General features: G+C 35.7%; 1 protein-coding gene across 2 annotated transcripts; it reads left to right on the top strand.

The window, feature by feature from the left end:
* Positions 1-15479: 15479 nt before the first annotated feature.
* Positions 15480-64969, top strand: LOC132149511 (glucagon receptor-like). 2 transcript variants are annotated; one of them, XR_009435030.1, is made up of 15 exons: positions 15480-15686; positions 47483-47630; positions 48893-48989; positions 49237-49344; positions 50518-50621; positions 51057-51163; positions 51337-51505; positions 53062-53221; positions 53329-53389; positions 57131-57200; positions 58377-58465; positions 59080-59227; positions 61043-61084; positions 61186-62502; positions 62617-64969. XR_009435030.1 is itself a non-coding variant. In XM_059558826.1 (14 exons), exons 2-14 carry the CDS (start codon positions 47577-47579, stop codon positions 61537-61539), a joined length of 1563 nt encoding a protein of 520 aa, XP_059414809.1. In that variant the 5' UTR covers positions 15480-15686; positions 47483-47576; the 3' UTR covers positions 61540-64969. The 2 variants fall into 2 exon arrangements, 1 of the variants encoding a protein (XP_059414809.1); XM_059558826.1 differs by having other exon boundaries at positions 61186-64969.
* Positions 64970-72089: the final 7120 nt, after the last annotated feature.

Raw genomic sequence — 72089 nt, 5'->3', positions numbered from 1 at the left:
ATTCCACTCTCATTTACATGCTGATCAGCAATCATGAGGTGATTTGCATTGACTATTTATGGTTAAAAATGGGCGTGTACAGGGCGGGATATGAGGCTGGTTCACGTACGCACATCTGCGGGTGATCTGTGATTTATAAAGGGAACATTGCTTACAGGTGTGCGTACGCACGGTTTTATAAATCGGAATATTTTTTGGCGTACGCCATTTTTGGCTTTTGGGCGCACGTAAACTTTTAGTAAAGATCCTACGCATAGTTTTATAAATGAGACCCCTGGAGGGCAAAACGTCCATAGAACTTCAACACAAGCTTATCAATTTTCCATATGTTTCACTGAAAATGTTCAGATCACCTCTCAGAGTTTTGGCAATTTGCAATACATATTAAACACCGGCACATATATATATATATATATATATATATATATATAAACAATAATATTAAAAAGCAATAACTATATTAATGATGGATAGTATACATAGGCAAGCAGATGAGGTCGGAATATGAACGCAATCAGCTTAATGATTCAGTCGTTTCCTTATATTAGTTTTCTATGGGAAAAAATTTAATGTGAAACATATTGTGTTTATATTCTAGGCTCATATGCTTGCCTGTACAAAATATATATCATCCATAAAGTGTTTTCTAAATTTCACCTTTTAATATCTGCGTTTTACTACATTACTACTTAATGCAAAATGTTTAAAAATAATTGGCGGTCAGTGGAGCAAAGCTTCGTTTCGCCCTCGAGGTGGGTATTCCTTTGAGTGTGTGACGTCACGTGAAAACTATCAATAGGGGTTTAGAGTGATTTGGCTGTAGGATGCTCTCCAGACACCAGAGGATACCTTATCTCCAGCTCAGTCCAGTGGTGTCTGGGAAGTGGATGGGGAGATGGTAATTGGCCCCAACAGAGAACAAAGAATTAAGTGTGGCATCGTCCAATGCCGTCATAATGGAGAGCCCACAGAATTCCCAGGTGAACTCCACAAACGGAAGATCCTTGCAGCCTAGGGCAATGAATCTTGCAGTGATCTCCATTTGTTTGTTAAGATCCGGTGTTCTGTCACAATGTCTACTGTGTCAGAGTGAAGGAGTGCTGAGACATAGGAGAATTCACACAGAACAGTCTTTGTTAATCCAAATGAAGGCAAACATAGGGCAGGCAGGAACACATAGCACATACATACATAGCACATAAATGTTTAACACAGGACAGGAAACAATGGGCAGAGCACACTTTTAAGGATGGAGCGGGAGATTGACAGGCGGATAAGTGCAGCTTCTGCATTGATGCGGTCGATTGTACCTGTCTGTTGTGGTAAAGAAGGAGCTGAGCTGCAAGGCGAAGCTCTCAATTTACTGGTGGCTGAAATTTGTGGCTGGGCGTTCCCTTAGAGATAGGGTGAGTAGCTCGGCCCCTTGGGAAGAGCTCAGTGTAGAGCCACTGCTCCTCCACATTGAGAGGAGCCAGCTGAGGTGGCTCGGGCGTCTGTTCCAGATGCCTCCTGGATGTCTTCCTGGGGAGATGTTCCAAGCACATCATACCGGGAGAAGCCCTGGGGAAGACCAAGAACATGCTGGAGGGACTATGTCTCTTGGCTGGCCTGGGAATGCCTCTGTTTCCCCCCGGAAGAGCTGGAGGAAGTGTCTAGGGAGAGAGAAGTCTGGGCCTCTCTGCTTAGACTGCTGCCCCCATGACCTGGCCCAGGAAGACCGGAAGAAGATAGATGGATGGAAAATAAAATATAATTATATTTAAAATTGATAATATAGAATAATATATTTCTAATCATACATAATGGCTTGTTTTGTCATCAAAAATACATATGAATGATAATTTTGTCAGCTTTTGTACCCAACGTTGGCTTGCTATTTACTTTTTATTAAATATAAATCTGAACATGAAGATGATATTTATCTGAGTGACTATATGTAGATTAAGGGTATTAATTAACTTTCTTTAATATAAAATATATTAAATTTAAATCCAAAATGTTAAAATGATCAAAGACATCTTAAACAATTCCTGGAATGTTAGATGGGAACACCATGCCACATGAAAATAAGCAAAATATTTTATATATATTTTATATTTTTACACTTTATATTTTGAATTATATTTTAAGAATGCATTATTGTAGCAGAAAAGTACTGAAAAGATGAAACATGTCTTAAAGACAGTATATTGTTTGTTGTATATCATCCTACCATCCACAGCAATTCATTTTAGACATCAAGTTTTCAGTTTATCAGAGGCATTACTACAAAGCTTTTTTTCAGCACAGTCGTGAGTGCTGTTTTTAAGACGCTGTTTCTTAATTTATGTCTTGAGAAGAGACCCTTGCACAATTTCTCATTGAGCTGCACTCCATCTGTTTTTGAATGCAAGACCATGTCTAGTGTGACTGACTGACTCACTCATTCAGTGCTGTCTGTTCTTTATGCATGTGCATTGGTGAGGCTTGATGCCTGCAGAAGCAGCTGAACTATGCTGATTGCGCACTTGAAGAAACATGAAGGTGCACCATGGTACTTTAAGCTTGAATTATTCAGATGGTGGGAAAATCCCTTATAGCAGGGGTTCTCAGTTCCATCCCTTGAGGTCCACTTCCCTGCAGAGTTTAGCTCCAACCTTTATCCAACACAACTGAACCAGCTTATTAAGGTCTACAAGATTGCTAGAAAGTTACAAGCAGGTGAGTTTAGGTGCATCCCCGCCATATTGTAATTACTGTCATTACGAGATACTAAATTGTAAAAAGCAGTCACGTCATCGTGAAGCTCGTAATTACAACTTGTGAACTGGGAGTATTCTGAGAGCTACAACTTGTACTACCTGACCACCTCAGATTCATTAGGCAGTACTGTATGTTTAGGCATTAATAGTGCAACAGCTCGGAGTCCAAGGGTGTGAACAGCTACAAGTAGAACGTTACAACATGCCATGAATGCAGCATTTGATAAAGGATTAAACTCTGCAATAAAAGTGGATCTTGAGGGCCAGGGTTTAATAACTGACTGCCTTAAAGAGTTTATCTACTGGTCAGAGTCTGAGTGCATGATTTTATTAATATTTATTTATTGAATTGGTCATGACAAAATCTTTTTTTAATTATTTAAGTATCATTCAAATGTTATCAAAGTTTTTGTTAATATTATGAATATTGCATTTTTATATATTCTTTCACTTTAATTTTAAGGTTTTAGTAATTTCATTTTTTAGTAAATGTGTTTCTTTTTTTTATTTATATGTTTTTTATGTCTATAGGATTTGTTACATTTTATTTATTTGTCTTAGTTTATTTTGTATTAGTACTTCAACTTGAACTAAATGAAAATGGGAAACGTTGCCTTGGCAGCTAGCTGAAATAAAATAAGTTTGTTTAATATGTTATTTCAGTTAACTTATATTTTAAAATTTTATTTCACAATGTAAATTTTTTTTTTATTAAAGCTAATAACCCTGAATGTAGGTTAGGTTAGGTTGATTTCAGTTCAATTTTATTAAATTTTTTCAGATGAAAAATGGTTAAATAACAAAACATATTTTTATGTTACTTTTCTAAATACATAGGTGAGAGGCTTACTGAACATGCATTTATTTTTTCAGGGATGAAGTGTATTACCGAAGAGCTGTAAAAACAAGTGAAGTACAACGGCTGGGAATAAGTAGTGTTTTAATGGAAAAGACAGGGAATGTGGGCATACGAGTATGTGTGAAAGAGGGCTCTTGTCAATCCAGGGTGTTGTGACAGATGACAGGAGACGTGCACAGGAGCTGTGGGTTATTTTTACTTCCAGGCATGTGGGCCGGGGCCAAGACCTCAACCACTGGCCAAGATGGGATAGCACTGTCTCTCAGTTGTCTCTTAACATCAACACCTGCCCAGGCTCTCAAAATGATTATACACTGCGCTGTTTGAGAGCTTCCTGTCAGAGAGAACACACATTCTTTTCCTCTGTTACCACTGCAGATTTGCAAAATGAAACTGACCCTTCATCTGTATCGAAATCTTAAACATTAATAACGTTGTGTTGTTGGACAAAAACACTTCAACATGCTTGTGACCTGCACCTCATTGAGGGTTTTGTTTGTGCACATTTACTCTAACATTGCCAATGGCAACATTCACTATAGGATAAGCATTGGTAGATTTGTTGAATGCTAGAATTGTTGTTTTTATGTTTATGTGAATCATTAGGTCTCATTCACTAATAACTGAGTAAAATATATCAACTTTGATCTCAGAAACAGCATGCCTTGTATGTTGTTCACGTGCAGTTGAATAAAAATGATAATAGGGATTGAGAAGAAAGGATGAAGAAAGAAAGGATAAAGTGGTTCAAAAAACATAGTATGCCACCTCATCTCTTTGTCTTGCTAAGTGTGACAAAAGACTGAAATAAGTGGGTGAGTGATGGACAATATTGCACCCTATTGCTCTTTGATGCCATGGAGCATGTGACTTGTCTAGTTTGGTAAAAGAATGCTACCTGACAGTCTAGACTGAGTTCAGGGGCACAGAAGTGTGAATAACGTGAGCATTGAATCATTCATAGGAACTCTGGTGATTTCATGCCATTACACAAGTTCTGATGGGCACATAACTCTTCACTTTTTATAAATGAGATACACAATAGGTTCTGAAACTTTTAAAGTTAGATTAACATTTTTCAACAAAGGGGCAGTTCATGGAGGTGCAACTTCAGAGAAATGAAATATCATACGAGTTTTATTTTTCTATGTATTTTCTATGAGTTCTGATTGAAATGGAGGGGAAAATATTATTTCAGCATGGGTAAAAAGGTTGCAAGTACAGTGTTGCAGATATAGCCTAAATTAAGTTGTTGCTCGTTAGATCATATTGATTTGTAGACTTATAAAAACCTATATTTCTCATAAATTCTAGAAAGATTAGCTGATATTTTTTCATCTTACAATAACATGACTAAATGACAAATGCACGAGTGTTTCTTAAAATTTGTTAATAATTAAAATGCAAACTGCAAAAAACAAGATATGAATTGAAAGGAGTTGGCCAAAATTGGACATGACTTCAAAATTATGATTTTAAGGTGATACAGAGATGACGTACTAGCCTTTTTTTTCTATATAGTACAAAATTGATAATAAATATAGTTTAATTCAAGACTAAATAAAGAGTAAAATAAATAAAGAATAAATCCATGGAACTTTTTCATTACTGCTTCAGTAATGGGTCACTGAAATTGAGACTAAAGTGCCGGTTCCTTCTATTTTATTATTATTATTAATGTTTATTGCACTAGTTGTGTGCTATTTATCAAAAAAAAAAAAAAAAAAACCTTTATAAAAATCACATGATTATGTCAAAAAGATGCAATCTTTTTTATACATTGTCAATGTTTTTATTTTTTTATTATTTATTTTTATCTAATATATTAATTTGACCTGCCAAAACAGTAAATAACATACACTTATGTAACATTGATCCATGTAAAGTCTCTGGCTCTTTTTCGATAGTTAGCTGTCTTCCAGCCCACTGCAGTAAGGCACTTAACACTGGCAGTGATTTTCATTGAAAATTTCTGTTGTTTTTTTTTGTTTTTGGTCACTAAGTTAATCAAGAAATACACATAAAAAATATACAGCATATACAAATAGGGTGAAATATAATCTATAGATAGTCTGCTTATTCTCATATCTGATCGATAGCAACAAATGGAATTGTTCTCTGTCTAATTAAAACTAGCTCAGGTTTGGTAATTATTCCCCTCCCCATCCTCCTCCCAAAAGATATGTGCACAAAACCCCACTGACCTAATAAATGAAACCATCCATCTAAAAACAGCTATTTATGCTTTCTTGTACTGACTAATGTTACAGACCCCGAGGGGGTCTGCATTATGAATATCAACACAATGAAACTCTTTAGTTTAATTGTTCCCTTTAGATTGTCTTACATGTTGTTTTGCGGCTCACAGAGTACGCAGAAACTGAGGCAGAGAAATCACTTAGATGCGCAGTGCTGTGAAAACATGATAATTAGAGCAAAAAAGCCCTGATGCCCCTCTGCTAGCCAAACCATCCAGAACTCTCCGTGTTTATCCATCATATTTAGAAATCATGTAGATACACGCTCATTTGCACCAGCCGAGCCCATTTATGAATGCGCATTATTCTGACATGACCTTAGTTTAGGATTCGTTTGGCCTGTTGGCCAAAAAAAAAAATCACTGTGTTTAAATTTGTAAATTTAGTAGCTGTAAAAAAAAAATGTTCATTTAATTGTATAATGTTAGAGTGGTATAGGTAAGGTAATGACGGTATCGGTAAATTAGAAAAAAATATTTTTTACATGCATTTGAAAAAAAAAAACATAATTAAATTGGAGGTTTGGCTTTGTTAAAAACAGTCAAATATTCATAAAGGTGCTCACTGTGAGGCTTTTTTTAATGTATTTTTTAAATAAAAAAATTTACTTCCATAAAATTCCATAATACGACCTCTGCATTTTAAAGGGTTGTTGCATTCTTAATATGATGAACTGTTTTAATTGATAACAAGCTTTATATATATATACACATTTATAAAATATATATAAAGTATTAAATATATATACAATTATAAATATATATAAAGAACAACAAGAGTCCTCTTTCTTTTCCACGCTGTTTAAGTTGAGCTCATCCACCAACGTTTTAAATAAAAGACACATTTTATTTATTTATTTATTTATTTATTTTTTGGCCAGGCTACAGAGTGGAGGATAGTTATTTCCAGAGAACATGCCACAAGACAAATGTCTTTGTATATTATGTGTTACAATCAGGTGAAATTTGTTTATTAGATGTATTATTTGGCCTTTGACAACAAATTCCTCTTAATTCTATCCTTATCTGCCAAGAGTCCTTTTTTATGATCTTTCATTTGGCATTAATAAAACTATTCAGGCTTCCTTGAGGTATTAAAAAGTGATGTCTGGCCAGCACTTGGCTTTTGTGCTTTTCTCTTTATTGGCATTCTCAAGGCAACAGAATAAGAAAATGAATACTTGAGGAACAATAGTCATATTTTTACTGCATCAAAAGGGCTTTAAATACATTTTTTTCCTAATGTAATCCCCACCACCAGATAAATATCACTGAAATGTGTGTCTTAAAACTCAAACCTGGACAGAAACAGACACTTTTCTGTCTGTCAAGTTGTTGACGTGTCATTGCAGCAGTGAAGGGCTTTGAAAAAAGCACAGTCAGAAAATACTTACTACTTGTCTTCATTTTGTAACTCTTTTGTCCAAAGCTCAAGAATTTGCATCGTTTCTAAACAAATAATTAAAATAGTGTATTCTTAAATTAACTTGTACTGTAGATCAAGATTTGCTCGAATGGCGTTTGCGATGCCTCTGTAGCTTCCCCTATAAGATCCTTTCTGAATTGCAGTTATAATGAAGGCCAATTTTTCCTGTTATCTTTCTCACCACAGGAGGTGATTTTCTCAGGGGAACTCAGTATATGCTCTAATGCTGGTTTATAAATACAACTCTAGAGTCACTGAGTTTCAGCACATAGTCACTTAACAGAATTCACTTATTTTTTATTCCTCCAGCGATCTCTAATCTATATTTTACCATCTGTTTTGGCATTCTGAGCCACTTACACTTCCATTAGAGTGCCAAAACTAAAGATTGTTGTGACCATTCAGCCTTTGCAACTGATATTTCCATACAACTCTGATATTCTGGCCTGGTGGTTAGAGAGTCGGACTCCCAATCGAAAGGTTGTGAGTTCGAGTCCCGGGCCGGCAGGAATTGTGGGTGGGGGGAGTGCATGTACAGTGCTCTCTCCACCTTCAATACCACGACTTAGGTGCCCTTGAGCAAGGCACTGAACCCCCAACTGCTCCCCGGGCGCCGCAGCATAAATGGCTGCCCACTGCTCCGGGTGTGTGCTCACAGTGTGTGTGTGTGTGTGTTCACTGCTCTGTGTGTGTGCACTTCGGATGGGTTAAATGCAGAGCACAAATTCTGAGTATGGGTCACCATACTTGGCCGAATGTCACTTCACTTCACTTCTGAAGGCTCTGTTTGTTTGAGGTTTCCTATGAACTCCACATGACACAATGCTGTATAACTTAGGGATAATTGGGATGTGCTTGACGCTCACAGGTAGTTTTTGATTTCTTTGCTGTGGAGGCAAATGAGGACATTGTTCAGTAGAGTTTAGAAACATTTTATATTTTTCATCTGCCTATGGATGAAACTGCAGAATGTCAGAAAGACTGCAAAAGACAGGAATCAGAGGGAATCAAATGAATGTCCTACAAATTAAATTTACTTCACGCTGTGCTGATTTAAATCTGCCAATAAACTGATTCAAATGAGCTTATCTCTCACACCTCGGTACTCTAATGCATTTTAAAATCCAGACATTTGTCATGCATTCGAAAGGATAACACTTTGCTTTTGACATGCAAACATTTTGGTATATGAATGCTAAATAGAAAAGTTTACTTCCATCGTAAAGTTTACTCCACCCATACCAAATAATGGATGGCATTATTGGTTCCATGAAAAACTTAATTTATAATAGTGCAGCTTCATTTATCAAGTGGCACTTGATCCTTGTAATACATGTCTTATGTGTACAACAAAGCAGGACACAAGGGCAATGATAAAAAGTCTCTAAAAATTACATTTATATAATTTACCTGGCTGCCATTGCAACACAATTTCCATAGTAATGAGAAAGCCTTTTTCAAAGAACATTGTAGATTAATCAGCCTATTCCAGCAAATGACTGAAAAGCCTTAAGAAATTTGATACATATATTTCTGCAAGACTTTGGAAGAAGCATTTATCCAATTCACAAAGCTCTTCTTTCAGAACTGAGCATAATATCTTTAATGGCTCGGGCTTAATGATGGATTTTCACAGAAAACTGGTTCTGGACCTTTAGCTCAGACTCTGGCAATACTCAGCGCCATTTATGAGGAATCTCGTACTTTAACACCCACTGTCAGTTTGAGGAACTCTGTATTCTTTTTAAAAAACAGAAGACATTAATTTACTGACTCCTCGATCTGAGAGTGGTCTGCCAGTTGTAGTCGGTCAATGTTGTGTTCATGTTTTTGGCTCCAGAAGCTTTTTATCAGGCCTGAGAGTAGTCACATTATTTTTCACAGTTCAATGCTGGCTTTGGTGTGCATGGGAGTCTGCACAGCTGGACCTGCCAGAAAATACACCTCAGGGAATAGCCAATTCCCACTCCAGTACTGTTCCCATTGGCTGAAGTTCAGAATTTATCCAGAATACTGGACAAGGGAGAAATATTGAATTTTTTTAACGAGTAATTGATTCATTTGCTTTCAATAGCTTTCCTGCTTGCTAGATTAGCACAAGTGACTTATGAATATCCTGTTAAAATTATGGTCAAACATCAGGAGCTGTGATAGCAGTAATTAAGCCAGAAATGTACAGGATGGCACATTGGTGCCTGTATATTTTACAACTTCTAACCATATATTTCAGTAAGTTATATAATGTTAATATACCAATCTACTAATACCAAAATCTGCTTTTTATCTTAAAATCTACTTATTACATAATAAAACAGGTGGTACAACAGAATTGTTGAATGATTCATACACACTTTTTAGCTGCCAAAATGTTGACAGCTTTGTTATATATAATATAAATTTTGAGGGAAAATACATTTAATTTATGGAAAATTTACATTTTTTTGAGAGAGCTAACCATTCTTGCTTTTTTTAAAGTTTGATCAAAACAGTCTTCATAGATTCTATTTAGTGTGAAACACTGAATGAAAAACAGTGACCTGTGTTGTTCACGGAGTGTAGTTTGCCTCACCAAAGCTTATCTTCAAAGTGGGGCACTGAACTTTGTATTGGGACAGAGTTCATAGTGGACAGGAGCATGTAGAAAAAAAATATCCCCTTCAAAGTTTTGCTGATCTTGTTTTTATCCTTGAGTGCATTTGAGTCACTGTGTTTTAAGAAGTGCAGTCAGGCAAAGTCACAGCACTGCAAAGGCATTATAATCTCATGAATATTAAATAGGTTAAGTGTACCATCATTGTACTTTCCATTGTGATACAATATCAGAAACTTCATGCTCATATATGACATAACTGAACGAGTCATGAGAAGCAGTCGTGTGATGTTTTTGTTATTGGTCTGAAGGTCAAGCTTTAGCAGAGCATGAATGTTAACAAATAAAATGAAGTGAAATAATTGTAACAATAATTTCAATTACATCCAAAATTGCTGTTTTTCTGCAATCATTCTTTTCAATCAATTCAAAAGCTCAAACGTTTTTTATTTGATAACATTGCATCTGTCTCAGTATTTTGTGGGTCAGTGGAAAAATGCTTGGATCAAATGAGAGACAGAAAAAAGGATGGTCACGTCTACGAGAAAGAACATCGCAACTTTATAAAATCTGCTGCTGATGAGAACAGTAGCAAAAAAAATGTAAATAACAATTGTTTATTTATATATTGCAGACTCTATATTACATCCTGCATTTTTCCCCTTTTAAACAGGAAAAAAAGCCTTCATAAAGTCCCACCATATACTTCAACATAATCTCTGAACATATGAAAAAAAGAGCTTCACTCAAATGAACATGCTTGCTAATTATTAATACTTCCCTAGTTGGCTAGTCACTCATCAAGGGGTCAATAACCCATGACAGTGATATTTATTTATGCTTGGTATTTGAGTGGCTCGCTCTGACAGATGCATCTGTGGGCACCTCTCTGTCACGTAGAGACGATTCCTGTGGTGTTACTGTAAACAGGGGATCACGATTCTGCACGTGAGTCGATTGAAGCAAAAGGACAGAGTAAGGGTTGAGTGGAGTCTGAGAGCTTTTTGAAGAGGCTGTTAGTCAGGGCAGTGGAATTGAAAGGAAGAACTGTTGAAGGGAAGTGTCCGGTCGAGTTCGTTCTGTACAGTAATTCATACTGTAAAAGGATAGGTCAGCCAAAAATAAAACTTATGTCATTATTCCACATACGTTGCCGTTCCAAAGATTAGAAAAGGCAAAGATGGCACAATCAAAAAAAAAAAAAAAAAAAAAAATATATATATATATATATATATATATATATATATATATATATATATATATATATATATATATATATATATATATATATATACATGTATATATATTAGTGGTGGGCCATTATCGGCGTTAACGTGCTGCGTTAACGCGAGACTCTTATCGGGCGATAAAAAAAAATATCGCCGTTAATCTATTCTCAAAGTTGGGTCGGGAGCTGGGTCTATACTAAGCAAGCTATGATGACTTTCACCTTGATATTTTATATAACCGACTGGCTGAGGCCAGCCTAAAAAGATGCTCAGGACAGTTGACGGGCCACTGCTGCGCATAGTCACGAAAGCTTATCTTTTTCATGTGTTTTTAAGCCTTACCGCTTGTCGATTTTAACATTAAAGTATCCAAACACAAGACGCAGAAAAGCTGAACAGAGTAGCTGGTTACTCGCGCGCTGTGTTCGGTGCGCACAAGAGAGAGAGCCGCGTATCACGGACAGTGACACTGAACCGAGCTCTTTTCTGCGAAGTTCTCCTCCAAGTCCCTCCTGCACCTGAACGAACAAATACATATCGCAGTTTGAACAAACAAAAAGATGTGAAAGAGCCCAATTCAGTACTCGCGGTGTTCTGGTGTTCAGGGATCACGCAGAGAAAGGCGTCTCAAAACACTTGAACACCGAATCTGCTTATTTTTGCTCTTGTGCCGACAAATACATACAAAATATGTCAAAATATCCACTTTGGAAATTATGCTCGAAAAAACTGTCAGTTATTTCTTAAGTGAAAGTAAACAGTTGAGGAAAAAAATGGGATGTGTGTTATATTGGATGCGTTCATCATCTCTTAAAGTGACCGCGCCTAATTTAGCTATAGCTGCTGTAATATTAATCCAAGAAAATTAAAATGAAAATCACTCACTGCTCTTGATTGAATTACTTTGTAGTTTTAACAGTCAAACCAAAAATTATTCAGACACCAGATATAATTTTTGATATATATAGCAAAACTGTAATAATGTGAGAAATGTTGAAGGTGTCTGAATAAATGTAGGTTTGATTGTATATTTCATTTTTACATTGAAGACTATCCAGTGCTATTTTACATTTAATTATTTGTTTTCTGTACCTTGACACCTACAAACTTGAAAAAAACATTGTGTAAATAGCACAAATAAAAAAAAAAATAAACGAACATACAAATTAAACAATTTCAAACAGGGCCCACTGGTACAATCTTCACCGGCAGGGCCGGCTTTGCCGACGGGGCGCAAAATTGCAGAATTTAAAAAAAAAAAAGTTAATTAAATGTATGTATCGTATTATGAAATCTCGTCAATTTTATTTGGGTAACACACATATTCTGAATGCCTTCGGCAGAGTTCCAATGAGCCATTTTAATCTAGATTAATCTAGATTAATTTCAAGATCACAGTGAGATTAATCTAGATTAAAAAAAATTAATCTATGCCCACCAATAATATATATATATATATATATATATATATATATATATATATATATATATATATATATATATATATATATATATATAGTGATGGGGTGAAGAAGCACACGACACGAGGATCGTTAGCCGAGTCTTTGGAGACATCTCTCACCTCTCTGTTCGTTGGTGCAGCTTATAAAGCCAGGTCTTGATGGGCTGCAGGTGTGACCGCTCAGCCCATAATGAGCAGGTGCAGGTGTGCCTGCAAGAAAACATCCCCCACACCATTACACCACCACCACCAGCAACCTGCACAGTGGTAACAAGGCATGATGGATCCATGTTCTCATTCTGTTTACGCCAAATTCTGACTCCACCATCTGAATGACTCAACAGAAATCAAGACTCATCAGACCAGGCAACATTTTTCCAGTCTTCAACTGTCCAATTTTGGTGAGCTCGTGCAAATTGTAGCCTCTTTTTCCTATTTGTACTGGAGATGAGTGGTACCCGGTGGGGTCTTCTGCTGTTGTAGCCCATCCACCTCAAGGTTGTGCGTGTTGTGGCTTCACAAATGCTTTGCTGCATACCTCGGTTGTAACGAGTGGTTATTTCAGTCAAAGTTGCTCTTCTATCAGCTTGAATCAGTCTCAGTAAATTAACATTTTTTAAATTATTTTAGTTTTAGTTTCTGTTATAACTAAAATAACCATATAAAGTTCAGTTCATATAAATGGAATTTTGAAATTTAAATATTTTTAGAAATGCTGTTACTGTCACTTTTGATCAAATTTTTTGTTTTCACTAAATAAAAGTATTTATATATATATATATATATATTAGTTCTCTTGGAATTACAAGGTTCTATCTGACATTTTTGTCAAGATTTAATTATTTTCATTCTGTGACAACATATTTACATTATGTAATAGACTTTTTAATATTGTGTAAATTATGGGACATTTTATTTAAAAAAACAAAACAAAAAACAATAAGGTTTTATCTACACAGTCAAATAATTTGAAGCTCAATATCTCAAAACTACTCAGAGTGCAGATAGAACCCTATTATTCCAAGGGGACGTTTTATTATTCCAATACCATTGTATATTTTTAAATGAAATGTAGGGCTCCTGTTGTTTAGCTTTTGTGCAGAAAGAGCACACTCAACACTGTATTTAGCTTCAGTTTTCTTTTGTGCTACTTGAACAACCTTTGAAGAAACAATAATTCTAATTGGCTTTCACCATTTCATTGATACTTCATTGTGCATTGCAATTGCTCTGTGTGAGGTGTTTAGTGTAATGATGGAGCTCCCAGCAAATTTTCACAAAGATAATATAAATATAAAATAACATTCACACAGCAGAGGGGAGCAGATTTCCACAGGCGTAGCACAGAATAGTGGATCTCAATCATGGTCACATGATGATTTTGTGATGGCGCATGTTTCCACATCCTAATCTCTAAGATGAGAAACATGATGTTTACATAATACACAAACAATACATGTGCTGTCACATTGTTTATATGGCGAACGAGTTACATCATTGGCTGCATTTTCTTTATAACTGAGAGTGTTTTTGTACACTAGAAGTCATTCACATTATCATTTTTTTTCAAGTCAGTTTCTTTAAAGCTGCCTAAATGTCTAAGTGTGCCACAACCAGGACTATATCTCAGTAATTATAAAATTTGAGTCAAAAGTCGAATTACTTTTGCTTTATATAATATATATATATATATATCCTCAGAGTTAGTCTAATATGATAGATAGATAGATAGATAGATCCTCAGAGTTAGTCTAATATGATAGATAGATAGATAGATAGATAGATAGATAGATAGATATATAGATAGATTTCTCTCTGGCCTGTTCCTAGATTGTAGCAGGAAAAAGTGAGAGATCACTTGTAGTTCAAATGTATCGATATGTTTTAGCTGATCATTTACTCACATATTCTTGCTCATTGTTACCTATATTTTAGCTGTTTGCAAAAGGTAGGTTGTCACTCGATCATCACAGAAGTTTTCACAGTTGTGTTTATAGTTGGTTGTGTTTTGTTGGTGTCTGATGTGTTCTTGGTTTCTTCAGTCACTTGTTATTTTGATGACGCTGCTTAAATCAACTGCATTTTGTTATTCTTCTAATTTATATATATATATATATATATATATATATATATATATATATATATATATATATACCTTCAAGACAAGTTACATCTTGCATTTGCATCTTTTTTTTGTCAGCTGAACATGAAGGCTGAGTCTTTTAATGATAGCAGCGTGTGTAACTGAGGCCTTACTGTTGTTCTTTATGGGCATACATTTCTCCACATGCCCTGATGGCATCATCCTTTTTCATGGGCATAGAAGCCATTTCTATTTTCTTGACTTTGCCTAATTTAGAGAACAATTATGTTTGGGTCTTGTCTTGTGCTTTTTACAGCCTGTTTTTACAATCTTGAGAAGGGAATTATTAGTCAGTGCATGGATGTGAACAAGAATAATTTATTTAAAATATTTGTTCTACCCAGTCTGAAGGAATGGATGCAAACTATTACAAACACTACTTGAGGGAACTATAAGAATAGTTCAAGCTTTAATCAATATCTGTGCCTATAGATAGATAGATGGATATTAGTTAACTGTACATTTTCTTGTTAAGTAGCCTAGATAAGTTAAATAATCAGAAAGTAAAACAATGATGCGTGACATAACCCCAATCTTCTCTATCTTAAATTAAACGTAGGCCTATTAGTAGCTGAAGTAACATAAATAAACGTCACATTCAGTAAATTGAAGGTTAGTTTTACATGAAACGGTGTCGGTCTCACTCTATTGACCGTGATTAACGCGTTAATTTAGTTAATTGTATAAAGCAGTCAGCAGTGGTTACTAGCTGAGTGTTGACGTCAGGCTGATGATGCAGACACGCGCTCCGCTGCTTCACTTTGATCTCTTCAGTGTGTTCGTGATCTGGAGCTCACGCGTGTCACTTACCACAGACCAGTCACAGCAGATTGATATTCTCCGAAAGATTCATCTCGCCTCAATCCATTCAGGATAGGATTACGTGTTAAATCCTGCGCAGGCTTCGGTTCTGTTCCTCTGAAGATGCCCGCTTGTGGATCGCAGATTGGGGACTTTCGTGGAATTAGACGAGCTAAAGGTAAATCACTTTTGATTTGTTTCTCAACACTGTGACCTTCGCGACAAGTTTTTATTCATTTTTATTTATTTTTATTGTTTTGGGGTACTACACAATATTGTTTCTCTTTTTGGTGTTTAAGAGCAAAAATGAAAGTTGAGTAGCCTAGTTATTCTGAGGATCATAATAGATTATCCTTACGGATTTTTATTTTAAAATGAAACAGTTTATTTTGGTGGAGAAAATAAGTAACACCTAAAGTAAATGTTTTGTTTGTGCATGTTACTCAGTCTTGCGAAAGAGAACTCTTAAAAACAGGTTGTGTGATTGCTTAACCTCAATCTTATCAGTGCAGGAGTTTGTGAGGGCAAAAACATCACTCCATGTAAACATATACTAGCCTACAGAAAAAGCTATCAAATATTTCCTGAAATCTTATTTCTGTATGTGTCTTATAGCCTACGCTTACGAAGACGAATAGTGGGTTAGCAAAATTGGCAAATGAAAGTAATTACATTTTATTTATATTTGTTTATAGTAGGCTATAAATGCTATACCTTGTGTTTTCAACAGTTTTTTCAACTGATCCTTTCAGTACTCGTGCCACAAACCGTCTGCTCTCTCTCTCTCTCTCTCTCTCTCTCTCTCTCTCGCTCTCTCTCTCTCTCTCTCTCTCTCTCTCTCTCTCTCTCTCTGCGCGCGCGTGGCGCGATAACTGACAGGACTCACTGACAAGCAAGTTGTTTACATATTTTGTATCCACAAATTGAGTCAGATGACCATTTCATCGTATTTTAATAACATTGTGAAATTGCAATAAGGATGTAGAAAGTTTCTCGCTGGCCTGTTCCTAGATTTTAGAGGGAAAAGGTGAGATCGCTTTTAGTTAAAATGTATCGATATGTTTTAGCTGATAAATTACTCGCATATTCTTGCTAATTGTTACCGTTCTTCTTGCTGTTTGGAAAAGGTAGGTTGTCACTCGATCATCACAGAAGTTTTCACAGTTGTGTTTATAGTTGGTTGTTTTGTTGGTGTCTGGTTTCTTCAGTCACTTGCTATTTTGATGACACTGACTTAAACCAACTGCATTTATTATTATTCTAACACACACAAACACACACACACACACACACACACACACACACACACACACACACATATATATATATATATATACACAGTACAGTACAGACCAAAAGTTTGGGCACACCTTCTCATTCAAAGAGTTTTCTTTATTTTCATGACTATGAAAATTGTAGATTCACAATGAAGGCATCAAAACTATGAATTAACACATGTGGAATTATATATGGAATTATATACATAACAAAAAAGTGTGAAAAAACTGAAAATATGTCATATTCTAGGTTCTTCAAAGTAGCCACCTTTTGCTTTGATTACTGCTTTGCACACTCTTGGCATTCTCTTGATGAGCTTCAAGAGGTAGTCACCTGAAATGGTCTTCCAACAGTCGTGAAGGAGTTCCCCGAGAGATGCTTAGCACTTGTTGGCCCTTTTGCCTTCTGTCTGCGGTCCAGCTCACCCCTAAACCATCTCGATTGGGTTCAGGTCCGGTGACTGTGGAGGCCAGGTCATCTGGCGCAGCACCCCATCACTCTCCTTCTTGGTCAAATAGCACTTGATGCCTTCAGTGTGACTCTACAATTTTCATAGTCATGAAAATAAAGAAAACTCTTTGAATGAGAAGGTGTGTCCAAACTTTTGGTCTGTACTGTATATGTATATGTGTATATATATATATATATATATATATATATATATATATATATATATTATACATGAACTTTGTAAAAACATTAGTTTAACTCTCCATATATCTTTGATGGTAACAAAATAAATGATGCACCACTATTTATTTAGACTACAATACTATATTTAGACTACAATACAATATTGTTTGAGCGGCAGGTAATCACATCTGAGGTGATATAAGACAGGCCTGTTAACAAGACACTTGAATAAATCACATTTAAGTAAAAATTTTTCATTTATATTCATTTATTCTTTACTTCCAAAGGAACTGAAAAATAAATTGAGAAAAAAAAATCAAGCTTTGTGCACAGACTCAGCATTGACTCCAACTGCCTTCAGATTTCCACCCTTAAATATTAATAATTGTTTTTGGAATGTTATTAACAATATGAAATGGACTTAAGGACAGTTTAAAAAATGACAATTCAAAACCTTTGTTTTCTGTGCACCTACTCCAGCACTGCCGCTCAGTGTCTGTTGCTGGTGCAGCTTTGGAAGCCTCATCAAAAACTGGCTGGACCACAGAGCTCCACTTAAAATGTTCTGTTGGTGCTTTTGTAACTTTTTTTTTATTATTCTTTATTTTATTTTATTTTTACACATCCATTTAGACTTATGTGTTTTGTGTGCAATACTTGCACTTTGTCCTACAAGTATTGCATTTGGGTCCAAAATGCAATCGAATTTTTTTTTTTTACATATTTTCAAAAACATGACATTTATGAGTTGCAGTACTTGGACTCGGACTGCAATTGTGAATGAACAAGGACTTGGAAAGACTCGGACTTGGATATTTTGGAAATACAGATGAATTCATGCCATGTGTAATATATATATAAAAGTAACAACATAAAATTAATAAGAAAAGATATTAATAAACGTCTGCCACAATTGATTATAAACTAGGACTCGACTGCATTTATGACTCAAAAAGCTTTCTGGAACTAAAGCCTCACAAAGGAAAGATGGCAGCATCCAGTTTGAGCTCTCCCCGGGCTTCATGCACCAACCATGCAACTGCCATTGAGATGGCTCTCTCCAGGTGTTATAGACGTTTTTTTAAATCTAAATCAGCTTAATTGAGCACATAACCAGCCAAGCTGCCAACACTGGTTGCTTCTACGTCAGAGATGTGTATCTGGACATAACATCTGCTTTATCCAGGTACCTAAAAAACCTCTATGAATTATCTATGAAGATTGAACACGTTTACCATGTTTGTACTACAAACGTAAATGCATTCATTCATACATCCATAAATCTTAATGCTTGAGGGGATCATAAGTGGCCATCAACCATCTGATGCATTCAAACATGTACAGGTTCTTCCGTTGGCTACAGTATCACATATTACAGGGCAAGATAGTATTTCATAATGAGCAACTAAGTACTAGAGAAAAGTTCTTTCACAGTATAAACCTCAAGGCATGCTATACTTGAATAATTTTCAGTAATTTACGTCTATTTCAATTCAGATGCTGGGACCAAATCAGGCGACAGAGCAAAGGGTACGAGGGAAAGACTGTATTCTCTGTACCAGGTATTCTGTCCAGACACTGCTCATTTTTTCAGTATGTCAAACAGAAAGAGCATTTGAGGCAAAGGAAAATGTCATAGTTGCATTCACTATGGTTTGTTAATATTGCATCCAATTGTTTTGTTTCTCAAATCTGATCTTTTGGAAAGACTGTACAAAATAAAATCGTATCAGTTTGTTCAGACAGTGTAGTCAGTGTCTGTTTTATGCTGTATAACACATCAGGACAATACCAAGAAACGAGTGTCAGTGTGGAAAGAGAACAGAAAAGTCCATCACAACATCTTTCCATGGTGCTGAAGTGACTAATCATCTACTTCTTTTCTGATCGGACCTTTAGCCTGAAACTCATTCTCCACTCCAATTTCAATAAGATTTCAGTTCATATTCTAGTTTGGATTTGTTTGTAAAAATATATATCTTTTTTTTTTCTTAGTTGGACCAAATGGATATGTGAATATGAGTCAGATATGACACATACAGACACACAAAACAATTGAAACATTGTTTCCCTTTTTTTTCTAAAAAAAGATAATAAAAATAAGACACTGTGACACATAACAGACATGACTCAGTACTTAAAGGCAGGGAAGGTGATTTGGTTCAAAAACATTTTTTGTTATGCTGGTTGAAAGCTCTTCACATCCTGACAGCAAGCAATAAGTTACTAAATGTATGTATTTATATTGTCCGTGGAAGGTGTAGGACCAAAAAATGCTCGTCCAATCATATCTCTTGGTCCAAGGACTACAATAGGCTGTCCTACCTGCCCGTCAAATTATGCTTTTATCTCCATGCAGACATCATACATCATCAGCGTGTTCCATTACTCTATTACAGACCGAGCGAGAACAGAAGCCATTATTATTGTAATATTATGCATGCACTTGTACTGTAAAGTTTTCTCACCGGTGAATGAAACATGAGGTCATTTGACAGCATTGAAATCAATCCTCTACCAATGCTGTCGCTCATCGTGTGGCTGGTTAGCCTCTGGTCTGGCAGATTAATTAAAAATGTACATGTGACGAGATTTCTCCAAGATGATATAATGGTGCTTGCACATTTTACGATACTTTAAAAGCCGAGTGCAGGTTCAGTTGTCCAAAACTGATGAATGGGAATCTGGCGATGTTTTATGTTAGCTGTTGTGCATATTGCAGTATTTCGGAAATGAAATGTGGTGATGATACTAAAGGTGAGATAAAAAAGTAATTTGCTGAAGTAACCTTGGAATTTTAGCTTGCTCTTTTTTTTTTATGACTCATGTTTTTATGGACAAGTACCTGAGTGCTCTGTATTGCAAGTGCAGTGCTGTACCAGGTGATCTACTGAGCAAGTTTACTATGTCACAAAATCAGTGCATATGGTCGTTTATGTGATGCCAACATCATTATAATGTATTAGTTTACAAATAATGTACTATTATAAAAAAAAAACATTATAATAATTATGAGGTCATAACATGGTATTGTGCAAGAAATTATATAATAGTTTTTGATAAATCTACTGATTTAATAATCTGCCCCAGTAATCATGATTTTTTGACTGGTCAAGTCCTCATTGCAGCATATTCTGGCCAAGAACCGATCAAGACTCAGTCCTTTGACTGATATTTGACAAAAAAAAAAATTAAAATAGCAGTGTCACGTTAAAAAAGGCAGAAAATACAAAAAGGCTGGAATGTGAGTAAACTTCTGTTTGTACCTTTGTATAGTGCTGATGGTTTCACAAGCATAATTTAGAAAAAGCGCTCATTACAGTTGCGTAAAGCCAGCCAGCCAGTCAATTTAGAGCTTGCTGCTTCAAAAAAGTGCTTACCATTTTTGCTTGCAGTGAATTTGTGGACTTGAGGCAGTGATACTAACCAGGGTTGACCGAAAGTTGTAAAACCCGTTCAGTCACTCAGTTGGAATTAGTTGTAACATGACTTTGTGTGAGGTTGTTAGAAACACCTGTTCAATGAGGTGGGGTTACGAAGGGGTCCAAGAGTTCACCAAGAGATTCATTGCACGGTGAGTGATCACACGTGCTGCAATACACAAACCCTAGGATAATTGGAGGCTCATGTATCCCAGCACTCATGTGTACTGTATGTGCACTTACAGGTGTTCAACAAGTACAAACAGTGCCTGATAGCCGTAGGAAACAATAAGCCTTCACTTACTGGATTAGCATTGACTTCTCTGTTTTTAACCAGCTCAAATTTTATTGCCAATCATTCCCGCTTTCCTTCTCGTGGTGTGTTAAACGAATCAGCTCTGAGTTTATTAAATCTGTCCAAGTACAACGTTCTCAAACACACATGCTCTTTATCTCACTGTGAAATCACATTACCGCTGTCATTTTTCCTGTGGAGAGACAGACACTCATGACGTTAGCACAATCTGCCTCTGTCATCTGTAGCTAAATCAGTCTTAACCAGGCATGACACAACAAGTGTCCAGCTACAAGTCATTTGTCTGTCCAAATGGAAACTGAATATGCAGTGACACACACTTACAGCTAAAAATAATATGTTATAAGGTTATGTGGAACTGGATGTTTAATGTAGTAATAATAATAATAATATTATTCATATATTGCTCCACTTGTCTATGTTTGTATGTTGTCTTATACAGATATTCAACCTCGGTAGATGTGCAGATTAAAAAGGTATTAATGGATGGATAAATCTGAAAATATATTTATATTTTTGTGACCGTTTCACATAGAGATGGAGACTGACTCATTCTGTATGTGATGGTGTGTTTATCACAAAAGTGCAAAGCAGCTAAAATCATATTATCATAAAACAACGATGTATTGTAAATTATCCAAATATTTTTCATGGCTAGAAAGAAATACTGCATCTCTGGTTTATACAGTAAAGGGCATTAAAGTAAACTCACAATTGCTTTCATCAGAGCTGTGCATAAAGGTTTGAGTCTGATCCAGATCTCTCAATCTAATTTCCTACAACTTCAAGTAAAGAAAAGCCCCTAAGGTGGCAACACAGCTCCAGATGTTTGCCCAAATATCACTAATCATCATTTGCATCAATTTCAATAGATTATCCTCATCTCTTTCATGCAGCAGCCTCTCATCTCTGTGAAAATTAGTTGCATGTTAACGGAGTCCTTAAGGTAAATTTAACTGTGTCATTGTAATAATTATATAAAAAAAGACAGAAAGACAGAAAATGTCCTGGTACCAAAATAAATCACAAGTAGCTACCATTCATGGTTGTCATTTGCTGTTATCAGTGACAGGAAGCAACTGCAAGCTTGCTATACACTGCAGAAAAATTAGTAAACAATGAGCAAATTCGGTTCACCCTGTTGATATACATCCATTGACATACCACTGCAATTTTGATTTATTAAAATAAAAAGTATGCAGATGGATTAGAGCTCATTACTCAATGTAATTAATGTCAACAATTGAGCGTTTTTGTATCATTGATAGATTGGAGATTTAGTCAATTTGCTGTAATAATAATAATAATTTTAAACAATAATTTATTGTTCATGAAACCATGATCTGCACCTTATCTTTTAGCATTTTATTTTACATTAATCATCAGCAGGACAAAACAAATGTTTCAGCTCAAGGCCTTCTTCAGTGAGTTGAACAAAAGTGATTTTCAAAAGGTAATTTCTATTCAATTTATTAACCTTATCTAATGCATTATTTAACCAACTTTCTGCATACCATTTAGATCAATATTCATCAAATTCAGATGTAATACTAAAATAGCAAGTTTATGTACATAGTTGAACTAAAATAAATGAATAAATAAAACTCATCAAATTCACAATTGAAAAAAAAAAAACTTAAACAATTAAACTTTAATCACAAAGATATTTGAGACATTATATGGTACAAAAGATGACCCTTTGCTCAATACTGTTATTTGTTCAGTGGACTGCTTTGATTTTAGTCAAGAGACTGTATCGTTAGAACAATGGACAATTATTTAAATGCTTTGTACTTTTCCCTTTTACTGAAATAGGAATGTAATATGGCTGACATTGATATACTTATCACCGGGAAAAACATTAATTGTGTTTATCATGAAGCTAAACCAGTTTAAGGATCCTTTTTATGCTAACACAAATGGGCATGATTGAACACATTCTCTGGATATAATGGCTTATATTCTCCATGTCCAGAAAGCTCAAAGAGAAAATGACACAGTCGTACAGCAACACATTTAGTAGACTCTACAGTAGGACAGAAGTGGTGTGCTGGAGAATGTTTCTCTCTCATCTGTCCTCAGCACACATGTTATCTGTCATCATTACCGCTGACATTTTTCCAACACATTTCATTTGTAAAGAGATTGCTGTTGTATCTGTAAATGCATGCCTACTGTTATAACCGAGGAGAGCTTCTGATGTAATCACAGAGAGAAACTTTCCAGTCATTATAACAAAACAAACCCTCACAGTGCATCAGAGATGTGAGAGACACTCACAGTCCTGCTTTTGTATTGAATATCATAAAATCATCATTTACTCTCTCTCATATCGTTCCATCACTTATACTGTATGTACAGTCGTGGCCAAAAGTTTTGAGAATTACATAAATCAAAAAGTTTCAAAAAGTTTGCTGCTAAACTGCTTTTAGATCTTTGTTTCAGTTGTTTCTGTGATGTACTGAAATATAATTACAAGCACTTCATACGTTTCAAAGGCTTTTATCGACAATTACATGACATTTATGCAAAGAGTCAGTATTTGCAGTGTTGGCCCTTCTTTTTCAGGACCTCTACAATTCGACTGGGCATGCTCTCAATCAACTTCTGGGCCAAATCCTGACTAATAGCAACCCATTCTTTCATAATCACTTCTTGGAGTTTGTCAGAATTAGTGGGTTTTTGTTTGTCCACCCGCCTCTTGAGGATTGACCACAAGTTCTCAATGGGATTAAGATCTGGGGAGTTTCCAGGCCATGGACCCAAAATTTCAACATTCTGGTCCCCGAGCCACTTAGTTATCACTTTTGCCTTATGGCACGGTGCTCCATCGTGCTGGAAAATGCATTGTTCTTCACCAAACTGTTGTTGGATTGTTGGAAGAAGTTGCTGTTGGAAGGTTTTTTGGTACCATTCTTTATTCATGGCTGTGTTTTTGGGCAGAATTGTTAGTGAGCCCACTCCCTTGGATGAGAAGCAACCCCACACATGAATGGTGTCAGGATGCTTTACTGTTGGCATGACACAGGACTGATGGTAGCGTTCACCTTTTCTTCTCCGGACAAGCCTTTTTCCAGATGCCCAAACAATCGGAAAGGGGCTTCATCGGAGAATATGACTTTGCCCCAGTCCTCAGCAGTGCATTCACTATACTTTCTGCAGAAGATCAATCTGTCCCTGATGTTTTTTTTTGGAGAGAAGTGGCTTCTTTGCTGCCCTTCTTGACACCAGGCCATCTTCCAAAAGTCTTGGCCTCACTGTGCGTGCAGATGCGCTCACACCTGCCTGCTGCCATTCCTGAGCAAGCTCTGCACTGGTGGCACTCCGATCCCGCAGCTGAATCCTCTTTAGGAGACGATCCTGGCACTTGCTGGACTTTCTTGGACGCCCTGAAGCCTTCTTTACAAGAATTGAACCTCTTTCCTTGAAGTTCTTGATGATCCTATAAATTGTTGATTTAGGTGCAATCTTAGTAGCCACAATATCCTTGCCTGTGAAGCCATTTTTATGCAACGCAATGATGGCTGCACACGTTTCTTTGCAGGTCACCATGGTTAACAATGGAAGAACAATGATTTCAAGCATCACCCTCCTTTTAACATGTCAAGTCTGCCATTCTAACCCAATCAGCCTGACATAATGATCTCCAGCCTTGTGCTCGTCAACATTCTCACAAGTTAACAAGACGATTACTGAAATGATCTCAGCAGGTCCTTTAATGACAGCAATGAAATGCAGTGGAAAGGTTTTTTTGGGATTAAGTTAATTTTCATGGCAAAGAAAGACTCTGCAATTAATCTGATCACTCTTCATAACATTCTGGAGTATATGCAAATTGCTTCTATAAAAACTTAAGCAGCAACTTTTACAATTTCCAATATTTATGTAATTCTCAAAATTTTTGGCAACGACTGTGCATGTATAACCAAAACCATTTCAGGTCCAATTGAATTACATAGTATGGTCAAAAAATATAATGCAAGTCAACACAAGTCAAATGGACCCAACACTGTTTGGTTACTAACATTTTTCAAAATATCTTCTTTTTTGTTCCACGGAAGAAAGAAACTCGTACAGGTTTGGAATGACATGAGGGTGAGTAAATGATGACACAATTTTCTTTATTGGGGGGGAAAAATTTTCATTATTTAATTTTTGGGTAAAACATTACATTAAACATGACTCTATTTCATTTCCTTTTAAAATTTCAAATGTTTAAAACATTCATCCGAATTAACTGAAAGTGTTGGAGCCGTGCTGTTGTAGTGAGTTCATGTACTCTGATAGACTATGCTATGGCACTTTTTCTGAAATGTCCAAATTCTTGATAAATTGTATGCAATTGTTATTTGTTTATGGAATAATTGAACTCAGTATTCATTCACACCTTTATGAATAAGAATCATCTCATCTGTGGCTCAAATTAATTACCTGTGCATTCGGTTGTGAGAACCCATCAATGCACCGGGGCTCTTGCACAAACTGAAGTGTTTCTGTCACTGCGAGTGGCATTTGTTCAGTTGAATTGGACTATGAGTGGCACTCTGCAAGAGGTAGAAAAACATCACAGTGACTTGCGTCATCAGAGTGGGCTCCTGATGTCCGTGTGTTTAGTGTGGCCTGGTTTTGTGCAAACAAACAGGAAGAGCTGACCTCGATCTGTGGCCTATGTGCTGACGGCTGAACCTTGACCTACTGGACACTAACACACTCTTTATGTGAAGAGACGTCTTCTGGCCCCTGCTTGGTTCATCTTAAGAGTTTAAAACGTGCCATAGAAACGCACACTGAATCCATAAATGTTTTAAAAGGTGTCAAGTTATTTCTATAAAGTGGGGCAGTTCCAACTTTGCAGAACAGTTTGGTGCTTCTGACTCGGTCTTTTAGTGATTTTTCATATTTAAAGAATTTGCCACTGATGATTCAAGCGCAAGTTTTGAGCAGTGTAGAGTAGCGCTTTCTCAGACCACAAATGCAGACGTGGATTTATGTTTACTCAGCACGGTACGCAACGCATAAAAAGACAGTATAAGTCATTTATAATCAGTAATTATGTCCCCACTGGATGCAACAAATGCCTCGTTTGTAATGGGTTTTATTGTGTTTGTCACACCCTCACACGCTTGAGGTATTCAGCCAATCACAACGCACCGGAAAGCTGGCCAATCAAGGTATACCTCGCTTTTCAGAACAATGAGCTTTGAAAAAATATTTTTCAGAAAGGTGGGGTATATGGGGTAAATCATGTACATTTTGTGGAAAATGTGTTTTTGTTCCTTAAACTGCATAAACGCATTGCATTACACCAAATACACAAAATAATTTTCTTTTTAGCAATTCAAGTTTATTTGTATAGCGCTTTTTATGATACAAATCAATACAAAGCAACTTTACAGAAAATTAAGTTTCTATAATATTTAGTAGTAGCTTATAAGTGGTGACTGTCCGTTTGTGCGCATATGACAGGATTTTTCAGAAAAATTTATACAAGTCGCAGTCAACCGGAAGATGAACATTATTAACAGCAATTATTATGTGATGCAGTCACACTTGTAGCAATATTTGTTAGTTCTGTTTGTTGTTTCAGGGTTAGCATCATCTGAGGTCCTCTGAGGGGTCAGCATCATCTCTTCTCAGGTGTTCTGGATCCAGACTGGAGCTTGTGTAAATCTCCGAACTCCGAACATTATCAGGAAGGCTATTCCAGAGTTTGGGAGCCAAATGGGAAATTGGGCAAAATGGGCGTTTTTTGGCCTTAGGGAGCGTGATAGATTGTAACGTGATAGAAGGCTAGTTAGGTACGCAGGAGCTAAACCATTTAGGGCCTTATAGGTAAGTAATGATAATTTGTAACTGATACGGAACTTAATAGGTAGCCAGTGCAGAGACTGTAAAATTGGGGTAATATGATCATATTTTCTTGACCTGGTAAGGACTCTAGCTGCTGCATTTTGGACTACCTGTAGCTTGTCTATTGAAGATGCAGGACAACCACCTAGAAGTGCATTACAATAGTCCAGTCCAGAGGTCATGAATGCATGAACTAGCTTTTCTGCATCAGAAACGGGTAACATGTTTCGTAGCTTGGCAATGTTTCTAAGATGGAAGAATGCTGTTTTTGTAACATGGGAAATATGGATTTCAAAAGACAAGTTGCTGTCTACGGAGCCCTGCACATGACATGCAAGAAAAAATAAATAAATTGTGCGCACGATTTACTAATTCGTTCCATCAATTTACTAAACGTGCACACGATTACTATTGCGTTTCCTCGATTTACTATTGCGTTTGCTCGATTTGCTAAATCGTGCGCATGATTTTGCAAATCGATGAAACGAATTAGTAAATCGTGCGCACAATTTATAAATCGAGTGATATGCAATAGTAAATCGAGGGAACGCAATAGTAATCGTGTGCACATTTTAGTACATTGGGGAACGAATTAGTAAATCGTGCACACGATTTAGCATTATATTTTTTCCTGCGAGTCATGTGCGGGGCTCCGTAGCTGTCATACATGCGTAGCTGTCAACATAACACCCAGATTTTTGACTGTAAAGGAATTAACTGATTGCAGTAGCCTGCCGAATCTTGCACAAAGTAGATGTGTCCTATGCCTTTTTATATTGGTAGATGCATTTTATTATTTGCATTTAGCATAATATTGCTTTTCCTTTCTCTCTGTGACCCTTTTTGAAAAGACCCATCGAGATCCACTAAGTTAAAGAAGGATAAAAGTTGCTCTGCCTAAGTCTTTTACCTTTATTAAAGGAAAATTCCATTCTGAATTGCTTATAGCATTAGTTTGTGCTGAGGAGAAATAAATTATATGGTAGCCAGGAAGATAACATTGCTTTTCGTATGTACATCTGCATGGCTGGCTTTTTGACTTGATAAATCCATTATTTATGTTCTGAGGCGCTTGCATGCCAGCTTCTAAAAACTTCATTGGAGAGATATGGAACAGAGTCACCCTAAACTATGCTTCTCTCCAAAACATTTGGGAACAAATGAGACCTTCTGCATTGCCCAAAATAACAATGGATGTTCAAGAGCCTCCAGGCAATTGGATGTGGTTTACTTGATGTGGTGTGAGAACATCTGGGAGGGTATATGGGAGCATGTCTCTGAAAAAGAGGAAGTGTGATTCAGGGAAACCTAGAACGAGAAAGACAGACAACAGGAAAGGAGAAAATCACTTAAAAATGAAGACAAAATGAAACAAAAAACAGAGAACGCAATTATATTATTGCACAGGTGTGAAAGTGAGAGATCCACACAAACAAACCATATAAAACTGGAAAAATTTAGATATTTTCTGTGATAATGCAGCCTCTTATATATACGGAGCTTGTGAGACATTTTTCTTTATGGATGGACGCTTTATTTCACTTCTCTTGAACTGATGCTCTGCAACACCTGCTGAGTGCCATGAAACAGCTCGAAAGATCAAAGACAATTTTTTTTAATAACTCAGACTGGATTCATCTGAAAGAAGAAAGTCATATACATCTAGGATGACTTGAGGGTGGCTAATTTATGGGCTAATTTTCATTTTTGGGTGAACTAACTCTTTAACTACTGAAGTTAATGTATTAATTATAATTCCATATGGGTAAAACTTATTGAAACATACCCAGGTTATATTTCACCCTAAGATGAATTTTTTTATGTAATTTCATAGATATTATGTTTTGCATAATGAAAATAATGCACATTGCTTTGCATCTTGGCATCATTTTATAAAAAAATTTGGCCAATTTGCTTCATTTTATCATAAATAATACACAAACATAAAAGCTTTCTACTGGCTAGATAGAAAATAGCTGCACAGGGAACTGACTTTCCTTAAAGGGACTTTGTTCATTCTCAACACAGTCAGAGTCTGGGCAAGTCACTCGTTCATCATTTGATGAAGACCAGTATCATCAGACACTGGAACAAGGGATTACTATGGTATTTTGTTTAAAACAAGCACTGTTTAAAAAAAAATGACGTGTCATCTGACACAAACACAGGCTGCTGTCAGCTCAGCAGGGGCGGATTTACTCAATAAATGAGGTAAGGGGCCACTTAGAGCCCAGAGGAATCAGGGGGCCCCATCTGATATTAGCGAAACATTTGGCAAACGGTCCAGTATGTATTTGTATTCTGGAGAGCATCAAATGTTCACTAACTGCTCAAATCGCAAAGTTTTAGTCAAGTGCTGAGTTCTGCAAGCTCGCGAATCCTCTCATTGTAACAATGTGTAGATACAACTTATTTATTGTACTGTTTTAAACAATGTTTAAAACAATTTTAACAATAATAATTACAATACTTTTTAACAATAGCATCACGTTTACTACAGCTTATGTATGGGTTTTCTAATGCAGTCAGTAGCTAACATGATACAGCGTTGCACTTATAAGGTGAAGCACTCCAGTACAAATCCTGTGAAGCTACAGTGTGTACAGAAGCTACTGTACGAATGCATTTTTATATCGCATCCGTTGACACTATTGGGTAGGTTAAGGGTTGGGATTGGTGTAGGGGTTATAAACCAAACCCAGTTTTAGCAACACTCCCCAGACATTTGAATTCTGAACTTCCACAATACATGCTTGAAGCAACATAATACAAATGTGGCCACAGTCAATTATAATGTGTGTTTTAGCCCCACTCACTGAACATTTCACTTTGAAAATGCTGCAAAACATGCAATTATGTATGTGATATGTGTGTAATATGAAATTTCACCACAAGCAAACTAGAGAGTATGTAATTTCAGATGCTGCTTATTATGGGAGAAAAGCCTCTGCCAGATGCAGGGACCCAAGTTCAGATCTCAAATGTAATATATCATTTTTTTTTTTAAATAATCCGAGTAAAACTGTATCTGGACTTGACAGCCAGTGACAGCCTGGTGACACAAGAGGCAACAGCCTGCATTACTTCTAGCTTCCTTGCCAGTAATGCTGGCTGAAAGTGTTGAGGGCACTTGAGAAATCAAAGAACATTCTTCTCAGTGCACTGCCAGCTTTGAACAGGTGTGTACTGACCCCCTGCAGCATGTAGATAATCACGTTATCAACTCTCACCTGGGGCAAATTGCAGAAAAGTCAGCAATTAGCAGCTCGAGAATATCAGATGCGTCACAACCTGGTCTTATAAATATATATATATATATATATCTTTTCCTGATATTCTACCCAGTAAATGCTAGACAGCAAATGTGTGACTCTTTTCTCTCATTGTGCATGCAGTGTCCTGAAATTGCCTCTTACTTGGTGCATTCCTGGAGTGATTAGAATGATCTGATAGCACTTTAGTACTGTGATAATCTCACCACATTCTGTATTGTTGTTTCTGTGTGAAATTTAAAACTGATGTGTCTTTTTTTTATTGTTAAAATGCTAAAATATTACATTTTGGTAGACTGTAAATCATACATTCAAAGGTTGATTTCTCTGAAAGTATGAGCACTGACTGGCACTATCAAAAAATGTGTTTGTTTGCTTGAACTTCAGACTCAGCCAATAGTGTGAATTTGAGGCAGGACCACCTGTTTGTTCAACCTGTTTGAACAATCATTTTTCACCTTTACTTTTTCTTTTGCAATTGGCATATTGCAGCAAATTACACATATTAACAGGTTTACATTTGTGCTGCACAATAATGGTTTAAAATATATAAATTACTACTTTGCTCAAAATTATAATCACAATTATGTATCATGATTGGTGTGATTTGACTTTTTTTGTATGCACACTTTCACATAAGCACAAATCAAGAGAATGTCAAGGTTTTTTTCATAGTTTCCTGATTTTTCTTTGTATTGTCAGACAGAGGTTGCATTTAGTGCATTAGTGCATACAAGTGCATTTATTTACCCAACATCAATTGCAAACAAAATAGTATATATCCATTGATCACAGGCTCAATTGCAACAAACAGTGCAAATTACAGTGTGAAGGATCACAGACCAGCTTTATTATACATTAATCTGAGCAGAATAACACATTAGAGATCACATGATTTTTTCGAAGTTTTCAGATCATCAGCACATTTCGGCAGCAAAAATATTCCTGTGTGCATATTAAGTAAAACGTATAAAACGCAGAAAATGTATCAGTTTAAGAGAAAAGCTTTATTTGGGAGATTTATTACCTTGACCTGAAAGTTTGTGGAAGAAGTACAGCAATTATGCAGTGATTATGTTGGCTGTAGACCAAACGTTAAGTGCACATTTTCCCTATACAAAAGCACGAGGCTGTAAAAGTGGATTAGCAAGTAGATGAGTTATTGGTGATGACATTTAATATCCCTGATAACCCCCTTAGTTCTATTTAGCCACTGTTAGCATCCTTTCTTTTTCAATCCAAGTAAGAGCTTTCAAATAATCACAGGGATTTTTCTGATGTATTTTATGCTTTAGAATAAAACCTGAAAATATTTTGAGCTTGTGCAAACCACCGTTTATTTCAAACATTTAACCATAAACCCCTCCAAAAAACCCATGGACTCCAGGACAATGGAACCAGATTTGCTAAAATGCATTTCCGGGATTTGGACTTCAAAAATACATCATCCCTGCAGCACTCTATGCAAGATAATGGAAATGTGGATAGAATAGTTGGCCAATTAATCGAAGACAATTATGTTTGAATAAAAAAAGACACTTTGTCATAGTATCCTGCTCATTTCTTTCTTTATATTAATATTCTGCAAACATTCAAGTTCTAAACAGGTCTCATATTAATCTTCTGCATTATTAATTCACCAAAGCAGTCAGGCGCTTCAAAAGAGAGAGACGTCAGTAAATGAAAAGCATGAATTAGCACAAGAATGATTCGTTCCCTTAAAAGATTTGTTCAAAAACACTTTCATTCGCAATCAAGACACCACCACAACATGGCTCTGATACAGCACAACATTTACACCGAAAGTCTAAAACCTAAACTTTCCCAATTAACAACTATAACACCTTGCATGGAGTTGTGCAGTGTTTCCCTCATGTAAAGCATATCAAATTTTTCCTGCTGTTATGAGGAAAAGAGCAAACGAGTCAAGATTAATTCATAGTTCCACTTTATCCTCACAAGCCCTAGACCTTTGAAATGTACACACTATCTCAGCGGCCCCCTGGTTCACCTTTAACACTGCAGCCGATCTGCTCTTTTAAGACCGTAAGCTTGTGCAATATGTTTTGGTAGCTTCTCTCTAGAGGTCTATGAGGTTCCATTTGTGCCAAAATTATGTTGACATGCTGTCTGTCTATGCTATGTGTCGTCTCAACTTACTCCTGTCATCTGTCCTTGTCGTTTGACTGTGTCGTCTTGCGTTTCAATGCTACATGTGTCATGACTGTGTTTTTTCATTCTGTCGTTACTATGCGTTGTTTCCCTCTGTCATTACCATGTGTCGTCTTCCATGTCTATGCTATGTGTCATTGCTATGCGTCATTTCCCTCTGTCGTTACTATGTGTCGACATTGAAGATGACACGGTATACATTTTAGGACATCCTCAGACCTCAGTCATTAAATGAAAAGGCGTCATGCCTTAGACTAAAAGGCTTCAGTCATCGGACAAAACGTATCACGCATCGGACTGAAAATCTTCAGGTCTCAGGAAAAATGACGACAGGTGTCAGGTATCATACAATTAGGCATCAGACGAAACGGACTCAGGTGGAGTATCGCGTTTCCCCGCCCCATGTGACGTCACACGCACGCCGTTCAGACGAAGTGGTATATAATGGTTGATTGATGGCAAAAAGAGGTAAGCAGTGTCTGATATATTATATTTTAACAGTTTTATTCAAATGTTACACTAAGTTATATAGGGAAGAGAACATGCATTTCGAGAGTCATGTATGTATGTATGAAACGACGCATAGCATAGACATGGAAGACGACACATAGTAACGACAGAGGGAAACGACGCATAGTAACAACATGGAAGACGACACATAGTAACGACAGAGGGAAATGACTCATAGTAACGACAGAATGAAAAAACACATAGTCATGACACATGCAGCATTGACACGCAAGACGACACAGTCAAACGACAAGGACAGATGACAGTAGTAAGTTGAGACGAAACCTAGCATAGACAGACAGCATGTCAACATAATTCTGGCACAACTGGAACCTCATAGAGGTCAACCTTATGATCCCCAACCTTGCAGATTTCTCTGCTGGATACAGAAAAACCTAAATATGGCCCTCTGTGTGCTAGGTTATTTTGGTCTTTTTTGTGGCTCGCTGGAAAAGAATCACCCCATCTTCTCTTATTTTCTGTCACTAAAAGCACAGTAAATTTCACAACATGCATGATGACAGAGTGACCTGACGGAAGTTCTTGTTGATCAGAGATGCAGGTGTAAACAGGTGCGTTTCTTCTGTATATTCAACAATCCCAGAGCCAGCAGTCATTTGATGTTTTTGTGATGAGTAATCAGCAGGTGAAGTATAACTCCTTCTGTTTAGTGAAGAAACGAGAGTCCCTGGCAGACTGAGATGAGCTCAAAAGGTCACAAGAGCCATCTGGGCTGTTTTCATTACCAGATCGACTTCTGGAGGCCTTTCTGGCACTCTGTCCAGGGCATGACTGAACTAAAGTCACTAAATCCAAGGAGACCAAAGGGGAACGTTTTTGTGGGCCTTGAAACAAAGATTTTTGCACATCATAGCTTATTCCTCTCAGCTGTACTGCCATCCTATTTCCAATATCCACATTTTTGATTCTTTCTGTCCTTATACACTTTTTTTTTTTTTTTGAAAGACGTCTCTTAAGCTCACCAATGCTGCATTTAGTTGAAAATACAGTAAAAACAGTAATATTGTGATATATTATTATAATTTAAAATAACTGTTTTCTGTTAGAATATATTTTAATATGTATTTTATTCCTGTTTTTTTTTTTTTTTTTTAGCAGCCATTACTCCAGTACTCCAAAACATGTATTATTATAATCAGTTGTGCTGCTTCATATTTTTGTTAAAACCATAAAAAATGTTGGGGTGAACAAGTTTTTTTTGTTGTTGTTTTTTTTTCAAGGGCACATTAAATTGATCAAAAGTGACAGTATAGATGTTTATGATGTTACAAAAGATTTATATTTAAAATAAATGCTTTCCTTTTGAACTTTCTATTCTATTTAAAAAGTATTATGGCTTCTATAAACATTAAGTAGTAAAAACTATTTTAACATTGATAATGATGAGAACCATTATTAATAATTATTGATCATAACTGAACAGTAAATTAAAATATTAGAAATATTTCTGAAGGAACATAAAATCTGAAGATTGATGCAGTGGCTGCTGAAAATTAAGCTTATGCATGACAGGAATAAAAAAGAGAAAATTCAAAACCATTAATGTAGCATGTTTTATAACAATAAAGTTGTATCTAGTCTAATGGAAAATTATTCATGGCTAATCTTTTAGTTTTTTTTAAGTGAATGTTACAGAATGAATTTGGCCTGTGGCTGGAATGTCAGCACTTGAGTGTATTGCTGACTTTAGAGCTCTGTTGGAAACGTATGCATGCTTAAAATAGTTAGATCTTTTGTAATGTGATTACAGTTGTGACCAGAGAGTAGAGTGAATCATTACTTGCTCAATAACCTGAGATAATGCAACTAAAGCAATAATACACCCCAAAATTACAATGCAGTCATTGTAATGTCATTGTAATGTACACTGTAAAAAATATCTACCTGGTTCTACTTAAAATCATAAGTTAAGCAGCTGCCTCAAAATTTCAATGAAAAACTAAATGGATTAATGAATTGTTTTAACTCATTATTTTGAGTCTTGTTAAGCTGTGAATTGCCTTCTGTGAGTCAACATGACTATACAATTATTGTTGTTTCAACTTAGCTATGCAACTCAGTAATGAGCACTCTGTTAACTTATCCCCATTAGTGGGTTCAATTTAGTAATTTCAATTAAGTAATGTCTTTGAATTAGGGTATCAAGTTAAGATGATCTAAAAGAATGTCTTGTTTTAACTTTATTATAAAAACAGACAAATTTGAGTACAAAACTTTTTTTTATTATTATTAAAGCCAATGTTAAGCCAATACAAGTTATACATATACACTTCAATCATCTCAAACTTGCAATCAATACTTTTTTGGTACCAAATTTCAGTTCGGTGCAGGTCACATAATGAGGCTAAGATAAATAGAAGGGTTGTGCACAATCATGGGAAAGACTGCTGATCTGACAGTTGTCCAGAAGACAATCATTGACACCCTTCACAAGGAGGGTAAGCCCCAAACATTCATTGCCAAAGAAACTTGTTCACCCCAACTCGTCTTGTCTGACGGAAAAATGAGGCACCCGGCACAGCAAAAAACGCCAGTGTACATTGAACTCAATTTGAGTCAAATTTAACACTCTTGAAATGTATATATGACTCCCTCAGTTTTAGAGTTAAAATACCACTTTCGAAAGTGTGAAATATGTACATTACTCAGAGAGTACATTTTAACACTGAAAGAGTTTATTTGTAAATCCAGCATGGTGTTAAAATGTACTCTGTGCGTAATGTACATATTTCACACTTCTGAAAGTGTTATTTTAACTCCGACACCGAGGGAGTCATATATATACACATTTCAGGAGTGTTAAAATTGAGTTCATTGTGTGGTGTTTAGGTTCAGGTGTTCAATGTTCAAGTAAAAAAAAAAAAAAAAAAAAAACATACATACATACATATATATAAAATAATCCACAATTCAATGCTGTTTACAATTATACCAATACAATTACAGTGTTTTCAATACATTTAAACAACATATTCTTAAAAAATTAAAACATATAGTCAAAGTAAATCAGTATAAAAGCAAGTCAAAGCAAATCAGTGCAAATTCTTATTTTGTCAATATGTATTTAGAATTTTATTAGGTTTATAGTGCTTACATTTATCTGCTTAAACCACAGCATCTCATTCATTACCATCAAAGCTGAATGCAAGGTCATACTTAGCTGATGCGAAGGTGCAAAGTAGGGAGCGTCCCGGGGTGGGGCATTCAGTCCGTTTACCCCTCAAGTGCGAAGTCCGTTGCGACCACACCAGTTGCACCCCCCTAAGGACGGCCCTGGCTGAATGTATGTTACTGATCACTGAACAAAGTCTGTGCCAATGGCGTTTGGACCTCCTTGAAGGAAGTAGTCTATTTCTTTATTTTAGGATGACAAGACATGGTTCTCTGCAGTTTCCAGCTAAGCAAGAAATCCACTCCCACTTGCAGCATCACAAAAGTGCTCCTATAAAAATGGGGGGGGGGGCAGAATCATTTCACATCCATTTATCAAAGCTATTATTAACAAGTGAAATGTCAAGAGACAAGTATCAGTTACAATCCAATAATAGTTCACTCAAAACATTTACCCAAAAATTCTGTCATAATTTTTTTTTTTATCTTCATGTGGTTCCAATCCTGTATGACATACATGTTTACATATCTGTGGAATGGCATGAGTAGAAGTAAATAACAATTCAGGTGAACAATTTGATTTATGGGTTATTGCGCCCCCAAAAAATAAAAATGATGTCATCTTTATTTACCTGACTGCTGGTCTCTGTGCATGAATGTGCGTTGTGAACAATCAAGATTAATAAAAACACAAAATAAAATACAATCTATGTGCTTTTTTCTCTGAAGTAAATACATCTGTTGTGCTCATTGCAACAGGAAGTGATCACATTCATCTGTCAGCTGTCATTTTGACTGTCATGACAACCGAAGCTCCAGTCCGGAGTCAGTGAATAAATTACACATTTTTGGGGGATATCCATGATAAGTTTTTTATGTAATATTTTTATTCATCTTGATTTTTTTTCACAACTTGTGTGCAATTCAGAGTGAACTGAACTAATAGTGTCTCATGAGCACACAGTCATGCACAGAGACCAACAATCAAGGCAGGATGTTTGTTTATGCGCACACAGCAAATAAATATCTTTATAAAACGATATGATATTACAAAACACATTTTATGAATAAGAATAAATACTTTAATTCGCCGTTTTCCATCCTCATATGTGCTGCATCGCGACCAAAGAAAATGGCGTCTGTGAAAAATATTTCAGATGGGTCAGGCGCTCGCACACAAGCAAATGTCCCGGATGTGACTATTCGTCTCGAGGCGCGCACATGCGCAAAGAGCTGTCCTCCACTCAATTTAAAATGGCAAGTTCATTCATGCACCTGGAATTTGTGATTCATTGAAGTAACTTATGAACCTAAATTGGAAGATTGAAAACTCAAACAATTGAGTTGAAATTTCAAAACACTTTTTTTTTTTTATGTCTGATTTAATGACATATACAAGTTATCATAACTTTTTGATCAGATAATTTTTTACAGTGTAGTCAATGTAGCTTCCTGTTATTCCAAACCCATACTCTCTTAAAAATAAAGAACTTTTTTGTCTAAATGGTTCCATAAAGCACCTTTAACATCTTTAGCACCTTTCTGTTTCACAAAAGGTTCTTTGTGGTGAAAGAAGGTTCTTCAGATTATAAAAAGGTAAGAAAGAGTTGGTTCCTTTAACTGAATGTTTTTTGTGGAACCAAAAATTGTTATTCTACACTTGAAGAACCTTTTGAAGCACCTTTATTTTTAAGAGTGTATGACCTCATTTTTTTAATTTTTTACTTTTTACATGGAACAGAAAGGCTGCTCATTCCCAAGTAATGAACACTCATAGTGATAAATTTTATCCCACTCTTGAAAAGCACCAGACAAACTATGCAGGTCAGGTGGGAATTTTATAAGATCAGATTTGACAAATTGTAAAAGGATTCAGCCTAAGTGACAAAAACCAAAAAGTCTCTCTGAAGTAGAAAAGTTGTCTTGAATTTCTATACAGTATTTCTGTGAAGATGACTTCGTATGCTACCCTTTCCTATGGCTCAGAAAAAATCTTCCTGGCATTTGACAGGGGATCTGTAACCTTTAAGTATATACAGCCCAGCTTGCTCTCAGTGTTTTTAGTTTTTGGGGGGTGTTTTTTGTAAGGGAGCTTGTATGAGAACTTGCTTCCCCCTAGTACCTTATTGTGATGTCACATTTTAAAGGGATAGCTTAACCAAAAAAAACTTTTCTTTTTCAAAACTCCTGCATTCTGATCCATTCTGTTAATGATCGACTGTTTTTAAATGTGTCCTTCTACAGTGAACTTTGGTCCCCAAATGATTGGTCCCCCTTGCTCTCCTTTAATGCATATTTTATGCATCCATATTTTACTTCATTGTGCACATAAATCACCAGGCTAATGAGGCTAATGGCAGCTCTGTTAAATATTAATGGCTTGGGCTAAACAGAGCCAGAACCAGAACCTCTGTGTGTTTACCTGTAGGTAATGCATATACATTACACACAAAAATGGAATAATAAATGTTCTTTTTATCATACAGCATTCATTCAAGTCATTAGCAAGTGCATTACACATTATCAGCACTATAAATAAATCGAAAGAACGAATTAGTAAATTGTACGCACGATTTAGCAAATCGGGGGAAGAAAATAGTAATCATGTGCACGTTTAAGGACATTGAGGAAGCTAATTAGTAAATCATGCGAACAATTTAATAAATTTTTCTCTTGAATGTCATGTACATCTCATGAATGTCATGAATGTCTCTGCCCTCTAAAACCCACATTCATGTCATGCCTTCAGACTGTATTCTATGGAAGCATATGGGTAGCGTTATTAAATTTGGGATGTAATATTCAAAATGACAATGCAATATGTAAAATGACAATGCATTTCTGTATTTACATTTACATTTTCCAATACATTTGTGCAACGTTTGGTGCAAAATGAAAATGAAAATTAAATTACATAATTTTCATTTGCCATTTCATACACCAGTCTTAATATGTAAAATGAATACTAATTGTAACGCTTTATAAGTTGCAAAATTAAAATGTATTACAGAAATCATAAGATATGTATAACATGTTCAAGCAAAAACTGTGGCAAAATGATCATTTAAATGCTATTTTTCTTAAATGCATTAACACTCACAGTCAAGACACTTACGATTGCATTTTCATTCAGTGTCCCGCAATGAATGTAGCAAAATTCAATGTGCACATTGAAAATGCATTCCGAGCCGATCACGTGTCCGCCCCCTCCCGACATGTCAATCACTGCGTGAACAAAGCGGGGCTTGCAGAAGGTCAGAGACTCAAATCTCAAGAAGAGGATTCAAGTGAGAGAACATGGACAAGACAGTTGGTCCGTGTACGTTTTTATCATTTCGGTTTATGGCTTCAATATTTCATTCGCACTTGTAGGTGGAGCTGAAACGCTGCTTTCATCTGATTGGTCGAATCGCTCCAGCTTCAGCTCGGTCTTTTCATTCTTTCAGGCAGAATAATAGTCAGTGCGAGTGAAGCACTGTAATGTCTGAAAATACACTCACAGTTAATTAGCATAATATTTGAATCAGATGTAGCTGGGCACATAACTCGTGCTGCTGCGACCTGCAAATTATTTCTAGGTTGTAGTATTGTATGAATATTTCCCAATAATAAATACAGTGCAAATAGTTCTCTCTCTTTGGATAAAAGTGAAGTGGAAATAAAAATCAATAATAGACTGAACAGTTCCATGTCTGTAACATTTACCACTCTCATATTTTAAGTCATAAGGCACTAGGTATGTGTGTGTGACATTAATAAATAATTGTAAAAATTAATATAGTTACATTTCTAAATAAAAATAGTAAAATCAGCTCTATGCTGCTCAGTGCTCCTGTAGCCTACCCCAGAGCGCCCTCTCGTGACTGTAGACGGTAATGTTTTCTCTTGGTTCTGAATAAATGCAACTTAATAGTCCAATGCGACTTATATGTTTTTTTCCTTGTCATGACGTATTTTTGGACTGATGCAACTTATACCGAAAAATACGGGTAACATTATTATTATTATTTATTATGAGAGTAATTGACACAGACTAGAACTTTAATGTTTCACCAAATTCAGCTCAGATCTTCAGACTCGTCTGACTCGTGTTGCTGTATAACTGGCCAGACTTACCTTCCCAAGAAATCCTATTTTATTTTATTTCATAAATTTAACTATATTTATTTCCACTTCACTGTTATCCAAGGAGATAGAACTATTTGCACTGTTTTTATCAGTGGGACAATATTCATACAATACTACAACCTAGAAATAATTTGCAGGTCGCAGCAGCACGAATTATGTGCCCAGCTACATCTTATTCAAATATTATGCTAATTAACTGTGAGTGTATTTTCAGACATTACAGTGCTTCACTCGCACTGACTATTATTCTGCCTGAAAGAATGAAAAGACCGAGCTGAAGCTGGAGCGATTCGACCAATCAGATGAAAGCAGCGTTTCAGCTCCGCCCACAAGTGCGAATGAAATATTGAAGCCATAAACCGAAATGATAAAAACGTACACGGGCCAACTGTCTTGTCCATGTTCTCTCACTTGAATCCTCTTCTTGAGATTTGAGTCTCAGACCTTCTGCAAGCCCCGCCTTGTTCACGCAGTGATTGACATGGCGCGAGGGGGCGGACACGTGATCGGCTCGGAATGCATTTTCAATATGCACATTGAATTTTGCTACATTCATTGCGGGACACTGAATGAAAATGCAATCGTAAGTGTCTTGACTGTGAGTGTTAATGCATTTAAGAAAAATAGCATTTAAATGATCATTTTGCCACAGTTTTTGATTGAACATTTTAGACATATCTAATCATTTCTGTAATACATTTCATTTTAATTTTGCAACTTATAAAGCGTTAAAATTAGTATTCATTTTACATATTAAAACTGGTGTATGAAATGGCAAATGAAAATTATGTAATTTAATTTTCATTTTCATTTTGCACCAAACGTTGCACAAATGTATTGGAAAATGTAAATACAGAAATGCATTGTCATTTTACATATTGCATTGTCATTTTGCATATTACATTCCAAATTGAATAATGCTACCCATATGCTTCCATAGTATTCAGATAACGCATGTTGTCAGTGAGTTGACAGGGCTGTCGAAGTGGATCACAGAGCTGGTTTTACTATTTTAGGATATGCAAGAATGATGCCTTATTGGTAGGTGTTCTGAGGTTAAGGCCAACAAACCAGTAACAATAATCCTCCAGTTCGTTCATTTCACCGTAAAAAACACACGTTTGTTTGTTTGTCTGTCATGTGAGAAGTTTTTTTTTTGTTTTGTTTTTTTAGTTCATCATAAAGAGAGAGAACTTGTATCACCTAGTAAATTGGTTGTTGTTAAGGTGCCATGATTGGAAACCTTAGAAAGATTTCTCAGTCATTGTCCTTGTGAACAGCTATATAAAGTACCTGAGTCTGATCTTTGGAGAAAACAATGTTCTCTACGAAGCTCAGAGGCACAGGTTTGCTGTTTGGAAAGGAAGAATTGTTTGTCTTTTCAGTCATAAACATTTCGTATTTTTTAATTAGCACTGAAAGCCACTGAGTTTAAGATGCTAGTAAATGAAACATTGGCTGATTCAAGGATTCTGAGAACTGAGAAGTGTATATAAACAGAGTACATTATGACTTGTTTCTTAACACACTTAAATACATTTTATTACAACGTCATAAAAAGTTTTACTTAAAAGTAAATTTTAAAATAGTGGTTTACCATGCTTTAAAGAAAATACACTTATTTACAATTTATATGTTGACTTATATACATAAGCACTTGAACAGTAGAGTGCTTGATTGTGATTTGAAGAAGTGTTTTTCAAAATAAAATGTATTCATTGCGGTATATTGCAATATATTATAAATGTACTAAATTGCATTTCAAAAACATTACATTTCATTTCGCACTGAAGAATAATACCTGATTTACCTGGAATACAAAGAACTTTCTTTGGAAGTTCATAGAGAACTCAGAGAAATAACTTGATTTTCATATTATCTGCATGAGTAACATGAATGGTTTTTGCATGTGCGGATTTTGCTGCTCCAGTGCAAGGCTGGAGGTTTTAGCATGTTGCAAGGGGGTTATAAAAGTGAAAGTGAAAGTGACTTTTTTTATTGGGCTTACTGGTTAAAAAGGTTATGAATCCTCCACCAAGTCTCTGTGATATTCATATATTTTCCAAAATAATCAGTCACAGCATTTAAAAAAGCAACATCAAACCTCTTCTCAACAATCTGTATGATTTTGGACATCATTCGTGTTTGTAGCACAATCGCTCTAGGTCGAGTTTAATACTTAGCATTAGTGGTTTTGAAAATCCCTTTATTTTTACAACATAAATCAACATTGTAATCCGCCTTCACAACTGCTTTAGCCTGAGCTTTGTTTTCGTGTAGGCGTATTACAGCATTGACTTATGTTGTAAATGTGTTCGCAAAATTATGCTCAAGCTAACAAAAGCAAAGAATCATATGAACAACAATTTAAATGTTTTTGGCAAGGCATGCTTTTGAGGTTATTTCAGCATGAAGCAATCATACATGGGCCTGCTTGTCCACTACATAGTCAGAGATCTGGAAAGACACAGCATGATATAGTTGAAGAAGTGAATGATTGAAGATTTTAAATGAAAGTTCTTTTCCAAAACCTAGAGTGCCGCCTACATAGGAAAAAATTTAAGCACCATAATCACACTCACAGCCTTTACTCATGAAATAAAGGCTGTTCCAAAAAACAGAATACCTCATTTTGTTCTTTTGGCCAAAAGTTTTCCTATAATACTCTATGAACATGTAACAGAGGGGTAGAATAAATAAAGTAAATAAAAGCGGTCCCAGTATGGAACCTTGTGGGAAGCCAATTTTAAAATTTGCAGAGAATTATATAAAACACGTAATTCTCACTGTTAATTTTCTTTCCTGTAAAACTGAGATAAACCACCTTAAGAATCACATGATCAATTTGATCGAAAGCTGTACTAAGATCCAATCAAAACAGACCTATGCAGACCTATGCCTGCATGCTATTGCTCAAACGACTTAGCAATACTATAGGAAAACAAATCCAAAACCTGGACATTTTGGGCAATTTAGAAATCCCAGCCTGGACATGTTGGGGAAAAAAAAGAGGATGTATTGTCACCTTATTCAGTATGGTGGATTAAGTCTTAACGCATCCAATTACTACAATACAAATTACTAAAATGTATTTTATTTTGCTGAACATTTATGTGAAATCAAGTGATTCTATTGTGAAAGAGTTATTACCTATATAGAGATTTCCAAACTAGTTAATTTATGTGGAATGCTGCCTTTGAAGACAGCAGACAGTGAATCAGCTCAGCTGGGGATGGAACAAAGCCATTGAGTCTCATCTGAGGCATATTAGAGCTCGGTGTTGATAGAAATGACATGGTGGAGTAGATTGTCAGCAGTAGTCTGTGAGTATCGCTGCTGACACAGGCAAAGTAGCAGTGACATTAATCTGAACCAAGATGAAGTGACAGCATATGAAGTGCGATGTGACGGGTGTGTGGCATTGGCACTCTCAGACATTTCCTACTGCCTTCCCCACTGGCATACAACTGCGCAAACATGCTGGTTCATGACATTGGTATCTCTGAGCCCTCTGTGAGCTTCTAATCAGATCTAACCGTCATGTCTCAGTGGGAAAGATGTGCTCTTGGAACTGCACTTGTTCTCTTACCCCAGTTAAATGGAGTAAAAGGTTATAGTGGGACAGTGTTTTGGGGTCACATTGTCTGGTTGGCTGATATTGTCTGCATGTTAATATCTTCTTGAACTACAATATGTATTTGTATTGAAAAAATGCATACATTTCTTCAACAAAAGTCTGTCTAGAATGAAAGCCTGTTTTAATTCATGTTTTACTTTACTCTTGCTGTAATTTAAATCGTAATTATATTTTACAATTCAGACTTTTCTCAGAATTTGTAATTTGGCATAAAAAAATAAAAATAAAATAAGATTGTGAGATACTTCTAAAATAAATGGAAACATCAGCTTTCAAACATTCAAACGTGTCGAGTATTTGTCCTTTATATATGTCAGATCTCAGTCTGTTTGACTGCTGCTGTGGTATTAAATATTCCACTAATGAATTTGCTCAGGTTTGACTAAGCCCAGATCACACAAAAATGGCATGGCTGTAATTACACACGTGTGTTCATCCACTCTCCCTGTCCTCTTCAGATGGGCATGAGAGCAGCCCTGCATTGTGCGCTTTAGTCAGAGAGGTTTGTTTTCGCTGTCATGACAGCAAGTGATCACGTTTTGCAAATGCCAGAATAAAAGTGAGCCCTTAAATACAAAGAGTTAACGGTCATTTTGTGGCACTTGTAAATTATGAGTGTATGCTCGATGCGTTGCCGCTTTGTTCACTTAAGAGACATTCATATAGTCACCTCTGTAATTACATTCTCTGTATGAATGAGCAGCTGAAGTGGTAATAAAGCCAACTTTGTCTTTGTACAGTATTCCAGTGTTAGCGCTATCTAAGGCAACAATGGGAGGAGTGAATATTTAAAGTGCCTCTACATAAACTTTCCTGACCCACTAGCTGAATTTTTATTTGCTTAAGAAGCTCGTAACAAGATGGACATGTACTCTAATTCATGTATGGAATGTCTAAACTGCTCTTATTTATAAACAGAGCATTTTGGTATCGGCTTATTTTGATTGTCTATTTTAGACATTCCATTTACTATAACTTTGCAACTGCATGTCAACTAGCAGTCATTAGAGTATTAGTGGACTACTAACACTTATTTTAGATGGTCCTCCAGCAGATAGTCTACTGACTATAAGTAACTTTGCAAGTGCATCAACTTATTCTACTAACCCTAACCAAACAGTCTACTAATGCAGTAGTGAGAGACATGTAGTTGCAAATTAAAGAGAATTAATTGACATGTAGTTGCAAAGTTATAAAAGCCTTATAAAAGTGGATTAATTAAATAAAGTGTTACCTCATTTTCTACTTGCACTATGACAGTGAATGTGGAGCCATGCATTGAAGAAAAAATGTTGTACACCGCAAATACAAAAATGTTTTGCTTTACAAGAAAAGCAGTCTTTCTACTTTTCTTTAATTCTTTGTGAAATTTACGTGCAATTACTAAGTGAGAATTGTTTTAAAGCTGTTATTTCCAGTGATTTTTTATTTATTTGTTTGTAAAACACATGTCATTGTTTTATTTATTTAACAATTATGAATGCACAAAACTCTGAAACAGCATTTTACTTCCATAATGTTTAGTGATGATTAAAAAAAATATAAAGAAATTGTTGCAAAACATTCTGAGAGCAAAGGTGGTTTAAATTGTCTATTTCTAAAGGGTGTCAGGCAGTAGCAGAGCAACATTGAGATGGATACGAATGTTAATGTTTTCAATTTGATTAAATACTTTTTATTTTTTTATGTATTTTTTATTTGATTAGATTTCTTTCTGGATCAACCGACTGGTGTTGCTATTTGTTAGTCTTTTGTATTCACCACAATAAGCTAAGTGTATCTGAAAGGTTATTTAAGTGCCTGTCCCAGCCTGCCCAGAGACTGGAACAGAATGGAATTTGAAACGTTTTAGCCAAAAATGTTTCCATGGTAAAGGTGTTTTTTGCAGAAACGTTTCAGATTTCGTTCTGTTCTCCAACTACGGCTGAAGTAGGGGTGAGATATGGATCTATAACCAGGTGAGTAACTGTTATACTACACTTTGGGATGCCAACAAGCCAATGCCTAGTGAGTTACCTTGCTGATGACAAAAAGTTCATTTTTGAATGAGCTATCCTTTTTATGTGCAACCTATGTAGGCCTCTTTCTTGGATTTAGAGCAGGATTTAGTTTGTATCTGTACTGTGATCATATCTGTTACCATCATGTTCTGTTCTAACATTTTTCTCTAAACCTCATGAGTAATTGAGCTGGAAGTGGTGTATAAGGGTTAGAGTATCCTGCTGTCCACCACTATCTGTTTTATCACACAAGCTAGTGCTCAGAGCAAAGACAGCGACGTGGTCAACAGTCTGTGACCCTCCTTTGCCCAGAGGCTTCTGCAGAAAAGCGTGTTGTTTTTATACTGTAGATCAGTATTCCAGGTCTTAATTGCACCGCAAACATTCTTTGTTCTTGTATGCTATCCTGATTGCCCACATTCAGCAAACAGTGAAATGAGCTTAGGGAGCCAATGAGGCTCACACTGCTTGCATTATTACTCAACATTTTGTTTGCAGCTTTAATCAGCAGAAAAACTCCATCAGGGCTGTTCCGGTTCCTGGTCTTGTTTTAGGAGTAGGTTGGGGAATATGACCTAACTATCATCTTACAATGCAAACTGTATATATTCGTTGCTTGAAATTTAGCCAGAAAATATTTTATGCATTACATAACCATGCAGTAAGGCAAAAAATTTTTAGATATATTTATTAGAGTTTTCATGTTTATTTCTTTTTTTTACATTTGTAATTTAAAGCAACTCTGTTGTTTATCAACAATATATATATATATATATATATATATATATATATATATATATATATATATATATATATATATATATATATATATATATATATATATATATATTATTATTATTATTATTATTATTATTATTGTTATTTTTTTATTTTTATTTTTTTTGCAACTTTAGAGCCCCCTACAGTTCCAGAGTGGAAGTGTCTGTTGTAACTATACCATATTACTGTATTTCTGTTGCTGCCATTAAACAGTCCGCCATTTCCATACATGCTCACCAAGCTTGCTTTCAGAATAAAAGATGTTTGAGGGAAGAGAGGGCAAGAAACTGAAGCCATTAATGCCTAATAAGAAGTCAGTGTAACATCAGAATGATTCTTATCTTATATCTCAAGGGAAAAAAAATAAAATCAAATAAATAATTTGTAAGAATGCAATGTTTTTCCAAAATTAATTATGTGTCTGACTTGAGTGATTTGTGAGATGAGACTTGAGTTATAAATAATAACAACAACAACAACAACAAATTAAAACAGAAGCGCTTGGTTTCTATATTTAAGCTCCAAGTAACAATGTGTCAAAATTAAGGAAGATTTTAATTCAGTTACAGCCCATTTAGTTAAAAGTTACAGAATATTTTTTGACATTTTAAATTGTAATAATATTTTACTATATGTATGCATGTATGCGTGTGTGTGTGTGTTTATAAATACAGTATATGTATATAATAACGTCTGTGTGATATATATATATATATATATATATATATATATATATCATAATGATAATATCATCATAACGTTCAGCTTTATTTGAGGGTGCTCTTTGCATTTGCTGTTGATAATGTGTTGCTCTCTTTGACTCTTGTTTCCTTCTGTGCTTTAGACTGTGTGATGATAGCTGAAGCCTTCTTATGAGGTAAACTTATCTGTCTGGACCTCCGGCTCCCTCCCAGTGCCAGCAGCAGCAGGACTAAGGGATGTCACAAGTATTCCTCCTTCTGACCCTGCTCAGTTTCTCCTCCTGCATCCAGGTCAGAACAGATTTCCCTTCCTCTCTCTCTCTCTCTCTCTCTATTAAGGTGATCAGATGACCGTGAAATTTTCTTTCCATCATCTGTGCAGTTACACATGAGCTCTTTGTTACGTACTTCTCAATATTCTAAAGATGAAGCAGTAGTTGTGATTCTTTACATAATGCTTGCGTAATGTTTCTAATATCAGTTAGTCACATTAATAGCAATCAGACCAAAGCTAAAACTAATTATTGGGACAAATGGTGCTCTGTAACTCCAAGACATGGCCAATGGCTTGTATAATCGGGACTGCCCTGATCTTATCTGGACATCTGGTCGACCTACTGTGTCCCGAACAGGGGCCTGACTACTTTAAGAAGATTGTTTATTATGGAAAGAAAATACTTTAAAGGAATACATATGTAAGTTGGAACTAAATGTATTGTTACTGTATAAGTAATTAAATGAAAATGTATTATAGTTTAAGTTTTATTTTAAATGTAAATTTAAAGTGCTTTATTGACTCACTTAAGACTAAGAACATCTTAAAATGTCAATTTATAATGACGTCTATTGTCTTTGTAATATGGTTAAAGTGTAATGATGAATGTGCTATAATATTTCAGTGCACTTCTTTTTCACAACTGTGCTTTTGGTTTATATCCTATATTTTTGTTTATTTATGAATTTCATTTTAAATAGTGAGTTAATGAGTTATCTAGCCAGATAAATATAGAACTAAAGCTGAGAACAAATAAAAATGCCAGACACGCACTGCGCAGCTCTTTTTTCGAGTCGGCTAAGATTCACTGAAAATCAGATTAGGCATTAATTCAGCATATTCATGTGAGGAAATAAAACGAAAGAAGAACATCACAGAGGATCATTACTGAAGCCCAGCTTGCAGAACTTCGGCAGTCGCTGAATTTTATGGTTAGATTTCAATATTCTGTCCACCCCCTAAATAAGTGATGAAACACACCAGCTTTGTTGATTGTGATGGGAGTGATCACTAGAGTCCCTGAACTGATCTGTGTTCTCATACCGTCTAACTAATGTCACCAAGAGCTCTTTACTTCATATTTGAATGCTGCTTGCTTGGTGGTCTGCTTTTATGATACTGTCTTTTAGTCACCATTTACTTCCTTGGTATAGGAAAGACCAGCCTTGACATTCTTCTAGCTAACTTATTTTGTGTAAAAAAAAAAAAAAAAAGGGAATTATTATAATATTTAATTCAATGTACCTTTTCATGTGGTCTCACTAAATGGCTCTTACAGGTGTCAACTGCTGCATCCCTCAAAACACTGATGGCAAGATGGATGATGTATCGAGATGAATGTTTTCGAAATATTAGCAGAGAACCGCTGATGACAGGTGAGTTGTTCAGCATCCTTCCACAAGTAATGGCTGGAGTTGCAGTGACGGTCACAGTCTTGTGTAAGGTCAGCTGGGGTCTTTCATAGACCCTGTTGACAGCCATGATGAAAGTGCAAGTGTTGTTAAGGGATGTATGTTGGAAAACGCTGCTGAGACCTCTTATTAGGGGTCATGTCACATACTTATCCTGTCCAGCACTGCAAACAGACCAGAGGAGACTTTTACATTAATGATTTTTTTCTAGGTCTTGTGTGCAACAGGACATTTGATAAGTATGCCTGCTGGCCGGATGCACTGCCCAATACTACAGTGAGTGTGGCCTGCCCCTGGTACCTGCCCTGGCACAAAGAAGGTAACTACTGGAAATATAACATTCACTTTGATAACATTTATAGGTCATATTTCATCCCAAAATTAAAAGAAAGAAACATATTTTTGGATTATTGTGACTTTATTTAAATTGTGATATTTACTATAATCACAGTTTAAAGGAATGGTACACCCATAAACTAAATTTTGCTGAAAATGCAAAAAAATGATGATTAAATAATTTGCTCACCAATGGTTCCTCTGCAGTGAATGAGTCCAAACAGCTGATAAAAACATCACAATAAACCACACCACTCCAGTCTATTCCATCGAGTAATGTCTTCTGAAGTGTAAAGCTATTTTTGTAAAAAAAAAAATAAAAAAAAAAGTCCATCTGTGCATATTTCTCTCCTGATTCAGACAAAATGACTTTTTTACTGGAGAAAGTATTATATTAGGGGAAAGAGATTGAAATGCTTTTATGGATTTTTTTTTCTTACAAACATGTAGCTTTTCACTTCAGAATATGTTAACTGATGGACTAGATTCATGTGGATTATTGTAATGTTTTTATCGGCTTTTTATTGGACTCTCATTCTGACGGCACCCATTCACTGCAGAGTATCCACTGGTGAGCAACTGTTTTTTCAGAAAATGTTCATCTTTGGTTGAACTATTCCTTTAAGATGTATTTATATTTACAAGCCAGTCTAGGACATTTTCCATTAAAAGTTTATTTTTTGTTTGTTAGGTTCCAAAAACCTGATTAGGCTTGAAATATGATTTTAGCAGTTTCAACAGTCAAAAGACTTTCTAGTAGCACAGTCCTAATTCAGAAGATTAACAATTGTTTGTGTTACTTAAAAGTTATTTATGGCTCACCATTTAATCAATCACAATTATACACATTGCCTCCATTATTCACAATGCATAAAGTAAGTTTCATTTTCTTTATGCTAAATACAAATATGTATATTCTTTTCATTTTGGGGTGAAATATTAGCTGGGCATGTAATGACAGGTTGCACAATATTTATGACTATGAGTAAATGCATATCCATAATTGTGTGAAAAAAAGTGCTATATGTGGCTGCACTTTAAATAATACTTCTTTTAGCTTATCTAATTTAACACCATGCAGTATTCTCCAATGCACATGACTCTCTCTTATGCACCCTGTGTGACCACACAATCTGTGGATGTGTTTGTGTGTCAGTCCGACATGGCTTTGTGTATCTGGAGTGTGATGCAGATGGACAGTATAGCAAACAGAAGAACGCCAGCGAATGTCTATCACATGACCCCGCACAAATCAACATGGTATGTGAGAAACACTGCAACTCTTTTGAGGCTAGATGAATAGGTGATTGTTAAATTAAATAGCTGTTAGCTCTTTAAAGATTAATTGTGTATTTTTTTTATTTATCCAACATACTGCTGAAAACCTTTATCAAAATAGAATTTAAATGTTACAGCACAATAAGTATACTGAAATACAATAGAATTACAATGTGTTCAATAGATTGAACTGTTGTTTAACTTCATACCAATTGTTCAGCTGACAAAACATCTTTCCAAAGACTAGTTTCAGTGGACAAAAAATTCATAAAACAATTTTTAAAGTTGTGAGTTTTAAATAAAGATGTGATCTTGGACCTTTCTACAGTTCATACCAATGTAAGGACTGTAAGTCTAACCATCCTTAAATTCAGTAGTGTCACTGTCTGAGCTGATGGTTTGTATGTCTATGTGCAGCAACACTACGGACGGGTCCTCAGTCAGTTCAGGACCATGTACACCATTGGATATTCCCTGTCTCTCGGGGCACTGGTGCTGGCATTGGGCATCCTGGTAGCCTTTAGGTACCATTCAAGCCAACTGGGAATTTATTCCTTCTGCATACACTTTAATTTGAAAACGTGTTTAGCATCAGTTTCAGAAACTTTGGTTGTGTTGGTGGTTAAGGAGTTGGGCTTCTTTGTGCGAACAATGTAATGCTTTTTGACTTTTATTCATTGCACTCTGATCCCCGCAGGAAGCTGCACTGCATGAGAAACAACATCCACATGAACTTGTTTGCCTCCTTCATCCTGCGAGCCTCTTCTATTCTCATCAAAGATGCCATGTTAGAAAGGCCTGATGACTTCCATGTTGGTCAGGACTTCACCGCTGAACTGGAGGTGGAGTGGCTGGTTAAAAACGAGGTCCAATAACCTGCTGTCTTTCTTTGTTATTGTTATTATTAAAAGATAATAATATACTGTACTAACATTCAAAAGTTTGGGGGCAGTAAGATCTTTAATGTTTTTGAATGAAGTCTTTTAATGCTCACCAGAACTGCATTTATTTTAAATAGTAAAAATGGTAATGTTGTGAAGTGTTCTTACAATTGAAATGTTAAATATATTAAAATGTATTCTATTTAATTTATTTCTGTGATGCAAAGCTGAATTTTCAGCATCATTACTCCAGTCGTCAGTGCCACATGATCCTTCAGAAATCATTCTGATATGATGATTAATATGACATGTCTTAGCAATGTTAAAACATTTGCTTCTCGATGTTTTTGTGGGAACTTTTAAAAAACAAAATTCAGGATTTGTTGATGAATAGAAAGATCAGAAGAACAGCAGTTATTGGAGATAGAAAATCGCTCTCTTTTTTAAATGTCTTTTCATCAGTTTAATGCATTATCGCTGAATAAAAGTATAAATTATTTTTTTTAAGAATCTTGCAAACCCCAAACTTTTGAAATGTGTTGTGTATCTCTAGATTGATACACGTTTAATAATCCTATACCTTTGTAATTATTTTCAAAATAATATTCTGGGTTATTTACAATTGAATGTCTATGGACAGCATGTTGTGGGAATTCTTCAATTAGGGGATTTTTCTGTTCTTGTTGGATGTGTTTTCAATAAGAAAAAAGCATCATTCTACTTTTAAAGAAACAGTGTCCGAATATATATTTCTGATATATTAACAACTTTTGGCATTTACAACTTTTATTCATGTAAAAAAAAAAAAAAAATTATAACTATTTTGGTATCTAATGTTAATGTGTAGCATATTATGTGCATTTATGACCAGATTCACTAAACAATGCAAATTAGCATGAGAGCACAATCCCATATCTAATAGTTTTTGGATGATCTTCTGACAATCCTTAGATTACTGAACATAGACTCAACCAGATCAAATTAGCATCTGACACAGATATGTCAAGCACAACATGGGTTAAGACATGCATTTTTGGCCGTTAAATTATGCAAAACGAGTAAATTGACTACAGCAAACCTCAGTATATGACATTGCATGATTCATTTAAATTATCTCCTCCCATAAATGTTGCATCTTTTACAAATGCTATATAATAAGTTAAGCTGCAAAAATAACTGCCATGCCTATTAATTTTACTGTCTTCAGTAAATCCTAATAGTAGTTTTTTTAAAGCCAAAAGAAGGTTTGTGTTGGCAAACATTTCAAACATTTTACTCATGAAGTTGGAGTTTTCATGAAAGACATTTAATAAAAAAAAAAACTAAAACAAAAAAAACTTTAACTTTCTGCTTTTAAGCACTTTGTATGCTAATATGTTGCCTATAAACCTTACAGTGTATTGCAAATGATCAGGAATATTCTTTGAAATGCATGTTAATATAGATATAGTATAATATAGATTACTGTGCAAATCTGAATGGAGGAGGTGGGTTACAATTTATCCGAAAGCTTTCAGTGACCAATAAACTCTGCGTTTCAGACGGCGGTCGGCTGCAGAGTTGCAATGGTGATGATGCAGTACAGTATACTAGCTAACAACTACTGGCTGCTGGTGGAGGGCATCTACCTGCACAGCCTTCTGGTCGTGACAGTCTTGACGGAGAGGAATTACTTCGGCATCTACCAGTGTATTGGCTGGGGTGAGAGGTTCAGGGCTTTTACTCTGTGAACTCATTAGCTGGGTTTAAGAGCTTCCTCATACAGAGCGCGGCAGATGGTTTATGCCTTGTGTCTCTTTCTCCTTCAGGTGCCCCTCTGATATTTGTGTTGCCGTGGGTGATCGTGAAGTACTTGTATGAGAATGAAGAGTAAGTTCTAGAGCCGTGTGGGAAGAGTGTGTTTGTGGCTGATGAAAGCCAGTGCAGTCAAACAGTCAGTGTGTTTTTGAGTTGGCCGACATCAGTACTCTGTCACTGTAGCGTTTGTTTTATAACAAATCAAATACATAAGTTGTGAACACATGCTGCCCAGATACTGTCAAATGCAGTGATGCTACACAGATTTTCAGCTATGATAAATGACTATTTAGCATTTTATTTACCTGCACCATCCCCTCCAGGCTTACAAGTCTTGCTTCTAACAGCCATTGAGTTACACAGTGCATTGTACAATCTCATAAATCTTACAAATTATTGTTGGAAGGGTTTTCAAGATGTAAATTTATTTCAATGACCCTTTGTGGGTGCATTGTTTACATATTCAGTAGTATGTATTTCAGCCATATTCATCTAATTTAAAAGCTGACTACAGTACATACTGTAATTCGCATACATTAGCCTGCTATACATCAGATGTATTGTAAGTAGCACTCTAGTATGAAACCCTGTTGGTCCCTTAAATGTAAAATGTACATGAAGGAGATTTTCCATATGGTAATAGTTAAACATTGCACTTTCTATATATTTTCTGTTAGAGCTGGATGATAAAGCTAAAAATAATATCTTGATATTTTTCTGCTTCAACCATCCTTTCGGTCAAATAGACATATTTTTGCATGCATATTTGAGTACTAACATATTTTAATACATATTGGCACACATTGGCACTTCCGTTTCAAATTTTGTATCATTCGATGTAATCTTTTTAATGATTCATGGAAATGAATTGAACTTCTGATGTTGTGAAATTACTCTCCTTAATGTGGGAGACACTCTCATGAAAATATTTCAGTCTTGTGAGTCACAAAACTCGTATAATAGCAGTCGTTAGGACTTAATGGACAAGTGAAAAAGATTTCAAATATTGTAATCAATCATAATTGTTTTTTTTTTAGCATCAGCCAAGTGACTGTGAATATATTAAGAGTGTTCGATATAAATCGTCTGTGAAAATGGAGTACTGTGTGTTTAATTTAATTGAATGTGCTTCAGATCTTAAAAGTATATAGTTAACCATATTTCAGAAACATAAGAAGTTATGAAATGGCATAAAAAGGTCAAAAACACTCTAAAGTTGTCTAATTGTATAATATATAACTTTAAGCTGTAATAAATTTTTATTTAATTGCAATTGACATGTAGCTGAGTGTCCCGAAAACATGACATTCAGTTCACCCTTAAAGTAATAGGTCACCCAAAAAGTGTTTTATTTACATAATAAATTCTGTTTTTATAAATAAATGTACCTCTGTAGCCCAGGCCTTTTTTTTTATAGCAGGCACAGAGACTGACATAAATCGTGTAGTTTGTATATCTGTGACTCCACTTTAATGTGTCATGGCCTGCTAGGGGTTGAGGACAGATTTATACTCTCCCGCACTCATCACCCCATCCATCCATCTGAACTTACCCGTCCTGTGCAGATAAAAGAATCACTCCTTCCTGTTGATAAAGTGAGCATTATCCCCATTCAGTCAGCATGTCATCTGTTATGTGTCTGTGAGGCTATTTGTTTCATTCGCTGGGTTTTAATTCCACACTATCACTCCAGATACTGAGATAATGCTGCATTTTCAGTGTGCAGGTTTTCTGTATGCATTGAATTACTACTGTGATAGTCAAAATGTCCAGTATGCAACAGAACAGCACACTGTAATGCACTTAATTTTACCTTCCATTTCAAGTGTGATTAATGAACTGCAAGTAATAAACTGTAGGCCAGAATTTTAAACATTACATTTACATTTATGTGACGCTTTTATCCAAAGCAACTTACAATTGCTATATATGTCAGAGGTTGCACGCCTCTGGAGCAACTAGGGGTTCAGTGTCTTGCTCAGGGACACATTGGTGTCTCACAGTGGCAGTATACACAGTGCATGTAGAGCATCAGGGGGAAAAAAGTAAGATAGCATTCCTTTATGAACATTATTCTGAACAGTATTACAGTATTCTCTACTAGAATTTTCCTAATTCTTTAACCCCTTAACTGTCACCCCCCATTTTTTAAATAGGCATTAAAGTGCACTATCCAAACTAAAATTACTGTAATTTATGAACAATTTGGAATATAAACATAAGGTTGGTCTCTTTTTAAAGAAGAAAATTAGCAGATGTTTGCAAAAGTGGAATTTTTTCAAAATATTTAAGTATCAAAAAGTTATAGAAGTTTAAATGTACTAAAAATAATATGCGCTATATTCATTTTATTATATTTTATTTATTATAAATATTTTACATAACAGTTTTTACTCTAAAATTGGTATAAAAATAAAGCCTTGTGTCTAAATAAGTTATGTTATAAATTTGAAGTTGATATGAAAAAAATTGAGGTTCCTGTGAGATTTTATTTAGGGCGTCATACCACACACAGCCACCGGGAGTCATCAAAACTATTTTGAATTTTGCTTAATGAATTTTTCTCTAGATTTCTCTGTGAATTTTACTTCTATCTCAAAATAAGTCAAAAATATGAAATCCTGAGACTCAGACCTTTCCAATGATATGTTTGTTGCCAAGATTATAAAAAGTTTTGGTTCTAGAAGACCGTAATGCATTATGTTTTATGACACTTGGCCCTGCCCACTAAGGGGGAGGTGACCGCCATTAGATTTTAAAGTACCATTTCCATGGTAAAGCAATGTCCGATTTCAAAATGGTTTTCACAGGATGAATCTTGAGCGTCTAAGCTTTCAAATGATATATGATTTGATGATGATGATGATTACTAAAATTTTCTTAGAGAAAAAGACAACAACAAAAAAGAGTGCCAAGCGTCCCACAGGTGGGACGGTGAGAGTTATGGGGTGTTGAATGTGCTGTGATTCTGGCTACATGGTATTTCCTTGTTACATGTTACACCATACTATTAACAGAAAATTATGCATAATTGCAAGCAAATAACCCTAATCCAAACTCTAACGAATAAGCCTATATTTATGCATTTAGCAGTCGCAACTCACCAGGCTATAAGTTTTTTTTTTTTTTTTTACCATTATGTGCGTTGCCTGGCAATCAAACCCACAACCTTTTGCGCTGCTAAAACAACGCACTACCATGGAGCCACAAGAACATCTTGACAAAATATTGCAAATATCTGAAATAAAGTTTGCATGTATGATTTGTGTTAAGTAACATTTCATGCATTAGGTTTTTATAACTCATAGAAAGAATATGGAGCTCAGACTTGAGGTTCAAAAACACCTAAATTTATTAAGAGGCCAAAACTAAGCAATAACATGCAAGATTAAATTCTGATAGCTTGTACTGCAAATCAATGAGATATTTACAACAGAATACTTTCATAAAATCAGTTCTCACTCTATATCTCACATAGATTAATATGTCTAGTAAGATTGTATTTAACTACTTAGTTTTATTATCAAAGCTTTGCAGTTTTTATTGTTGAGGGCAAAAAAAAATGCATTGCAATACAATGATGATTGAGAGACATACATTACAAAGCATTTTTCCACAAAAGCCTGTTTTATATTTGATACATTTAGCATGATTTTTTCTAAAAAAAAATGGAAATCATGGATCAATGGATAATCAAGTAAACTGAAGTTGCTTCAGTAAACGTTTGTCTGTATTGACTATATTTAATGAACAATAGTTGGCCATATATTTGCTCATGTACTATGATGTATTTGATCTCTTGTTGTTGATCAGATGCTGGGTGCAGAATATTAACATGGAGTACTGGTGGATAATTCGTTCGCCAATCCTGCTGGCCGTGTTGGTGAGTGCGAGTCTTGTTCATGTACAGTACATATCTGCCCGAGTGTCCCATAGTCAGAGCACTGCTAATTAAACTTTACCTCCAACCTCATGAAGTCAACATGAGATCAAATTTGCATTTTAGCCTTGATTATCTAGATGAAGCTGCCAGCTTCAGTGTAAATATTGCTTCAGAATCAAATCAATTTGGGCATGATTTAATGCATAAACTAACTTTACCTTATAATGAACAAAATATTTGTTTCAGTATCTTTTTAAATGTTAGTTAACAAAAATGCAGTTGTTCATTGTTAGCTCATGTTAGCTCCGGCCCATTAAATAATATTAACTGATCCAAATTCAGATTTGAATAATGTGTTAGTAAAAGTTGAAATTAACAATACCTATGATTAATAAATGCTTTAGAAGTATTTTTCATTTCTAATTCATGTTAACTTAACTAATGTTAACAAATCAAACCTAAAGTATTACCAAAGATTCAATGTATCAGGGAATAAATTGGCATTCTTAGGCTAAACAAATATAATTAAACCACTAATGAATTTCTGTAATGAGATGTCCTGTTCTGTCATTCTAATTCAACAGCATGTGGCCATTTCAATTAAAATCCACATTCACGAAATTAATATTTTGCCTAAAACATGCACACCATAGTAAGAATTTTGATAATACTGCTATCACTAGTATGACCCAGGCTTTAGTGTCTTGTTTGCCATAATTGAAGGAATATAAAGAACACAGTAGAGTAAATATTTTATGCCCTGCAATTTCCATCTTCGCTCACACATCACACCCAATTGCCTTGTAGGGTCTACAGCTATGATTTCAAAGAACTGCTTTCCCCCTCCTCCAGTGTTTTATTTTCACTTGATTGCGTTGAAAGGCACATTACTGTGCAAAATTGCCAGGCAGCCATAATGAAATGTGCAGTGATGTTTCTGTGTATCTGTCCTAGTCTCTAGTGTTCCTGTAGTGGGCAGGAATTCCTATGTTTGAATTCTACCAGAGCTGGACTTTATGAATGCTGTTCCTGCTGACTTCCTTCCCCCTACACTCCTCACCGCCCCAGTCCCTCATCTGAGTCTTGAGTCATTGGTTGTGCTGTGAGGAAACTGTTGTGTCAGTTTTGTGACATAATGGTCTTAATCAGGGCATTTTTCTCTCTCTCTCTGTCAAGATTAACTTTTTCATCTTCATACACATCATCAAGATCCTTGTGTCCAAATTGAGGGCGCACCAAATGAGATACTCTGACTACAAGCTCCGGTAGGTGTCCTACAGTTAAAGGGTTAGTTCACCCAAAAGTGAAATGCATAGCATCATTTATTCCAAGCCTGAGTTCCTTTTGCTTCATTAGAACCCAAAATAAGAAATGTTGATGATGGAAAAACTAATTGCGCAATAAAAGTAGCCCATACGACAGGTATTCTGGAGCCAATCAATAGCTTTAGATGAGGAACATATAAAAAATTGTTAGTTATTTGCTGATAATCTTAAATTCCCTTCATTTCAGAGCATTGAAGCATTTTGCACCACAGTCGGTTATGAGAGATATGGTTTTTGACAACAATGATGTAATGCGCTATTGCACACAAACCACCATACTTTAATCATTTGCATGCTTGCACATTGCTTTAATCATAGCATTTGTGAAACAGATTTGAGATGGACAGATTTTTCATACTTATTGTACTTGTAAATATAAGTATAAAATAATATTATATTGAAAAAATAATGAAAGTCATACAGATTTGAAACAAATTGAGGGTGAGAAAATGATGACTGTATTTTCATTTTGGGTGAACTTTGAGCATTTGCACAATGTTGTGCATTTGATTCCAGATAAACTGCCTATCTTTGTATTTTTCTCCCAATTTTAGGCTTGCTAAGTCAACCCTCACCCTGATTCCATTACTTGGGATCCATTCGGTCCTGTTTTCATTTGTTACTGATGAGTCTACCTCACATGGTGCTCTATCCCTGCGCCTCACAAAGCTCTTCATCGACCTCTTCTTCAACTCCTTCCAGGTCAGGAAGTCTTAATACACCATCACTCTAATCAGGGTTGAGCAAAACTCAGAATTGTAGAATTTTTCTCCTTTCAATTTGTGAAGTTTTAGTGGAATGCTAGAACAAGGAATCTACTGAGTTGTAGTTCGAATCAGATCAACACAGACAACAGAACAATTTCATTAGACTAAGCCATTTCCAGGAATTGAATTGGAATTTAAAAGGCACTCTCAAGTAAATTCAGTTTTAAATGCTGCATTAGTCTGACCTTCACTAGCAGATGGATAACAAGCTCAAAATTACTCCAAACAAATTGTTTTGTTCTCGATATGCCACTAAACAGAGAAATCTCTTGCCAAACACCTCACCTTGCCAAAATGTGTCTAAAAGCCTCATATATTGCAAATTAGCAATGCATTCAAATGTCCATTGATTGGGCAGCAGCTTAGAAAAACAAACTGATATTCTGTAGCTTATTTACAATATCAGGACTAATTGCTTTGAGAAAGCAAATGCTACAAATTGGCGGACTCACCCTTTGACAAACTGGTAATGACACTCAAGTGGAGCGCAGCTGCAATGTGTCGAATTTGTATTATCTGCCTGGAGGAATTGCCCTGTTGAGACTTTTCACATGTGTAAAGATTCAGGGTAAGGGTGAGAGAGCGAGGCCATAAACTTGACTGTTATGTGTCCATCTGTAGACACTTCATGCTTATTCGCTTTTGAACATCTTACTGCAGATTGCACTAAATGAACTCATTCAAAGTGTCAGGTTTATCTCATTCGCAAAGTAGACTGATGATTACTTTTAAATATCTTGAAAGTGCTTTTTTTTATTTATGTATGACAATGAACAACCTCAAAACAGAGTTTAGCTGGGCTTTTTGCAGTTGATTCAAACTTTATCCAAAGGATTACATATCTAGGCTGGTTTATGATGGTTAGTGGTGGTTTAAGTTAAGTAAACTTTTTAAGTTAATTTGATGATCAACTAAAAATGGTGACCAGTGAACAGGACCTACTTTGGTAAATCAAACCAAATGTTGTTTGGTCTGACCTTGTAGTGAAGTTGGTTAACAAAGGAAGTCTTGTTGGAAAAGCCAGTTAAAAAGCCTGGTTGGAAAACCAGCATCCCGTTGAGACCAGCATCCAGAACACAACATGAACCAGCAATCAGTTATATGGTTGTGTTTCCCAAAAGCATTGTTAGCTATATATGATCACAAGTTCCATTATTCACGAAACCATAGTTCTAACAAACATCCGCAAATAGCATCTCAAAGTTGTGTTGTTGGAACTATAGCTCTCTTCAAACTGGTGATTTGAAGCTCAGTTTAGTTTTTCAAGAGAATGAAAACAGCATTTCGAAGAGTGTGCATATGCATATGCGTAATGACGCAAGAGGGAACCCGTCACTGAATCAAACATCTCTAAATAAAGCAAAACAATGGAGATCAAATATGGCAAAGTAGTCCTCAGATGCCATGTTCCTTATTTATCGCAATAATCTGGCATGAATTCCATCATAAACTGATTAATTAGCAGAAGTTATCACTCCATGACCTGCACAACATTAATAACGACAGTCCTTTATTATTGAGCCAATGTGGTTCAAACAACTGATGTGTGACAAAATGACTACAGTTTTGGGAAACAGCTGTGACTAGCTACTTCTTCAACAATACATTATACTATGGTAGTTATTCAGTGAGTTTTGTCATTGTATGGGAAGCACATCCCTGGATATTTCAGCAGGTTGTGCACTTATACAACTTTTTTTTTAAGTGTTTCATAAATTAATTGCTTATTCGTGCTCTGACATGTTCACAGGGGCTGCTGGTAGCCATCTTATATTGCTTCGTCAACAAGGAGGTACGTTAGATACTCTTTTTAATATACCCATCCTCACAAATCTGGCTCCATCTTTACAAGTCTGTTTGATGACCGTTATGTGCATGTTCTTGATTGGTCAGGTTCAGTCTGAGATTCTGAAGAAATGGAGACGTTGGAAGCTTGGGAGGGACATTGAGGAGGAGTACCGTCATACCTACAGCCAGTCCCTTCAGATGAAGAGTGGCAGCATCTTGGTCCCTCCTACCAACCTCTCGCGGCTGCCTGATATCGCTACCACTACCTCCCGGCTGGGAAGTCCAGAAGAGAAGCAGATGTTGGTGTCCAGCAGCCAGAATGGTATGGGTACTGGATTGCAGTTCACCTCCACACCACAAGATAGTTCCACCTGCAGTTCGATAACAGAGGACATAATCATGGTGGACAGGGGAAAGTGTTGTAGCGTTCAACAGGGCAATGCAAAGAGCAACCTGTGAGCGTAAGGATCTTCAGATGTCTCACAGAATAATACTCGAGCACTCTTGCTGCTTCTGGCTATGGGTCCTGAAACCTTGACCCTAGCTGGAACAAGAGGAGTGTGTATGTGTGTTGATGTGTGAGTTTGTGAGAGCACTGCCTTCTCTGATGGAGACATGATGGGCACCCATTCGTAACATCACTTGATGCTCAGTTGACACTGTCCCAGTCAGGCAGGATCAGCAGTGAGCAGAAGGTGAACATACAGTATGCTAAGAAAGATTTGCACAAATGTACATGCTAAAAAACTCAATGATGAAGAACAGAGTCTTACCTCTAGTCTTATATACAGTAGTATGTAATACAATATCTGTGATGTTGATGATTTAGTAAAGAAAACCCACTGGGACTGCAGGGTCCAATAGGAACAATCACAAGAAAACATCTACAACCAGCGCATCTGGATGACCGGAAGATTTAGGAAAAGATACACTTAACTGAACTTGTCAAAACTTTACTAAACCAGGTAATGCATTTCAGAGTGCATGAGCTCCATTTAAACTGAAGGAACCCAACATGTCTCTGTAGAAAATACCAACTTGGACCAGAATTTCCATGCAGGTTTATGCTATTGTGGTGCTGATGGATCAGCAAAGCCAAAAATGAGTGAAGCTGATTATTCAAGAACATGTGCTGATTGAGTAAGCGAAGAAGCCTTGCACACCAGCATTTTTGTTCACATACAGTATATTTTGGAATCAACTGACGCTTTTGGGTACATGTAATATTTACAGATGTTTGTGTGTAATTTAATTAAAAGCATCTTTGTCTTTGTTCAAAATTAATTGCCAAGCTAAGGTATAGATATAGACTGATCAAGTATTACCCGTGTGCCTTTTTCTGTAGGTCATAGACTCCAATATTGAAACAAAAACACAAAGATTCTCCAAGCAAAGTAAGTTACCCAGTCTTCAGAGGTGAAAGTTGCTTAAAGCAGATTCCGCATAGTGAACAGGGCATCAGGCACACATTAGATGTGGATGTGCCACTATTAATTATGTTTTTTTGCTCCCTTCAAGGAAATATGCTTGGTCAAGCATGCAAAATACAGCCCTAAGTGAAATGCTTCAAAGGGTCTGGGTCAGTTTCTTAATGGAGTAGCATGACAGATCTGATTCCCCTGTGTCAGTGGTCAGAAGAGATGACTGTCCACCAGACATGTTGATATGTTCAAGAGTCAGTATTAGTTAGCAACTATTTCATCTCTCGCATACTTCTCATCTCCTAATAGGCATTCAAATCTTTGCCATAGAGCTTTGAAAGATGTTCAGGAAGTGTAGGAGGAACTGTGAGAACAAGAGCCAGAAAGCGAAGAGAAAATTTAGAACAAATTATAACCTTCAACATCGATCAAAATGATTCTTCACTCAGAGGATATCTGTCATGCTCAATTCAAGATATGCTATAAAAAAATATGCAACCGCAAGACACTGACATGAGATTGCGGTGAAGTATAGAGGTGAAGTGTGTAATTTCTGCAACATTATTGCAACAAAATCTGTTTGTTTGAGTGGCCCAGCTGAGCCATAACAATAACAAAAGAGTTCGGGGCGAGACCATAGGGTTTAGGTTTGTCTGGTTAGTATCTATAGTTGAGATGTCGAGCAACTATACATTTAATTTGAATGAGAATCCTAACAGATGGGATTCCCCAGTTATTGACATGAACTTGATCTGAACTACTGTAAAATAGAGCATTTGTTTGTAGAATTCATTTTTACATTTCTGTTTAGTGTCACTAATGATGTGTAAATCACATACTTCACCTTTAATGACAATGAGCAGCTGATGCCCCATATTGTGGCATTTGTGTGCATTATGATGCACATTTATATTTTCTTTAGGTCATCAAATACGTGATGATAATGACGATAAATAACGCAGATAACTATGTGGGGCAATTTGCACAATTCTAATTTATAATTGTTAAATATGTAGATATATGTAAATGCCTATTGAGATTTTGTTTTGTGGTGTCTGTTATTCGTGCACACGGTGTGTATTCTGCGCTTGCTTTTTGGGGGTAGGGAGAGAAACACTTAGGTCCTGGGTTAGTGTTCAGTTAGCTAAGAAAAGAAACTGCTGGCATTTTTGTTTTTTTGCAAACAGTCAAGACCAATTTTGCATTTTGAGTGAAACCGGCGGAGATAATTCAGTCCTTCTGTGCTAAAGGTGAGATAGTGGTTGCAATTTTTTTAATAACTGCAGGTTAAAGACTCTTTAGCGTGCTAAACTTAACAAAATCCAGTTAGACTTTTTTTTCAAAAGACAGAAATACTTTATCGCCACAAGGGATAAAAGAACATTAACTTATTTGTCTACGGTTGCCTACCAAAACAAAACATCCTGTTGAATATTTCAAACAGATTTTTTTAAATTTAAATCATGTAATGTTATCCAAGCATGAGAGTAATTGTGAAAGTTGATAAATCATGCATACATTGGTCTGCCTTCTATTTCAATTGTAGTCTTGTAGCAAAACTGAAGTGATGCCAAATTCTTCAGTTAGGGAGGCAAAGCGTCTGTTATGCTCATCTCTCTGCAGTCAAGCTTCAGAACCTCTTAGAATATCTAGGAATGAGCTATAGTATCCCAGGACCATGCTTTAGAAGCAGGAGAGATGGAAAGCTGAATCTGTGTAACATTTGACAAATAGAGCCCATTATTGTTTAAGTATCTGAATGGTAATGATGTTGCATCAAAGTATGATATGCTCACAAATTATATGGACATATTTTTTGGAGCTTGGTAGTATATCATCTGCTTTTCTTGTACAGAAATGAGCAGCTTTGACATTCTAATATCTCATTTGAAATGCCATGCAATGGTTTGACAATGATACATTTTTAGTGAACTGTTCCTTTAAATTTAATTTGTTGGCAAAAACTCAAACATGCCACTATTTCAAGTCATTATATATTACTATATTTTCTCAGGCAGTCCTAGCAAAAATGTCATAAAACATCTTGTTTGCCCCTGAAATACTTTTCCTTTTGACTGCAGTGGCTTTGGTTGAGTGTATTGTATATTTATCTATAAGGATTCCCCTCAAATTATAATTATTTTTTTTTAATTTATCACAGTGTTTGTGTTTCATAGTATACCTCAGCCACATTGAAAATGACTGATGCAAAATAATAATTCTAGAACACTGCCATTATATTCAAAGACCATGTCTACACTGTGAACAGACAGTGTGGAAGCTTTGCTCATTTTAAAGGGTACGTTCTAGTTTTGTGTTGTGTCAACGTGTAGCTCTCTTGCAATGTAGATGGGCTGATGGTATGGTTGGCCAGACATGCTGTAGATTAAAACGTGTTTGTGTAATGTTTTTTTAAGTAATTGTGATATTAAGATGGTGAATAAATAAATTAAAGTAAAAAAAAAGAATATATAAATATATATATATATATATATATATATATATATATATATATATATATATATATATATATATATAAAATACATGGTTTGTCTTTCACTATTGTTATGAATTTGTACAATGTAATTCACATGTTTTCGTATGATCCGTTTACACTTCACTGATGGGTGGACCTTCATGCTTTTTTTTTTTTAGCTTCTTTGTACAAATTTGTATGAAATCACATAAACCTTGTAAAATAGTTACATTTTCTCAGGATACCAGTTTGGTGTATACTGTGAATTTTGGCTTAAAGCCTTGATTAGATGTTTAAAACTGTTTGAAGGTTAGTTCGAAGGTTATATTGACTTCGTATACTTGTACTATATACTTTTTATGTTTTGGCGAATTAGGCTATAACATGTATGAATTTGTGCATTTTCATGCAATGTCTATGATCCACTGATGGTTAGGTTTATGGGATGGACTTTTATGCTATTGTGAATCACATCGAATAGATTCATCCAAAATCACTTAAACCCTCATAAAATACTTGTGTTCTCATAAAATTGGGTTGGTGAATTTTGGCTCAACAAGCCTTTCCGGGATGTTCAAAAGTGATTATTTTACATACATAAACCTAACAACTACCTTACTAACTTTTAATAAGCAGCTAATTAGGAGTTTAGTGAGGCAAAAGTCAGAATTAATAGTCAGAATTGGACCTTAAAATAAAGTTTGATCATATGAGAACACTTTAGATTAGGGTACACTATTAACTAGTTGCTTATTAGGTAGCATATTACATATTAGCATATGGCTGTTTATCGATTCATTTAAACCACATACTAATGCATGACCATATTCTGGATCCCTTAAGTTTATATGTTTAAGTACTGGGTAGAATTAAAAATTACCTTACTAACTATCAGTAAGCAGCAAATTAGGAGTTTGTTAAGGGAAAACTCTTAGTGAGTACAGTATATAGCTAGAAAATCTAGCCCACCATGTTGTAATATTATTCTGCATGACCATATTGTAGATCCCTTAATCCTACCCCATACCAACTTAACAACTACCTTACTAACTATTCATAAGCAGCACATTAGGAGTTTATTGAGGCAAAAATATAGTAAGTTAATAGTGAGAACTGGTCTTCAAACGAAAGTGTGTACGGGTGTTTTTTTTTTTTTTGTTTTTTTTTTGTTTTTTTTTATATCTACATTTACTATCTACATTTTTGCAAAAAAAAAAAAAAAAAAAAACATTAACATCCCTATGTACAGTATACAATTCACTTTAGTTTCCCACTGAAATAAAACACCAACAGCTTTTATTCCTGTTTACGTAAATTATGATTACGGGTACAGATTATCAATTAACAAAGACATTTTGTTTTTATATAATGGTTGCTTGCACAATACTATGTTATGGCCTCAAAACATGTTTACAATCAGGGAACCAAGAGATCCTTGAAAAGCCTGGGAATGCATTCAGTTTTTAACAGATAACAAATTCAAGGCCATAAAAAGATTAAATGGCTTAAGTTTCTTCAATGCACAGATTATTTAACAATAATGTTAATGTCTTGTCCCAGCAAGAAAGCAAGAGTTCTGCACACTGACAAAAACAAGTTTACTTCCACTGGCTTTCAGTGACCATGGATGGATTACAAAATGATATTACAAAATTTCAATGGACACAGTTTAAAAGTAGATAAATGAACCTGAGGGGGAAATGTGGTCCACACATTATGCACTTAAGTAATTTGTTCTGATGAATCTTCTTGAACCAGGCTTTGAACGCACAGAGCTGTTGTTTATATCTGTACCTGCTGGTAAAAATAGCATAAATACGACCAGGCGTATCCCCCATCAAATAATACTGGAAATGGTATTGTGAAGTGCAATTTCCGTCCCTTTATTTCTTTATCCTCATGACGTACAGACATAATTGTCAAAAGTCATAATGACAATGATAGAGGGGCAATTTTGTATCTGCTATAAATATTGCTCATAATGGGACCATTGCTTCCTCTCAGGTTCCTATCAGTTCCATTAGAGCTTAATGGACTCATTCACAATGTGATTATAAAGTCAGCTCTTAAACCTCTTTCTCTGAGTTAAACTGACTTACTTTGACTCATGTTGATAAATTAAGTGGGCTGAGTTTGATCTGTTGTGTTGGTTTATCGTTAATTGTATTGGCCTGATATTCAGTCTCTGGAGAAATGTCAGTGACAGCTGTCAGTGTGAGGTCACACCGTAAGCAGTGTTTAAAATACATTATTGTTCATTACCACAATTAATTTGTACAATGACTGAATACCTAATTTCTCATTGCAACTCATCAAGCGAGCATCATGAACTATAGGATAGGCCTAAGGTACTGAAATCTTCACTGTGATTCAGAAATCTTCTAGATTGACCAGATTTACCCAAGACAGTACATTCAGAAAAAGTATTTTCCAGTTTTAGCTGTTAGGCTCACTGACTTGAAATGTAATACCAATAAAAGTGTGAAATAAAATAAGTTTATTGTGCTCGCTTACTGTCTAGCATTGTTTATTTGCACACAATATTTGAGTAATTTTAGTATATTTCAGTAACACAGAAATATGACGTGTTCTTCATATAAAGTGATTGTGAGTATTTTACTACTTGCAAATATAATATTAATGATAATAAAATGCCACTTAAGTGTACTTAAAGAGAGTTCATGTTCTTGACTGTTTCTTAACCGTTTGTTATCATGCATTTTGTTATCATTTCATAATAATTATGTTTTACTTCAAAATACTTTGTTTTAATTATGTTTTGGCATGTTTTAAACAAGTATACTTATTTTGATGTTATGTGAAGAGCTACTTCCCATCCTGCTGTTTTAAAAGGCAGGACCCCATCTCTCGTTCTCTCTTGTTGTTGTTCTGTCTCTCTCTCTCTTGGTCTCACACTCTCTCTATCTGCCTCATCTCCTCGCAGAGCAAAGATCTCACTCACTTTAAATCTTACACTCAGCTATAGTGCATATTTTTATCTACAGCCAGATTTGTCTGCTAATATGCTGGCCAATGCATTGCAAGAGCTCGATCCCATTGCACATTTTTAAAACCTCAGGACTCGAGGGGTTGATAGAGTTAACTTCAAATGTCTAAAAGCCAGATGCTATTATTCAGGAAGCTAGCTATAAACATGTCAACAGTTCAACTAACTTTAATCTGGTTAATGAACTCTGTTATTTTAATTGATAGTCAGACCGAATTCTTGAAGAGATGTATAGACTATACTGAAATATCATAAATGCAGAAACATTTGAGGGGCATTATGTAGCGCCACCTTTCCCTTCCCAAGCTCATACGGGGTAATATCAAGGTATTTTGTGGTACTACTCACTGTTGACAAACTGCATCTGTGAGATAGCTTTGAAGAAGGATACGTTAAATAGAAGGCACACCAAGGAACACACATCAGTTTTTAAAATGACTTGAAACTGAAATTGCATTCATTATCTCTCTGTGTGCTCCATCTGTCACTGATAACAAGTCTACGTCGTTTCATTGTAATGCATTTTGTCATCTGGACAGTGCAGCGCCTTCAGATGGGTTTGTTGAGCCTGAGGGTAGAAAAACAGAGGCTCTAGAATTACTCAACAGCTGGAGAAAGAGAGCGTGACAGACAAACAGATACAAAACAAAACACAGAGTGAGAATAAGAGACAGCCGGGACAGCAGTGCACCTTGCATCTACCAGACATGCTCAAAGGGATAGTTCAGACAAAAAAGAAAATTCTGTCATCATTTGTTCACCTTCATGTTGTCTGAACTTTTGAGTTAATTTCTTCTGTGATAGCAGAATGTCCCATCTGCTCCTTTCCATATAATAGAAGTGGATAGTGACCTCGGACGTCAAAATCTTCAAGATAGCTTTCGGTCTGTTCTTCACAAAGCTATTATATAACTTCAGAAGACTTAAAGTAATGCATGAGTCGAATGCACCCCTTTTATGATTGTTCTGTGTTTTTTGTTCTCACATCTCACATTTGGTGCTCTTACTCAGAATTTACTTACATTTTATGTAAGAGAGAAGTGTGAATATTCTTCAAAACTCTTTTTGTGATTCATTCTGAATTCTTTTTAAAAACATCTTCAGGCCACTGATATGTAAGCATCTTCATCTGTGTGAGTTTAGTTTTTTTATATATATATATTTAACAAATGTACTACCAATGAATTTTTGCTCAGAAATTGCTAGTAAATTTTACAATTAATTAGAAAGAAACGGCAAATAAGACATTGAATTAAATGTGAAATGTGAAAGACTGATGTATATTTTTGGTCCCATATCATTTTAAGGTCCATTTCTCACTATTAACTTAATATTAGCTACAACTTTTGCCTCAATAAACTCCTAATTGCTACTTATTACTAATTAAGGCAGTTGTTAAATTTATGTATTGTGTAGTTTTATTACACCCTTAAAATATCTTTATTTACAATGTACCTTAATTGGTGCATCTTTAAAGTGGGGGGAAATTGTCAGTATTGTACACTGTACCTTGTCTTAAATTACACTCTTATGCAATCATTCAGTCTCGTAGCTGTTCACAATCATGTAAATCCATGAGACTGTAGAGTATCTCGTGTCATTTCTTGATTCAGAAGGATGCTGATGAGAAGCGTCCGCTTCAGTAATACACCCTCCATGTGCTCTTTGGCTGAACCTGCATTGGTCCAGACTCCACTGCAGACGACTGCCCATCTGTGCAGAGTTACGTCACTGAAGTGTGTACTTGAACTTGAAGGCTTAGGGTGAATAAAAGTTCAGACATTTCTGTCATGTTGTTAACACTCTCCTATTTGGTTATTAGCGCATTGCATTACATCTATCCTGTTAGGCTTTGGTTTTCAAGAACTATTATGACATGATCACTGAGCTAGTGATTTCAGCAGATCTGTCTGATCATGAACGAACCAGTCTTGTGAAGCAAATCAACCAATGAATCTGACCAATTGTTTATAAATCAGACATAACTACATCTCATGAACACATCAAGGAGAACTGGATGTAAAGATTCTTGGTAAATAATGACTATTTGGCGGTTATTCCTAAAAAGCTTTGATTGGGCTTTAAAAGACTTAGAATATAGTTCCCAAGTTGTATTGGATTACATTATACTTTTGTGAGGGTTTTACATCCATTTGAAGCTTGAAAGCTACAATATATGTAATATGTACAAAAGCAACCAGTTTAACTGCTTAGACGAGTCTTTTACATATTAGTCTTTTGTTTCACTTTTTCAATCCATTTACATAAAAAGGAAGCTCAGTCTAATTTGAAAATGAAAAGTAAGACTGATTACCCCTACTTGGTCAAACTTATTAAGAAACAGTCTTAAGTGGTTAGGTTTATGCATTTGGCTCTTCTTTTGACTTCCTCTGAAGAAACTAAGCCATACAGATTTGCAACAACATGATGGTAAGTAAATGATGAGATTTTTTTTAATTTTGGGTATTCCTTTAATGTGGGTGCGTCTTACGACTACAGTGTGAAACAGGCTTGACAATGGTCCACTCACTATTAAAAAAAGATGACAAATAGATTCATGAAATTAATCAAGGCTTGAATGCAGATAGGATTCCCAGGCATTCGTTTGTGCTCTCAGCACTTCCTTCCTGCCTTCCTCAACATTTTGCTTGTTTCAGCTTAGGGCCTGTTGCCCTTTCACAGCCCTCGGGGTCGGGAGGACGTGCAAATCCCATCCCGCCCTCTGATGATACAAATATAACAGCGTCAACTCAATCCATCTGTTCCAGTACACTTATCACTTCTGCTCATTTCTCACGTACACAGCACAAACCCTAGTTTCCTATTTTATGGCACAGTTAGCTTAGCATTGCTGTATAAGCCTTAAAGACATGATACACTACACGTTCTTACCCCCCAAAAAATGGCTTGCTATTCTTTTTGACAGCTGAATCATTTAAAAATGGATTACCTGACCACCATCATAAAATATATGATGTATTTGTAAGAAATTAACACACACTCTGTAAATTAACACAAAAATACGTTTTAAGGCACCTTGCTGAACTATAAGCAATATCAGAAAAAAAACCTAGCGAACTGCTTTAATTTCAACTTTGTACAAACTCAGCTGAAATGTAACATTCAGAAGTAACCAATTTAGAACATTCTGCATAGACAACGGTTCTGTGTGTCACTCAGCCTACAACTGATTTAAATAGAGTTTGGGGTTGAGTTAAAAGTTTGAATTATTTTGGACACTGGAAAACATCAACTACTATATAATGAAATACTTACATATTATAGTAATGGAATGCTACTTTTAAATGCCTATTAATCAGGAAAGATGTTTTTTGCTGCCAGAAGCTAGTTGTTACATTGACCAGCAGATGCTGACTAGTCAAACTAATCAGCCAAACCATGAACCCTTATTTTACTCATTAGAATCAGATTGCTTGACCAAACCAGTAGCTATAGGGTCACAGATCATTAATTCTTAAGGTTTTTTACACTAAACATCAAGTGACGACCAAACAAAGTATTGAAAATATTAAGTGTACAAATGTAGCAAAATAATACGGGGTTCAAGCATGATGGTAAGTCACGAATCTGTCCAATTTGAAAGATTAATATGCTGAGATACAAAAAGACATAGGAATCATTTTGTCCTCCATTTATTTGATTGTCCTAACTATACTTTTATTCTTTGGTTAGTTGCATGTCATTATTTGCTATCTTCAATCCAGAACAAACCTGCAACCCATTATCACAGATCCACTGTCACAGATATTATCACAGAAATGTTCTGAACCAAAGTTTCCTAATTGTAAGATCTGTTGTTTGAGTTTTGCTAATGAACATCATAAGTGACAGTTCTAACTCTGACTGAGCAGCAAATCTGAACAGCTGGAAATCGAGACTGAATGCAGTGACTTATTTATCTTTGCTTGCTGGGCACTCATAACATTCCAGATCAGAATTAGAATCTGACTGTGACAGCCTTGTGAGAGGGTAATGAATCGAACGTTTCAGGCAAACAGAGCACTAAGGATCTAAGCCTGAGGGAAAACCCTAAAATTGATGTTCTATGACTCCATCTCCTTTTTTTTCAGACCCATTCAAAAGG

The sequence above is a fragment of the Carassius carassius genome, chromosome 9 (assembly GCF_963082965.1).
Source record: "Carassius carassius chromosome 9, fCarCar2.1, whole genome shotgun sequence".
Taxonomy (NCBI): Eukaryota; Metazoa; Chordata; class Actinopteri; order Cypriniformes; family Cyprinidae; genus Carassius; species Carassius carassius.
The sequence above is the reverse complement of the archived record's forward strand: the minus strand, read 5'-3'. Positions and strand labels throughout refer to the sequence as shown.

Excerpts from the sequence above, each read along its gene's own strand:
- LOC132149511 (XM_059558826.1), top strand. The coding sequence starts at position 47,577 with ATGTCACAAGTATTCCTCCTTCTGACCCTGCTCAGTTTCTCCTCCTGC. Across the intron at positions 51,506-53,061 it reads AGTGGCTGGTTAAAAACGAG|ACGGCGGTCGGCTGCAGAGT; the intron begins GTCCAATAACCT and ends TCTGCGTTTCAG. Across the intron at positions 61,085-61,185 it reads ATTGCTTCGTCAACAAGGAG|GTTCAGTCTGAGATTCTGAA; the intron begins GTACGTTAGATA and ends TTGATTGGTCAG.